Here is a 68,095-nt window from a genome sequence, read left to right on the forward strand (position 1 = left end):
TATTCTATACTCTATCCAAATAAACACTTTTCAAGAATCCCAACTACCTCCTTTGGCAAATGACCCAGGTGTGCATTATAGCAACAATAATAAAGAATCTCTGGGTTGGAGAGACAGATCAGCAGGCAGGGAGCTTGCCTTGCACATGGACAACCCAGCTTTGATCTCTGGCACCCCTTACGGTCCTTGGAGCACCGCCAGGAGTGATCTCTGTGTGCGGAGCCAGGAGTAAGCCCTGATTACTGCTGGGTGTGGCCTCCCCTCTACCCCAAGTCCCAAGACAAACACATTAAAAACCAAAGAAATAAAATGAGTTTTAGGTTAGAGGTGTCCTCGGGCTGAAATGATGTAGAACTTGTCTGGACCCATGCAAAATTCCCTGAGAAGTGACCTCAGGATAAAACTATATAGAACATACGACGGTTGGCCAACATTACAAACAGCAATTTCAGGTAACACAACTTTCAGATGCAACTCCATTAGAAGGAAAATAGGACAGTGCACTGATGAAGGGTGCAGACTGAGAGCCCTGCTTTACCATCTGAGAGATCTCAACAATTAGCAACTGGATTAACTCTTCTGTCTGGCACCCCCCACCACTATTTCCTTCTACATGGTTGTTAGGAGGATTAAATCACCCAACATTTATAAAGAACTGGACAGAGCTCTTTACATAGTGTTGGAAGTGTTTATTGCCATTCTAAATGAAGCCTGGGGCTGGGAGGTGGCCTGGAAGGGCTGGATCATAGACTTTGCATCCTGGAGCCCTAGGCCTCATCACTAACACCTCATGGTCTCCCTGAGCACTGCGCAGGAGTAACCATCTAGCACCAACTTGGAGTAGCACCAAGCACAGATGGGAGTGGCCCCAAAGCAAAAACAAGCAAACAAACAAACAAACAAAATGTTGACTAGTCAATCAGCACTTTTACTGTGAGTTAAATGTTGAGCTAGTATTGGGGGGGTCTGAATAGGGTGAAGGGTCTGATTTATCTTCATTTTTTTTTTTGGTCACACCCGGCGATCCACAGGGGTTACTCCTGGCTCTGCACTCAGGAATTAACCCTGGCGGTGCTCAGGGGACCATAAGGGATGCTGGGAATCGAACCTGGGTCAGCCGCGTGCAAGGCAAGCGCTTTACTCGCTGTGCTCACTCCAGACCCCTGATTTATCTTCTAAAAAGAAAACTGTAAAAACAGAGGATGAGGTTGGGTGAAGGAGATGAGGAGGAGCAGAGACACCAGCTGGAGTTAGTGTGATAATCCAGATGAGAGATGACATCAAGGAGCCTGAACAATAGTACAGGGGGGAGGGTGTTTGCCTTGCCTGTGTCTGGGTTCGATTCCCGGCATCCCATATGGTCCCCCAAGCAACAGCAACAGTAACTCCTGAATGCAGAGCCAGGAGTAACCTCTGAGCACCGCTAGGTATGACCTAGAAAACAAAACAAAACAAGTAAAAAGAGATGAAGTCACTTGACCCAAGCTGATAGTGGTGGGAGAGAGACTGGCTGCGGGTTCCCTCTCTTTAAGGACCACGCTCTGCTTTAATCTGTTTTCTTCAGTACTGGGGCTCGGACCCAAGTCTCCTTGGCAGGTAAGGCATGCACTTGCTGTGTGCGACACCCGCCCCCCCCAGCTCTCTGCTCTGGCATTCTCACACATTCTGGTCACAGGGGTTGTACCCTTTAGTTGTGCTCACACACACAGTGACAGGGGCACACCCTCTTGGCTGTGGTGCTAGCACATCCTCAGTTGCTCCCTTGGGGTTAAACGGTTTAGTCACGGTGCTCCTGTGCCCCTGGCCGTGGTGTGCCAGAGTAGCTGGGATGCAAGGTGTGCATCATTCTGCACCAGTGCTGGCAGCTCCGACAGCAGAGACGCTGGGACGGGCCTCAGATACACTATTCTTTATTCTTCTTACTTTTGCATCACACTGGCAGTACTTAGGGGCTGCTCCTGGCTCTGTGTTCAGCAACTGATGCTCAGAGGACATGGAATGGTAGGGAGAGAACTCAAGCCTCCTGCATGCAAAGCAGACACTTAGCCCATTCAACCATCTCTTTGGCTCTGATGCAATATCCTTTAAGGCAAAAAATGAGTAGTACAGAAAAAGAAAATCATATGTACATCGATGATGGGTTCAATTCATGAAAGAAATATAATTCCTTTTTTGTTTTTTTTTTTGGGGGGGGGTGACACCTGGTGATGCACAGGGGTTACTCCTGTCTCTGCACTCAGGAATTACTCCTGGCGGTGCTCAGGGGACCATATGGGATGCTGGGAATCAAACCCGGGTCAGCCGCATGCAAGGCAAATGCCCTACCCACTGTATTATTGCTCCAACCCCAAGAAATATAAATTCTAAACTCTGCATCTAGTAATGTTCGTGCCTGGTGCCACTGACAGAACTCTAAGGGGAAAATCCACTTCCACGGTGGGAGATAACACAGTTCTGTTAGTAATCGACACATTCAGCAGAGCAATGATCAAGTAGGATGCAGAAGATTTGGAGAACATAATTAAGCGCCTTCATTTATTGAACTTCAATAGAACTCTGTGCTCAACAATGAGAGTTTACATTCTTTCCAAGCACACATAAAACACTTACAAATATTGACCACTCTCTAAGCCACAGAACAAGCTTCAGTAAATGCCCGAGAATCAATATCTCATAAACCACCTTCTCTGACCACAATGTAATGAAGTCAAAACATTAAAAATCATGCCATTCGGGGCTGGAGCGATAGCACAGCGGGTAGGGCATTTGCCTTGCACGCGGCCGACCCGGGTTCGAATCCCAGCATCCCATATGGTCCCCTGAGCACTGCCAGGAGTAATTCCTGAGTGTAGAACCAGGAGAAACCCCTGTGCATCGCCGGGTGTGACCCAAAAAGCAAAAAAAAAATAAATAAATAAAAATAAAAATCATGCCATTAGATATTGTTAAAAAGGCCCTTTCACAGATGACCACTGGAGTCTCTACCAAAAGCTGAAGGGCACTTGTGTAGAGAAGGGGAAGTAAAGATCATAGCCAGACAGAGAGGCCCAAAACCTTTACTACTATTCCACACATCCAACACAGTCTCATTGACCAGTCTTGGAGCAGCACACCTATTGGACATTATGTGTCATTCACTTCCATGGAAGTAGGGCGAGCATCTTGTCCTTGTGACCTACCTGTTTGCAGGACTTTGCCTTCGTCTACTGTATCCTTCGGCACTGCAAGAACAAGGGGCAGCATCCCTTTTTAGGGATGCTGGAGGCTAAGTTGTCTAATTCATTGCTGGCATTTTTGGTTTGTTTTTGGGGCATATGAACCCAGTGGTGCTCAGGGCTGAATCCCGGCTCTGTGCTCAGGGATCCTGGTAGGGCTTGGGAATAGAACCCAGCTTGGCGACATGCAAGGCAGGGCCTCGTCCCCTGTTCTATCTCTCTGGTCTCTTTATGTATACGAATTCCTCAACATTGGTTTTAGAAAAATCTCAGATCTCCCGTAGATGGTGGTGTGAGTGGTCTGAGTGGATCTTTTAGGTGGTAAGCATCCAAAGCAGAAATTTATCTTTTCTCAGGGTCATGATGAAAATACACAGGAAATTTAGGGCTATATGATTCTGTGGAACCTTTGGCCCTAAGGTCATTTTAGCATGGAGTAATTGCTTCTGTGCAAGTGGAAGGTCACGTCTCAAGCTGTTTGCATCATGTGAGTTTTTGTTGGTTGCTTTTTGGTAATTCTTAGATGTTACAAAAGTACAGAATTTGGGGCTGGAGCGATAGGACAGCGAGTAGGGCGTTTGCCTTGCACGCGGCCGACCCGGGTTCAAATCTCAGCATCCCATATGGTCCCCTGAGCACCGCCAGGGGTGATCCCTGAGTTCATGAGCCAGGAGTGACCCCTGTGCATTGCTGGGTGTGATCCAAAAATAAAAAAAAATACAGAATTTGATCTATTGCAAGAAGTAGAAGATATTACTCACAGGTAATATGAGATCTTTTCTCCAAAATAGTATAATAGACTTGGAATAAATTAATAACATAAATCTTTACAAAAGACACCAAATCTTTTTATCAATAAGATAGATATCTCTAAAGATAATCCCCATCTTCCCAATTAAATTGACCAATTGTATCAATTGATAAATAAAACTGCATAGACTCTATTTTCAATAAGTGGGATATAGTGAGAAAAAAAAGGAATTTCATCTTTCTTTTTTTTTTGTACAGGGGTTACTCCTGGCTCTGCACTCAGGAATTACTCATGACGGTGCTCAGGGGACCATATGGGATGCTGGGAATCGAACCCGGGTCGGCAGTGTGCAAGGCAAACGCCCTACCCACTGTGCTATTGCTCCAGCCCCGGGAATTTCATCTTTCTTTGAGAATTTCCAGACTTGATAAAAATTCATAACTGGTTAAGTCTAGGAGGTTCTGCTCCTGTCCACTAGCTGGTCTCCATGTAAGGGCCTTAATGTCAGGGAATGGGTAGCGAAGAGTGGGGGTCAGAGGGCATGATAGGAGCCTTTGTCTTCTAATCAGCCAGGGAAGCAATAACCCTGCAGTTTTATTACGTTTCGGAGCACAGGGGCAGGTCTTTAAAAATGGGAGGCAATTTCATATTTGTCCAGCAGAGGGGGCTCAATGGAAGACATGGTACTTGGGAGAAACTTGAGGCTAGTATTAATTAATTAGTTGGGGGTCACAGCTGGCTGTGCTCAGGGCTTACTCCTTGCACTGTGCTCAAGAACTACTCCTGCAGGAACCGAGAGTTAAAAGTAGGTAAAGGGATACTCTTGATAACCTTTCAGTATCAATATTGCAAACCACAATGCCCAAAAGAGAGGGAGGGAGGGAGGGAGGGAGGAAGGAGAGGAGGGAGGGAGGAGGGGAGAGTGGGAGAAGAAAAGCGCCTGCTATAAAGGCAGACAGGGGTGAGGGGTGGAGGATCATGGGAGGGAACCTGGGTACACTGGTGCTGGGAAGTGTACACTGGTGGAGGGATGGGTGTTGGAATACTGTGTGACTGAAATCCAATCATGAACAGCTTTGTAAGGGTCTATCTCACAGGGATTCAATAAAAAAGTTTAAAAAAAAGAATCACTCGTGGCAGGACTCAGGTATGGGGGTAGCGGGGAGTTGAACCCAGGTCTGCTGCATAAAATGCAAGCGCCCTGCCTGCTGTGTTCTCTCTCCCGTCCCTAATTATTATTATTTTAAAAGATGGCTTGAATCTTAGAAAACCACACTGCTCTGTCTTCAAAACCCACAGGAGATCTCACCCCCACCCCGCACCCCTTCTGTGCTGTCAGTCTAGCCCAAACACCCTTCATTTCCTCATAAGGTTTCACTGAGAACTTGTCACACTTGCCTGCATTAACCCACTTCCTTGTCATACATCCTCACCTCACCCAAGCAGTTGAGAGATTCTAAGATACCAACACACCACAGTCTGCTGGAGAGAGAGCTCGTGGGGCTGGAAGGCGTGCTCTGTGTGCTGCAGGCCAGGGTTCAGTTCCCAGCATCTCCCAGTCCCCTGAGTACCATCTAGCAGAGATCCTCAAGCATCAAGCTGGGAGCAGCCAATGAGCACAGCAGGCATCCCTTCCTCTCCCCCCAACCACACTCTGCCACCCTCTTCCCCATGTCCTGCAATACCTTCCCATTCCCTTTCAGTGAAAGTCAGACACTATCCTTCCTGGTCCCTTACCTGGCTTCCTCTTCTCCAGTGCTCTCCTGGCCTTCTAGTTGTTGCTTGAACACCCAGGCATGCTTTTATTATTCCCCTTTAAATCCACCTGGCTCACTCCCTGGCTTTATTTATTTCTCTTTTGCTTTTTGGGTCACACCCAACAATGCACAGGGGTTACTCCTGGCTCATGCACTCAGGAATTACTCCTGGCGGCGCTCAGGGGACCAGATGGGATGCTGGGAATCAAACCTGGTTCGGCTGCGTGCAAGGCAAATACCCTACCCGCTGCGCTATTGCTCCAGCCACTCATTCCCTGTTTTTTTTTTTTCTTCAAGTTTTTGCTCAAATCTCACCTTTTCATTGAGGCCTGACCTGCCTTTTTTAATTTAGATTTGCAACTACACTTATTCTCCCCAAATTTCTACCACATTACTTTGTGTGGAAATTTCCACCCAAAGCCAGAGTCAAACCAAGCAGCAGGCCTCAAGAAGTGGGAAAACACTGTTTTAATCACACTAGTAGAACCTGTTGAGCTCACGTTCTAGAATTGGGCCTAGACCAAAAGTTTAAAATGTCATTTTATGGGGCTGGAGCAATAGCATAGCAGGTAGGGCGTTTGCCTTGCACGCGGTCGACCCGGGTTCGAATCCCAGCACCCGATATGGCCCCCTGAGCACCGACACGGGTAATTCCTGAGTGCAGAGCCAGGAGTAACCCCTGTGCATCGCCGGCTGTGACCCAAAAAGAAAAAAAAAAAACAGAAGCAAATGACTGAGGCTGGAAAGATAGTACAATAGGCAGGGTGCTTACCTTGCATGCAGTTGACCTGGATTCAATCCTTGGCACCCCATATGGTCCCCAAAGCTCTGCCAAGAATTATCCCTGGGCACTGCTGGGTGTGCTTCCCCCCCACACACACACACAAAGAAAAAGCTAACAGAGTATGGAGGGAATGAGCTCAGTCTGTCAGGCCACATTCTGACCCTCCAGCGTCAACAAGATGACACCCTCTGGCAACCATCCACCTGCTTCCAAGTATAGTGATATTGGGGAACGATTCCAGGAAACATGGGGAGGGAGGGAAGCAGCATGGAAAGAGGCAAACACAGGGCGTGCTAGTGAATGCAGAGTGATCCCTGAGTGCAGAGTCAGGGTAAGCTCTGAGAACCAATGGGTGTGGCCCCCAAATAAAATCAAAACAAAGCAAAAAGAACCCAACCTGAAAGGATGGAGAGAGAGAGAGAGAGAGAGAGAGAGAGAGAGAGAGAGAGAGAGAGAGAGAGAGAGAGAGTGTACAGGGGTTAAAGCATTCACTGTCTGGTTGATGCCAGTTTGATTCTCAGCACCAAATGTTGTCCCCCCCACACACCCACTCCAGGAGTAATTTCTAAGCACAGAGCAAGGTATTAGCTCTTAGTGTGGTATGCATACACACACACACACACACACACACACATACCAGAGTTAACGAGCACCTTCCGTGACTGCAATGAACACAACAGATCCCTAGCCTCAAAGAGCTCCAATTGGAAGACAGAGAAAGGTGACAAATAGTAAACTTACCAGTCATTTCCTTGGGGATAGGTTATATGCAAGGGAAATCATCTACCCACTGTACTATCGCTCCAGCCCCTCTGCTAGCTTTTCCTATGGGCATTTCCTATTATTTTTTCTTTTTTCTCTTTCTTTTTATTTTGGGTCACACTCGGCGATGCACAGGGGTTACTCCTGGTTCTGTATTCAGGAATCACTCCTAACTAGTGGTGCTCAGGGGACCATATAGGATGCTGGGAATCGAACCCGGGTCAGCCGCGTGCAAGGCAAACACCCTGCCTGCTGTGCTATTGCTCCAGTCCCAACATTTTTTTAAATTTGTTTTTGATGCCACACCAGCGATGCTCAGGGGTTACTCCTGGCTCTGCACTCAGGAATCACTCCTGGGAGTGCTCAGGGACCACTTTGGATGCTGAGGATCAAACTTGGATCGGCCATGAGGAAGGTAAATGCCCTATCCGTTGTACTATTGCACCAGCTCCATCTTCTACCTTTAAAATTTTCATGTGTCTTTTTTAAAATCAAACTTTTTTAAACATCTGAGTAATATGCATACGTAATTAAAAAGCAAAGGGTGCTAAAGGCTTATAAAGGAAAACACAAATTTCCAGTCCCACCCCTCCCACCTTGCAGAAGCAACCATTCTTCATAGAACATTTCTGGCTGTTTCCTCTGGTATTGCCATCATATTTCTAAATAATATGCTCAGCAGCTATTAAATCCTAATTTCTCAACATGAGCCATTTTCATTTTACTTATTATGATGGTAAAGAGAGGAGCATAGAGTTCCTTCCATTCCACCCAATTTCTCCCCTCATAGACACATCACAGTCTGAAGATCACATTTGCGGTTAATTCAGTGTTTAATGTTTGCACTTTATGACTAAATAACTCTGACTCCCAGCTGAGCTGTATAGTAGACTACGATTACATTTCCTTTCTTGGGCAATTTTTTTTTTGGCCTGGAACTAATTGCCTCACTTTTTCATTTTCTTTGTAGCATCTCCTAAGTCTTCTCTCTTCAAGTCTTTCCCTCTGTTTCTGAGCAAGGTTAGGCTGTTTTTCTAGAGCCCTTCCTCTCCCCGCACTTGATATTGCTGTAGGAAGTTCCTTAATTTTCTTAATTTTTAAAAATTTTTATTTTTTTGGATTTTTTTTGGATCATACCTGGTGATGCACAGGAGTTACTCCTGGCTCTGCACTCAGGAATTACTCCTGGGGGTGCTCAGGGGACCATATGGGATGCTGGGAATCGAACCCGGGTCGACCACGTGCCAGGCAAACGCCCTACCCGCTGTGCTATCGCTCCAGCCCCGGAAGTTCCTTTATATCCCACAAATGAGAGAGACCATTCCGATAGGGTCTGTCCCTCTGTCCCTCCCTGATGTGGCGGTGATTCTTGCAGGGCTCCTGGAAACTGGTTCTGCCTCACAGTCTCTGGCTGGAGAACCCAATGAGGTGTGGGCAGAGCGGGCTTTCAATCAGGCAGAAAGTGCTGAGGTCAGAAAAGGGGGCGGTGGGGAGACCCAGAGGACAGAATGTTCTGGAAGCACCTCTGAGACCTCTGAGTGCTGCAGGCTTTCTCCAGGCCCCCTGGGAGACAGCGGTTGGGGGCAGCAGCCTGTGCCGTCTGGTTCCCCGCCACACGGGGGCGCTCCGAGCGAGGGGTACCTCCACGCTTCAGGGCAGAGCATCCCACCCCGGGTTTGCCTTGGACGTTCCTGCCCAGGTGGGCTCGGCTCTGGGCATGAGTCGCCCCTGCCCTCAGCCCCCAGCATGCCTGAGCTTCCACGTTGCCCTTTTCTTCCCCCAGGAAGCCCTTCCTCATCCTTCAAGGCCCAAGTTCTTCTTTTTCCTCTTTTTTTTTTTTTTTTGTTTGTTTGGGGCCACAGCCGGCGGTGCTCAGGGCTTCCTCCTGGCTCTGCACTCAGGGATCCCTCCTGGCGGGGTCGGGGAGCCTTTTATTTGGGGGAGGCCACATCTGTCTAAGCTCAGGGAGACCCTAGTGGGTGCCGGGGTTGGAACCCACCCAGGTCAGCCACGTGCAAGACAGACGCCCTCCCCGCTGTACTATGGCTCCAGCCCGTGTCACCTTTTGTTCCGGGGGTCACTGACTTGGCACCGGGAAAGTTGGGCGCTGTGTCCTGAGAGTGGGTGGTGGGGTTGTGAGTCTTGCAGAAAAGGGGGCTCCTCGCCTGCACCTCCCCGGAGCAACCTCTAGAGGGCAGTCTCGTACCACCAGCGGCTCCCCGAGCTTCTGCCTAGGAGCCTTGACTTCCCCTAGGCGGCTGGGAGAAGACCTGACACGGGTGGATGGACAGCTGGGTGGGTGGATAGACGGGATGGACTTGGTGGACAGATGGGCTCTGGAATGAGTGAAGTCCGGGGCCCCTGAGTCCACTGAAGCTGGTCTAAGCGCCAGAGATGTGGCTGGCCTATTACTCAAACTCAGGCTTATGTCTAGGGAAGGGTGGTCGAACAGTAAAAAGCTCTCCATTGCAGAATGAAAACGGTGTATGGACATCCAAATGGCTACGAACCAAAATGCGAATCAGCTGCAAATCCGCTTGCATGCAGGAAGTCACCTCTCCGGTGTCCTGTGAATGCATCTTGTGATTCTGACACCAGGTGGACACTCCTAACACCTGGTGCCTCCCTCTGAAATGGCTCTGGGAGAGAGTCAGCGGAATGGGGTGGAAAGCGGAACCCTAGACGCCCGGCCGGAGGGCCTGGCACGCTGTGCCTGAGTTCGGCGCCTATGCAGAGGCTGCAGGTTTACACCTTTCCTCTGAGGGTGCCCTGCTGAGCTGTAGCTCCCTGCAGTGATCTGGGAACCAGGGCGTGCTGGGGACTGAACCACAACTGAACTCCTGCAGCGTTCAGCCCACTGAACGCCGTTGACTTGGAACTATCCCCAAGCAAAAGTCGTACGGTTTTATTGAAATACTTTATTTGAAGCACAGTGATGTACAAAACTCCTAATGACAGGATTTTACGCCTACAGTGTGCCAACACCACACAGACCACCAGCGTCTGCTCCCCTCCAACCAAGTCTTTTAAAAAAGTTTTTTTGTGGCCAGAGTGATAGTACAGCAGGTAGGGCATTTGCCTTCCATGCAGCCGACCTGGGTTCAATCCCTGGCATTCCCGTATGGTCCCCCAAGCATGGCCAGGAATAATTCCTGAGTGCAGAGCCAGGAGTAATCCCTGAGCATCGCTGGGTGTGACCCAAAAAGAAAAAAGATTGTTTTGTGTCACACCTGGTGGTACTCAGGGCTTACTCCTGGTTCTGTGCTCAGGGATCACTCCTGCCGGTGCTTAGGGGACCACAGAGGCTGTAGGCAACTGAACACGTGTTGGCCAAGTGCAAGACAAGCACCCTGCTTGCTGTATTATCTCTCCGTTCCCTTTTAAAAGTACCTCCTGGTAGAGGCTGGAGAGATGGCGCTTGCCTTGCACACAGCCAACTTGGGTTCAATTTCCATCACCCCATATTGCCCCTAAGCCCCACCAGGAGTGCAGAGCCAGGAGTAAGCCCTGTGCACCACTGGATGTGGCCAAAAACACAAAAATAAATAAATATTTAGAAAAAAACTTTCTAAAGATGCATATTCTGCTCAAGCCCATGCTGCTTACACCCACGTGCCCGAGCACATGTGGCATCCGCATCTCCCCTATTTTTTTTTTTTTGGCTTTTTGGGTCACACCCAGCGATGCTCAGGGGTTACTCCTGGCTTTTGCACTCAGGAATTACTCCTGGCAGTGCTTGGAGGACCATATGGAAGCCGGGGATTGAACCCGGGTCTGCCGCATGCAAGGCAAACGCCCTACCCGCTGTGCTATCGCTCCGGCCCCCCACATCTCCCCTCTTGAGATATGTACTTTCATGCTTCCATATCTAATGATGGGGTGTGTGTAGAGACTTTTTCAGCACTTAGAGAAGCCCACATTCTCTCTTGAGCATGTTACTTTTTCTCACTTCCTCTTCTTCCTCCCCCTTTCTAAAAACCTCCAAAAAACCTCCAAATAAAATCTGAAAAAGAAAAAAAAAGTACCCCTTGGTCGTGATGTTGCGGGGGGGATACAAGGAGAAAAGTCTGAGAGCACAGACTTCCCGCATTAGACCCTGGGTTCCAACCCCAGCACCCAAGAAAAGGAAGGAAGGGAGGGATGGGGGAAGTAAGTTCATTTTTTTTTTTCTATTTGGGTCACACCCAGTGATGCTCAGGGGTTACTCCTGGCTCTGCACTCAGGAATTATTCCTAGCAGTGCTCAGGGTACCATATGGGATGCCGGGGATTGAACTTGAGTCACCACATGCAAGGCAAATGCCCTATCCATTATACTATCGCTCCAGCCCCAGTAAGTTCATTGTTTTTTTTTTTTTTTTATCATACCTGGTGATGCACAGGGGTTACTCCTGGCTCTGCACTCAGTAATCATCCCTGGTGGTGCTCAGGGGACCATATGGGATACTGGGAATTGAACTCGGGTTGGCTGCATGCAAGGCAAACGCCCTACCTGCTGTGTTATTGCTCCAGCCCCAGTAAGTTCATTCTTGACCCTCCCTAAATCTCTCCACTGTTCCACATTAACCCTGGTGGTCCCGGACCCTGGGACCCTCACAGCGTCATATTCTCAGGCCCTCACATTGACCAGGTTGTCACCCAAAGTGGCCCCAGGAGCCTCCTGAGCACTGCTTGGGGGCCCCCCAGGGGATATGTATTGGGTGTGGTAGATATACAATGCTATGTATGGATTGATAAAGCCAGAGTTCAATCTGTGGTCTGAAGTGGGGTAGCAGAACCCCCAGACTCCCCGCCAGAGGGCCCAGGGCACGGCTCCTGACTCAGCCCTGAGGCAGCGATGCGGTGGGGACCCTGCTCTGCCCTCTTGTATTGAGCTGAGTAGACGGACCAGACAGGTACAAGTCCCGAGACGTGCATTTGGAAAACGCCTTTTCCAGATGATGTGGGGGGCGAAAGCCCGGCTCTGGCTCACAATTCCTTGTGACTTTGCAGTGAGAGATTTGTACTGGGGCTGGAGCAATAGCACAGCGGGTAGGGCATTTCCCTTGCACGCGGCCGACCCGGGTTCGATTCCCAGCATCCCATATGGTCCCCTGAGCACCACCAGGGGTAATTCCTGAGTGCAGAGAGATTTGTACTTTTTTTTTTCTTTCCCTCTCTTTCCGTCCTCCCTTTTTTCAGTTTTGGGCCACTCCTGGCAGTGCTCAGGGATCACTCCTGGTCGTGCTCAGGGGAGCCTATAAGGTGCTAGGGATCATAGCTGGGCTGGCTGTACTCGAGGTTCGTCCATCCCTGCCTACTCTGAGTCATTGTTCAAAGGTGGCACATCCCCGGGTTGCTACAGATGGCGGAAGCCCCGGCGTGGACCTTCCAGCAGAAGAGTGTTTGGACCCCAGGCAGAAGGGATCATTCATTACACAGCACAGAGGGGTGGCTGGGGCCAGAGTGTCAGCGGAAGATGAGGTCGGGATCCTAGAATTCAGCACATGGCAACAGCTCATCTTTTTTTATTTTTTCAAACCCAGGACCTCTGAGCCACACCCCAGGCCTCCCAAACCCCCCAGGCCCCTGTGACCCATGACTAGAAAGACCTCCAAGAGTGGGAGGATTATGGGCTTAGGCAAGGGCAGAGGGTTTCAGGAGAAGTGGGTAGAGAAGGTGCTTGTACCCTGGGAGCTGAGGCGGGCGTGGGGGGGGGCCTCTGGGTAGGCGGTAGAGACCAGGGAAGATCTGAGGTGTTAGGGTAGAGCTCAATATTGGGGAGCAGGTGTGGGAGATCACAGAGATAAAGTGGGGGGGCCTTGGGAGAATTGCCGGGTGTTGGGTCTTGGGGGCTGGGGGGAGAAGGAGCAAGAGCTCAGGCCCATAGCTTCTGATCTCACTGCCCCTCCACCCTGCTCAGGTATTCCTGGACTCTCCTTGAAAGCTCACTTCTTTTGGGGGGTTGGGGGATAGGCCACATGCCGTGGTACTCAGGGCTTACTCCTGGCTCTGTGCTCAGGGACCCCTCCTGGCAGGGTCGCCTGTATGGGCTGCTGGGGATTGAACCTAGGTCGGCCACGTGCAAGGCGAGTGCCTTCCCCACTGCACCGTCTCTTCAGTCCCTTGAAGACTTCTTCTTGAAGGGCTTCCAGGCTGTTACCCCTCCCCTGGCTTCTCCTTTCTTGGATGGCCTCTGGCCCTCTCAGCCAAAGTTGTTGACAGCTCGAAATTGCAGGGTCTGTCTTCTGCTCCCCCTTGCTCCTTCCCCAGCCTGCATCTGTTCTCCCGCCTTGGCTCCCTTTGTCGTCATGATGTACAGCCGAGGCCCAGTTCTTTGCAGGAACAATCACCCACGAGCATGTTATTTCTGCAGGTTCCTCTAATTGCCAGGCTTAACCCCAGAACCCTCTGCTCAGGTGTCACAGTACCTGCGAATGACCTAAAGTACTGAAAATCAATGGTAAGGCAATTTTAAAAAATAACCCAAATTAGTGTCCTTGCCTTACTCTCCAGACCCGGTGTCACCCCCAAACCCAAAGAGCATGCCCCTATCCAATACCTCCTGGTACTGAGAATGTTGAGAGGAGCCCAACCGTGGGTGCTACGGGTGACGAGTGTCCTAAGACACATAGGAGCATTGCAATCCGACACGAGGTGGCATCATGCCCACGGAGGCAGCAACTGGAGTGGTTCCACGAGACAAGGAATGCCAAGAGCCACCAAAAGAACAAACTGTCCCGGCATGGCCGGGAGGAGCCAGGAGGAGCTGAGCCCTGCCCTGCTGGCCTCTCTGCCTTCTCAGAGCCTGTGGGCAGAACAGGACTCGCTGGCTTTCTACTGCCCAGAGGTGCCTGCTCAGGGCCAAAGTGAGGTTATTGCAGGTAGGGCGCTTGTACCCGCTGTACAAGCTCCTCAGCCTCATGACAGACCCTGATTAATGGTCCTGCAGGCAGGAGATTTATTTATTTGGTGCGATAGCACAGCAGGGAAGGTGTTTGCCTTGCACATGGCCGACCCGGTTCGATTCTTCTGTCCCTCTTGGAGAGCCCGGCAAGCTACCGAGAGTATCCCACCCGCACGGCAGAGCCTGGCAAGCTCCCCATGGCGTATTCGATATGCAAAAACAGTAACAACAAGTCTCACAATGGAGACCTTACTGGTGCCCGCTCAAGCAAATTGAGCAATGGGATGGCAGTGACAGTGACAGTGACCCTTACACAGGGGTGTGTGGAGGTGCTGGTCTCTTCTCCGTGTGAGATCAGGAAGCTCCTGAACCCTGAGGTGCTCTTCCCTGAGCACTGGGAGTTTCCCAGGTTGGGGGAGTGAGAATGTGTCCATCTTTGTAGATCACTTGAAGAATGAATTTATTTTTCAAAAATCCTCACTGTCTCTCCTAGTTCCGCACAGCTCAATAAAACGCTAACCGAGTATACAGCAGATTCTGTCCCCTGGGTGGGGAGACATGTTCCCCTTCCCACAGACAGACCGTCACTCTATTCAGGGAGCGGGCTGGGTCCCTGAACAGGGTGACCTGTGACGTGCGGGCCAGTGGCTCTCCCACCCCTTGCTTTATTGGGTCCATTCATCTCCACAGGATGCATATCCCAGAGACCATGGGGGCTGCCATTCCCGTCACGAGGGGCTCCAGGGAGAGAAAGAGGGGGGGAACCCAACCCTGTCCCAGCAGTGGCTGTGTTCACAGGGGTCTGTGACTCAGAGGAGGCTGGGCTGTGCTCTGCACCTGCGCCTCACATCCTCCTACTGTTTGTCTCGACTCCCTGCCCTGTCCTTTTATGGTTGGGGGCCATGTGGAGATGATGAGTGAGTGTGTTGTGTGTGTGTGAGTGTGTGTGTTAGGGGGGTGTTGCCGAGGTGCTTGCCCTGGGTTTTCACATCAAGGCACGGGGCTCCCACACCACACCCGGTGATGCTCACGGCTCTGTATGCCTTTGTGTGCGGCGCTGGCCAGGGCCCACTCTCTTAGCTGGGAAACACACGTTGGGGTTGTGGTGCTGCTGGCCGGGAGTGAATGTGCTGCTCACACACGTGCTGGCTGGGGTCAGACCCACGGCACAGCAGGCAGCAGCAGAGGTGCCAAGCCAGACAGTGGAGCCTGTGGCACCACAGGGCTTGGAACTCTGTGACCAGGTGTATGCAAGGCAGGTGCTCTGAACCCTTGCACTATTCCTCTGGGTCTTAATAGGATTACCAACTTCCTCCCCCCTAAAAAATCAAAATAAATAAGGAAGGGAAGCAGAGAGTCTGCCTTGCAAACTGCTGACCTGGATTTGATCCCTGGCACTTGCTATGATTTCCCAGCCTGCCCTCGGTGATCCCTGAGCACAGAGCCAGGAGTAAGCCCTGGGCACTGCTGAGTGTGACCTAAAAAATAAACTGAAAGAGACCAATAAGTTTCTGGGTCTTGTTTGTGTGCCACATCTGATGGTGTCGGGGGCGACTCTAGACTCTGTGGTGCCAGGAATCAAACCTGGGGCTCCTACATGCAGAGCATGCACTCAGCCCTCTGAGTTACTCTCCTGGCTGATGAATTGTATTTTAAGTTTTTTTTTTTTCTCAAGCCCCGCCCCCGTATTTTAAGGTTTTTTTTGTTTTGTTTTGTTTTGTTTTTGGGTCACACCCGGCGATGCACAGGGGTTACTCCTGGCTCTTCACTCAGGAATTACCCCTGGCGGTGCTCAGGGGACCATATGGGATGCTGGGATTAGAACCCAGGTCGGCCGCGTGCAAGGCAAATGCCCTACCCGCTGTGCTATCGCTCCAGCCCCTTAAGTTTTTTATAGTACAGAGGTTAAGGCACTTGCCTTGCATGTGGCTGACTTTGGATTGGTCCCCAAGCACTGCCTAGAGTAGCCCCTGAGCACATATATATGTGTGTGTGTGTGTGTGCGCGCGCGTATGTTTTTAGGACTGGGACGATAGCACAGCAGGTAGGGTGTTTGCCTTGAACTCGGCCAACCTGGGTTTGATTCCTCCATCCCTCTCGGAGAGCCCGGCAAGCTACCCGTGGCATATTCGATATGCCAAGAACAGTAACAAGTCTCACAGTAGAGATGTTACTACACTCGAGCAAATCTATGAGCAACGGGATGACAGTGACAGTGATACACTATGTTTTTGAGATATCTCATATTAACTGTGTAATTCAATGTTTTTTTAATATGTTCACAATTGTATAACCACAATAAATTTCAGAACATTTTATTTAACCCATCAAGTACATATCTTTTACCAGTTTCTCCCAACCCCAGCCCTGAGAAGATAGCATTTTTAATTTTTTTATATTTTTTTGCTTTTTTGGGTCACACTTGGCGATGAACAGGGGTCACTCCTGGCTCTGCACTCAGGAATTACCCCTTGCGGTGCTCAGGGGACCATATGGGATGCTGGGAATCGAACCCAGGTCGGCTGCGTGCAAGGCAAAAGCCCTACCCGCTGTGCTATCGCTCCAGCCCGACTTAATTTTTTTGCTGTAGATTTGCCTATTCTAGATATTTCATAAAAATGGCATCATACCTACAATGGGGCCTTTGGCATTGGAACTGGATTCTTAGCAAATTTTTAAGGTTCACCCACATTTGTACTTTATTTCATTTTATTGCTAACCAACATCCTGTTATGTGGATATACCATATTTTATTTACCCATTCAATTTCTGATGATTTCACTTTTAGACCATTTCTCCATATGTCAACTTACTTCTCTCTAAAGTGGAAGTTAATAGCAACCGCTTCTGATTACCGAAAATACACACGGCCTATCTGAAATCCAGCCTGAGCGTGCACACGGAGGAAGACATGATTTTCTTATTTGTTCTCGATAACGAAGGAGAGCGGGGGCCAGTGTGAACTCCCCGAGCTGCAGCCCTATTGTTGGCTATATGAGGGAATTAGGCGACTGTTTCTCTGGGCTTAACCTCTATGTAGAATTCGTTTTGCTTTTTTCCTAGGTAATGGACTGCATCTCATCAACATTTGTTGCTAGGAGACCAGGTTCGAGGATGTTTAGCTCGGCACAATCCACTGCCACAGCAGAAAATCACTCCAATCAGAGAACGCTCTTTAAATGCCCAGGCAGTGTCATTTCATTTCAGCTTTCTGCTTGTTTTTGTTTGGGGGCCACACACAGCGATGCTCAGGGCTTACTCCTGGCTCTGCACTTAGAAATCACTCTTGGCAGTGCTCAGGGGATTGAACCCGAGTTAGTCACGTGCAATCCAAGCATCCAACCCACTTACTATCCATCCTTTCTCTCACTTCACTTTTTTTTTTTTAGCAAGACCAAAAGGAAAGCTTTATTAAAGCTACAGGTGTGTTCAGAGTCCTCGATTTACCAATATCTTGCCAACTCCTGAGCCTCTGGGATTTGAGGTTAGTTGTCCTTCGACACCTTTACACACCCCTGCCAGGGTGGCTGTCCCCGACTGTTTAGTCAGCAAGAGCGGCAGGGGAAAGCCCAAACACTCTGATATTAGTCAGAGATGGTCAGGAAGGAAGACCTGTCAGAAGGATGCAGAGCCTAAAGTCCCATTTAGATAGCAATCCTATAGCTTCTTGCTTACATTTGCAGGTATCGCCCAGCCGTAAAACGTGCGGACGCAAGGGTTAGGGAGGGGAGAGGTCAGACCAGGGGTGGGTTATGGAAGAAGGATGGCTTCCTTTACCCCCAGAAGCCGCCTGCAGCATCACTTCCCCTTAGAGCCCTGCTAAGAGCAGCTGGGGATAATGAACAGTGGTTAAAGATGCTTTGTTTTACATCCAGCAAAAAGGATCATTAGCACCTCAACTGTTATTTCTTAAATTTTTTTTTACCAAGTGAGCGGAAGGGCTCCTGCTGCTGTTGATAATCACGATAACCCTCGGGGTAGTCGGGGCAAAGGGGCAGGTAATTCACCAGAAAATGGGATTCATTGAGCTGGATTATGTGCACCACTGCGCCTCTGTATTCAGGGGCTTAATTAAGAGCTGACGAGTACAGAATAAATGAAGCCGCAGTCCTGCGTTGCGACGATTTGGAGAGCCACGGGCATTTTTCAGTGAGAGAGGGTATCTTCCAGAAATGGTGTCTGTGGTGCCATCTTCCCACTCTATTTCTATTAAAGAACTGGTCTTTAAAAAAAATTTTTTTTTTAATCCTAGATACCATGATTTATAATACCGTTAAGGACAGGGTTTGCATTGGTCATTAAGTGACATCTGATCTTTTTTTTTTTTTTTTTTTTTTTTTTGCTTTTTGGGTCACACCCGGCAATGCTCAGGGGTCACTCCTGGCTCTGCACTCAGGAACCACCCCTGGCCGTGCTCAGGGGACCATATGGGATGCTGGGAATCGAACCCTGGTCAGCCACGTGCAAGGCAAACACCCTACCCGCTGTGCTATCGCTCCAGCCCCCAAGTGACATCTGATCTTTGGTGTGGGCTGGCGGTGCTCAGGGCTCACTCCTGGCAGGGCTGAAGGGACCATCTATGGTGCTGGGGATAGAGCCCGGGCCTTGTAAGGAAAGTGCCTTACCTGCTGTTCTGTCTCCTGGGCCTAACATACAGATTCTTTGTTCTGTTTTATTTTGCGGTCACATCTGGCAGTGCTTAGCTGCTGCACCCAGCTCTGTGCTTGGGCAACTATGCACTGCCAGGGATTGAAATCAGGGCTAGAGGCATGCGAGAAAAGTGCCTTAACCCTTGGACTTAGGGGCTAGTCCTGGCTCTGTGCTCAGGAGTGACCCCCAACAGTGCTCAGGGGATCATACCTGGTGCTGGAGATTCAAACGGGTGTTGGCTGTGTTGTGAGACAAATGTCTTCCAGCCCATGATATCTTCCTGAAATGGTGGTGATGAGGAGTGATACAGTCTCATTTTCATCAACGGAGAAACAGCAAAAAACCACGACTTACACGAAGTCCGCACCTGACCACACTGGGGAAAGCCCGGAAGGACAGAACTACAGCTGGCTCAGCTTTGGCTATGGTTTCAAGTCTCATATTCACGTTTCTGTAAATGTCTAGGGCCATTTAGTCCCTTGGGGCTGGGGCTGGGGGTGGTGGAGAAAACAAAAATTGCTTTCTTAGAGTTCTATAGACAAATCTCCCCGAATAAAAGGAATGAAAGAGGGTACCAAAATTCATACTGCCACCTTTTAAAAAAGAAAGTGGGTAAAGGGGCTAGGGAGATTCTCAGAGAGGTGGCACGCATGCACTGCCTGTGTGAGGGCCAGAGGGCACTGAGCTGGAGCCTTGCCCTACTACCTTCAGCACCCAGGCCTCGGCACCCCCCGGTCCACGCCTCGGCAGCCCGAGCACCGGGGCTACCAGGCCAGTATCTGCAGGTCTGCCCTTGGGCGCCCAGGCACTGATGGAGAAATCCTCACAGAAAAACAAAATAAGAAGTATTTGAAAGGGGAAGGAAGCTTAGTAGTAGAGCACATGGATCTCATGTAAAGCCCTGGGTTTGAACCCACCTGAATGTGAGCGCGTGCGCGCGCACACACACACACACACACACACACACACACACACACACACACAGACGGAATGTTAAAGCAAAAAAATCAGGATTATAGATTTGCCAAAATAAGTACTCTGAGAGGCCAGAGAGGCAGTACAGTGGGTGTTTGTCCTGCATGCGGCTGACCCTGAAATCCCATATGGCCCCCTGAGCCCTGTGGGGAGTGATTCCTGGGCACAGAGCCAGGAGCAAGCTCTGAGCACTGCCGAGTGTGGCCCCCAAATCAAGAAAAAAACAAAAAAGGTAAAAAAGTCCCAAGTACTCTGTCACCAACCCCTTACCATGAGACAATTTCCCAGGACACTTTTAAGTTAAGATTGGTAAAGAGATCAGTGATATGGGGGAGGGAGGGTTCCTCAATGCCGGGAATTGAAGAATTTAATTATTTTTATTTATTTATTTATTTATTTATTTATTTAGGCTTTTTGGGTCACACCGGTGATGCCCAGGGGTTACTCTTGGCTCTGCACTCGGGAATTACTCCTGGTATTGCTCAGGGGACCATATGGGATGCCGGGTATCGAATCTGGGTCAGCCACGTGCAAGGCAAATCCCAACCCCCTGTGCTATGTCTCTGGTTCCCACCTGGAATCTTTTAGATTGCATCTTCCCCATAAGTTAAAAAGTAAAAGACCATAAACTCAAGGTTTTATTTTTTTTTAAATAACAAAGTCCCTCAAATAGAAGACTAGTTTATTTTTAGTATTAAAGCAATTAACAATAATTTTCATTATTCAGGCTTATCCACAGTCAAAATTCACCTGCTGGAAAAGCTGCAAACTCATAGTTCCTAACAACTTTTAACAATTTAAGCAAGGACAGCGATAAAAGTTATGTGCATAGGAAAATGCCAGAAGAGGCATCTAGTAACAAAGAAGGCTTTCTGTGATTGAAGTACTATTTCCTGTCCACGACAGAAATAAGATGCTCTGTGAAGACCCGAGAAATCAATACGAGAAACCTTTGGTATCCAATGGGATGCCAGAATTCTGTTGCGTTACTTTTGGCTTAGCTAAGGCAATCAGTTGAAGGAAGGCGCCATAGGAGGAGGAGGAAGAGGAACTTCTAAAGCTCTGGTTAGCCCTAGGGTTAGGGGTGAGAACTGAGCACGAGGCCGGACTGTGACAGGGGACACTTTAAAACCAATCTCGAAACCACTCAGATGGGTTATGAATAGCCAGGTCCTTTCCATTCCAGGGACCAGCAGACTTCTGGGTCTACTGGCATGAGACCAACCATTGGTGAGAGCGGACATAGCTCGGCTAGGTGATCAAGGAGTAGAAGCCTACCGCCGGGAAGTAACTGGGTGGAAGTTACATCCTCAAGCACTCCCACAGGACGGCAGTCACAGCCCTCCCGCTTTAGATCACGGATGTGACTTCACCTTTCACAGATGGAGTGGGTGCAGCCCATCCCTAATCATTTCAGGTGACACACGCTATCTTGGGCCATAACCCAGAGTAGAAGTGAAAGGTTCTCCTCTAGGAATCTTTGTACAAGAGACATCCAAGACACTTAGAGTGAGTGGCAGAACACATGGTCTTCGAAGACCTGCTGCTCTTTCACTGAGAAGATCTTGTTACAAACTGGACAATTCAAGCAAAGGTTCTGCAGTTGCTGCTGCTCCAGGGCATGGTCAAAAAACTCCTCCGCAGCATCGGGTTTGCACACATTGCATTTCTTGGAGAGATGGGAGGAAGAGTGGAGATCAGTACACATGGAAGTTACATGGGACAAGGACCATGTTGCGTTATTCTCTACAGTTAGATTCCCTCAGGACTTAATTTCTGCTTTGCTTTTGTGTCTGCATCATACCTGGCAGTGCTCAGGGCATGCTCCTGGCGCTGTGCCCAGGGATCACTCCTGGGCTCAGCGGACCATAAGGGATGCTGAGAATCGAATCTGAGTTGGTCACATGCAAGGTAAATGCCTTACTCCATGTCCTATCTCTCCAGTCCATTAATTTCTGTTCTGTTTGGGGCCATACCCATCAGTGCCTTGTGCCTACTCCCAACTCAGTGCTCAGGGAGTCGCTCTCGGAATAAGACAACACTGCGCCAGGAACTGAACCCAAGCTTCCTGCAGGCCAAGCATGTGTCCTAGGCCTTTAAGACATCGCCCTGGCCCTACATTCTCAGTGTTAAGGGGACTACCTGATGAGGGTAAAGGAAACGCCAGGCATGGCCTGTGCAGCTAGCCAGCCCACAGCTCCACCCCGAGACAAAGGAACAGAATACTGGGGGACGGAGGGGGTGCTCCTCTCCCACGCCACAGACCGGCTCGGCTCTGGGCTCTGAGCACTGCCCCAGCTAACTCGAAGCAGGAGGGAAACTATCTCCATAGCTGGCTCTGGGCAGTCTCATGATCACTTACCAAGCCGGGGTCAGAACTTTCCTGGATGCCTGCAGGGAATTAAAAAGATTTCATTTTAAAAATAGCATCTCTACGTTGCAATTATGCTCGAGCAGATGTGATTGGGGGCCGGGGGGACGCCCAGCGGTGCTCAGGGGCTACTCAGGTCTTGTGCTCAGGGGTCATTACTGGCAGTGCTCAGGGGACCACATGGAACCTGGGATCAACCCCAGATGGCCGATATGGAAAACATACACTCAGTCCCTGGAACTATCTCTCTCGCCCTCCACCTGTGATTCTTTATCTCCCAGATATTCTATTTATCAACTGCTGATAGAGGCTGGGTTGGGGTCAATGATAAAGCAACAATAATAAAAATTAAATAGTATTTTCAAAGGCCATATGTTTGTTATACTATCGGAAAAAAAAAACCAACAAACCTATTCTCAGTGTGGAGGCAATGAGATTTTTAACAAAAACAGCAATTTTAAAGGAGGTTAAGTGATAAACAAGGTATCTTTTTAGTATAGTATTGCAAAAAAAAAAGTATTTCCACAGTCCCTAAAAAAAGGGGGGGGCAAAGAAAAGTGTCTGCCCTATATAAAAGCAGGTTGGAAGGTGACTGGGGTATGCTGGTGAAGGGATGGGTGTTGAAACACTATATGACTGAAAATCATCAATAAGTTCATAATGGTATATCTCACAGTGATTCAATAAAAAAATTTAAAAAAGCAGTACAAAGTAACAAGGAATGTAAATCAAATCGTTCAACAAAGGAAACCATCTGAGACTTCTGTGGTGTTGCCAGAGATGAAACAAGGGGACATATAAGGCCTGGACTCTCCCAGCTGAGCCACATCCTGACCCTTGAGAGTTGATTTTTAGACTGAATTTATGCAGGTAGTTATTACAAATCATTTTTGTTTGGTTTTGGCCCAGCCTTGGCTGTTGCTACCTTGTGCTGGGGTGCTCCAGGTAATGTGGTGCCAGGTATCAAACCTGATGCTCCCGCATGCAGAGCACGTGCTCTGCCTCTCCAGTGACCTCTCTGGACCCCAAATATTTTTACTTTTTTTAATTAAAAAAGTTGGAGGGGATATTTTGGGCTACAACTGGCGATGCACAGGGGTTACTCCTGGATCATGCACTCAGGAATCACTCCTGGCAGCGCTCAGGGGACCATATGGGATGCTGGGATTCGAACCAGGGTCAGCCACGTACAAAGGCAAATGCCCTACCCACTGTGCTATCACTCCAGTCCCCCAAAATAATATACTTTTTAAAAAATTTATTTGGTTTTTTGAGTTACATGTAGCTGTGCTCTGAGCTTACTCCAGGCTGTGCTCAGCCATCACCACTGGTGGGCTCAGGGGACCATATGGGATGCTGGGGATTGAACCTGGGTCAACCCCATGCAAGGCAAACACTCTACCTGCTGTACTATTGCATGGGCCCCTCAAAATAACGTTTTTAAAGAAAAAATAAACTTTTACCTTTGCCTGTTGCGAAGATCTGATTGTCCTGGGAGAACATGACTGATTTAAATTGTTCCTCCCCAAGCAAACAAGGTCCAATCGTTTTTGGAGACAAAGGAAAAAGCCCACTGCTGGCGAGGACATGGGGCCCCAGACCTCTGATTTTCACGCCCATGCTTGTCCTCCAAACCACCCAAGGGTCTCTATGGTGCACCCTCCTGCTCCCCTTGGTCAGCGGGGCGGGGTAGGGGCCCCATGGTAACTGCCCGGTCCAAGGCGGCACCCCCGCCCCTTTTGTGCTTCTCTCTCTAAACCTTAATTAGCTTCCTCAGCTTTGTATGTGTATATCTTCTACACGGAGACATTTCTCTGATTTATATATTTGGAATATAGCCACGGGACTCAATTTGTGTCTGCTGCCTCTGGGCGAATGATCTGATTTGCGTCTTCTAGATTCAGATTTATTTCTCAATTAACACTTCTCGCCTGGCAATCTTTCTATTAGGTACTCAGCTTCTGCCCAGCAAGTCTTAACAACGAGACCCGTCTTAATTAGCATCTCAGGCAAAAAAAAAAATTTAGTGGGGCAAAGGGAGTCAGGCTGGACGCTTCCAGCTTGAAGAGTAATGGGGTCTTACCGGAATATGGGTTCCCAAAGGCAAGTCCTAAGTTCTGTTCCGCACTTAGAGACTCACAATCCAGACCCATGTAACTCAACAATCTGTGGTTCTCCCTCTTCAGCAGCTGAGGACAGAGCAATACAGAGAAACGCTGAAACTCAACAAGAATGATGAGCAATGCGTTTGGGTGGTTCTCAATCAACAGTGAGATGGGGACGAAGCCCTACAAACAAGAAAGCATCCTACGAAAGGGGAGCAACAGGAGCTGGAGAGACGGCGTAGGGGGCAAGGCCTGGGCCACCTCTCGGAGCTGGAGGTCTCTGAGCACCCCAGGGCCTGAGCGGCACCACATCCTCACGCCCCTGCACTGAGCTGTGGCCTGGCTGGAGAATGGCCAGCTGGGGAGAAGCTGTGCTATCTCTTGGGCTCTGATGCATGCACATCTCTGAGAGCAGAATGCTTCTATGTTTCCTTACACAGTGTGACGATTATTCCGGTACAGTCCTTTCTTCATGTTTTCACCAGAGACTGAGCGGGAACCAGGGAAGGAGGGAAGGAGAGACCGAGAAAGGAAGAGAAGAGCTACAAGGGGGATAGGCAATATTGACAGTTCTCTGACAGTTCTTTGAAAAGAGCCAGGGAGATGCTCAAAAAGCTGGAACTCATGGGGACTGGAAGACTAGTACAGCGGGCAGGGAACTGGTCTTGCATGCGGCCGACCTAGGTTCAATTCCAGGCAATCCGTAGGGCCCTGAGCCACAGCAGAAGTGATCTCTGAGCACAGCTGGGTGGAGCCCCTGCCCTCTCAAACGAGACAAGGAGAAGAGAAATGGCACATACTTTGTGTATTGGAAGCCCTAGTTTGAGAATCCTGCTTCACGGCTCAAAAACAACAGAGAGGGGCTGGAGCGATAGCACAGCGGGTAGGGCATCTGCCTTGCACGCGGCCAACTCGGGTTCGATTCCAAGCATCCCACATGGTCCCCTGAGCACCATCAGGAGTTATTTCTGAGTGCAGAGCCAGGAGTTAACCCCTGTACATCGTCAGGTGTGACCCAAAAAGCAAAAAACAAACAAACAAAACAACAGAGAAAGAGTTTAAAGTCCTTTCTTTCTTTGTGGCCACGCTGGGTGGTGCCCTACTCCTGGGTATACTTCTGGCTCTTCGTTCACTCCTGGCAGGGCTCAGCGGACCAGATGGGGTTCCAGGAATCAAGGCATATGCAAGGCATCTGCCCTAACTACTGTACTATCGCTCCTGCCCCCCAAAGTTTAAAAGTCTTAGAAAAAAAATGATTAGAGGCTGAGAAAATGGTTCAAAGAGCTGAACACAAACTTTGAATGTGGGAGGCTCAGGTTCAACCCCCAGCACCACATGATCCTCCCAAGTGCCACCAAGGAATACTCCCAAAGTGCTGTCTCAGGAGAAGTCCCCCAGCACTGCCAGAAGTGGCCTCCAAAACAAAATTAAAAGAAAATTAGTGAGCTTCTAATGTTTTAAAAGGAACTTCCTCTAGTTTTAACAAACACTGTTTCCAAATGTCAGATATTTCCTCACCAGTGCAAATTATGGGCTAATATATCAGATTAAGCATGCAAAGCAGGGATTTCTAAGTCCAGGTTCATTCTCTAAATCAAGAGCATGAGAATGAACGTGGTAGGAATAAACCACAGAGATATTCTGCAATACTGAAATACTCTGGCTGAAATAACATGAGCAGTAGAACTGATGGCCCAGCAGCAAAGCCCACAAGGGTGAGAGAAAGCAGAGCTGGGGACACTGCCGTTGATCTAGAGGGAGCGACCAGATGGCAGAGATAGTGACTGACTGTCGGCTGCGGCACGAGGGGCTCCCCAGAGGGGCCACAAGTGCAGTCACACTGCTACCGGCTTCCGTGGTCACGGGGTAACTTGCTTCTGACTCACTGCAGCAAGTAACTATTGGTTGGGTGAAGGACGGAGCAGAGGAAGGAACGTGGGCACAGACGGTCACTCTGCTTCAGGTCTGGCAGCAGAGAAAAGGGAGAGAGTCGTGCAGAAGGGAAGGGTAAGCCTGACAGTGACACGGGCTCTGGCTCCCTGAGATAACATCTGCAGTAGCAACGAAGGGAAAGGCAAAAATAAAAGAAGTTTCAAGTTGACTGATGCCTGCCAAAAAGTTTCAGTTAGACAACAAAGGTAGGGTTTTGTGGTAGATTAGGAAATCAGATGAAGTTTACTCTGTGTAAGGAGCAGTTATCTACCCTCTTGCTTCAGAAAAGACCCTTTCATTACTTAAAAAAAAATTTTTTTTTTTTTTTTTTGCTTTTTGGGTCACACCCGGTGATGCACAGGGTTACTCCTGGCTTATACACTCAGGAATTATCCCTGGTGGTGCTCAGGGGACCATATGGGATGCTGGGAATCGAACCCAAGTCGGCCATGTGCAAGGCAAATGCCCTACCCGCTGTGTTATTGCTCCAGCCCCTCATTACTTTTTAAAATTAAAAAAAATTATTTCCAAAGCGTTGTTTGCAATAATTGATTACATTCAATATTTCAAAACCAGTCCCACCACCACTTAAAATAAAAAAGTTTTTACTTTCAAAGAGTTGTTCACAATAATTGATTATGTTCAATATTTCAATACTTCCCACTACCATTATTTCGAGTTTTCCCACCACCACCCAAGCCGATACTAAATAATTTATTTTGTATTGCTTGTTAATTTTTTGTTTTGTTTTTTGGGTCACACCCAGCAATGCACAGGGGTTACTCCTGGCTTTTCACTCAGGAATTACTCCTGGCGGTGCTTGGGGGACCATATGGGATGCCGGGGATTGAACCCAGGTCGGCCACGTGCAAGGCAAACGCCCTACCCGCTGTGCTATCACTCCGGCCCCGCTTGTTACGATTTTTTTAAATTCTATGGCTCCTTCATTATTGAAAAAAAAATTTATCACCAAATCTCTGGGTCATCCTGGTCCCATCCCACTCAAACCCTGGGGTCTGCTGCTCTCTTTTACACACTTACATCATTTTCTCTTTCCAGTCGTTCTTTTTCTCTCTGCAGAACATCACAAATCATCTGGTTCTCACTTAGTCTTCTTGACAGGTCAAAGTTCTCATCCTGTCAATAATAGTTTTTAAGAAAATTAGGATTAGGGTCACACATTGTAACAGCATCCAGGTAAGGTGAAACAAACCAACTGTAGAGAATCTGGCTTTCTAAAACCGGGGAACCGAGGAGGTGGGGGGAGGGAAGCAGAGCATGGGGGAGGAGGGGGAAGGAGGGAGGGAGGGAGGACAGTGGCTTAGAAAGCTGACTTAAAAAATGCCTGAAGGTCTGAGCTGGCATCAAGATGCTGGTTTCCTTCGGGTTCAGTGGGAAGTGTAAGTGAACAAAGAGATAACCTGGAGTACAAATGAACAAAGAGAGATAAAGACAGGCTGGCTTATAAATTAGGGATAAATGGAGCCTTATTTCATCCCACCCAAGCATGGAGATAATCATCTTTGTCGTCAATAAACACCTCACTCAATGCAGCGTGAAGTACTCCCTCCCGAGGGTGTGAGAACAGCTGGGGGGGGTGACGGGGGGGGGGGGGGGGAGGAGGAGGAGGGATCCCAGCCACAGGAAGCTAGGCTGTCCAGTGTGAGGGGTCCAGTGGGCACTTCAGGGGGTCACTCCTACGGATGCCCCCTCCTGGCAGATTTCTGCACTGCCCAGCTCCTTACCTATATGGGCACATGGTGTAGATCACCGTGACACCTGAGCGAATCCAAGCAGGTGTGTCTACCCTGACCCCCAGACTTTGGACTTTGTTGGTGCCAGCAAAGACCCTCAGGTGTCTGTGCTGTGCTCCCTGGCTAGCTGGAGGGAGGACGGCGGAGTGAGGAGCTGCTCACCGGCAGGGCTGACTGCAGGCTCCTGGCTCGCCAGCCCCACTGACGCCTGCCAGCTTGTCTGGTCCTATGTCACTTCCTCAAAAGGCAGAAATAAGGGGCTGGAGGATGGGTACAGCAAGTAGGGCATTTGCCTTGCTGCTACCCAGGTTCAATCCCCAGTATCCCATATGGTCCCCTGAGCACCGCCAGGAGTAATTCCTGAGTGCAGAGCCAGGAGTAACCTGGCTCTCTGGGTGCAATCGCTGGGTGTGACCCAAAAGCCCAACCCCCCACCCCCCAAAAAAAGGGCAGAAATAAGAGAGGACCAGCTGGATCTCCGCAGAGACCCAGAGACCCAGGCTGGAATGGAGATGCTGTTTCCAGGGACTGGGCCTCACCCTCCATCCCTTCTCTTTGTGGCAGAGAAAGTTATGCTTTAATAGGGGCTCCTGCCCCGGGGCTTGGGCTAAGAACCACCACCACCTTCACAACCCTTGCTTCCTGGGCCCTTATCTCTGTCACCTACCAGTGAGGCAGCCCTGAGCTGCCTGATCTCTCTGTGGAGGCGCTGGCATTCTTTGCACTTCTCTAAGAAATAGGTCTCTAACTCTGTCTGTAAGCGGTTCACCTCTTGCACTAACTGCTCCTCCAATGTTGCTCTCTTGCTCCTAGGCTCCTGAAGTATAAGATACAGAGTCCTCAGAGTTAGGGGCCTTCTGGAGAGGAGGAATAAAGAGTTGCTGTTAGGGAGCTGGGGAGGGAAGCCCTGGGTCTTGAACACCATTCACGCACACCAAAAAAACCCAGACCTTTCCTGAAGAGATTCGAAAACTTTCAAGGGCTAGAAGTTTCTTGACTTTCAGCTGAGGTCACACAGTCAATATGTCATTAGTGGCCAGGAAAACAATGCAAGTGAATAAAGGAGGTGAAAGCAGTGAAAACTGCAGTCAAATGGGGGAAGATGTCTCCCATCTTTGGCTGGGTGTAGCCACTGCTCAGCTCTGGGTATCGCTGTGGGTTGAAATGTGTTGCCAGAGTCTATTTTTTGGTTTGGTTTTTGGGCCACACCTTGCAGTGCTTAGGCCTTACTTACTCCTCCTGGCTTGGCACTCAGGGATCACTCCTGGCGGGGCTCGGGCACCAAAAGGGGATACCAGCAATCAAACCTGGGCTGGCCATGTGCAGGGTAAGTGCCCTACCTGCTGTACTATCTCTCTAGCCCTTGTTTTTTATTTTTTATGACACACCTGGTGGTACCACACCAGGGTTTCCTCCTGGCTCTGGGATTACTTCTAGTGGTTCTTGGATAGGGTTTAAACTTGTCTGTACTATTTCTCTGGCCCACCTCTAATTTTCTAAGAGAAGCTGAATATGCAATTTCTCCCATGGGAAACAGTCCCATTTTAAAGTATGGTAACTAATTTATTTTTAAAAATAAGCCTAACATACATTCTGCTGGTTAAACTTAATTCATAATCAACTTACCAATTTTCAATTGGTTCTACTTTTTATTATACCTGGCTAAACTACATAGCATCCCAGTCCCCCTAGCACTGCCAGGAGTAATTCCTGGGTGCAGAATCAGGTGTAACTCTTGTGCATTGCCAGGTGTGACCTGAAAAGAAAAAGGAGAGGGGGAGGAGAGAGAGAGAGGGGAGAGAGAGAAAAAGAGAGAGAGAGAGAAAGAGAGAGAGAGAGAGAAAGAGAGAGAGAGAGCGCTGACATAGTAGCACAAAAGAAGTGAGTTAGGAAATGACACAGTGGTAATTCAGATTTTGCAGGAACAAATGAAGAAAACTAGAAATGGTAAATAAGACATACTATTGGGCGTGGTCCTTTCTAAAAAAGGATGATGTCATTGTGTGTGGGCTGGAGTGATAGCACAGCAGGTAGGGCGTTTGCCTTGCATGCAGCCAACCTGGGTTCGATTCCTCTATTCCTCTCAGAGAGCCCAGCAAGCTACTGAGAGTATCCTGCCTGCATGGCAGAGCCTGGCAAGCTACCTGTGGTGTATTCGATATGTCAAAAACAGAAACAACAAGTCTCACAATGGAGACGTTACTGGTGCCCGCTTGAGCAAATGGATGAACAACAGGAGGACAGTGCTAAACTACATAGCATTTCATATATAATAGACACTTAATAACTCAATAATAATGGAATGGCTTGTTATTCATTGAAATTGCATATGATATGACCGATTATTTGGCTGGATCTCCTCCAGACACCAGGATTCCTCATGACCGTATGTCAGTTCAAGAAATAGAGTTTCTAGATGCCTGTCTCCACCCACCCTGGAGGGTGCCTCCTGCCCACTGATAATTATCAGAAATTATCAGTCAACTAGGCTTTCATAAGTATATTTCTCTAGTCCAATACTTTATGATAATTTGTTAATTATAACTTTTTTTGAGTACTGTAGTATTTCCCTATCATAGAGCTCAACTTTATAACTGACACCTCACCATGAGAAGGGAGTATTATTCTGATGATTCCTCTCTCCAGGCTTTATTTATAACAATCTGACAGGAAGCTGAGTTTTTCTCATTATTGTTGTTTTGGTTTTTTTGGGGGGCCACACTCAGTGTTGTTCAGGGGCAGACTCCTAGTTCTGCATTCAGGATCACTGCTTATTGGGGGACCATATGGCGTGTTGGGGATGGAACCCAGGTCACATGCACAGCAAATGCCCTACCCACTGTACTATCTCTCCAGCCTCAGGAAGTTGATTCTTGATCACCGCTCAGTATCAGAAGAGGCCATTCCTCCTAAACATTTTGAAGATGGCACAATACCTGTCCTCCAGGATAGAGGACACAGCATTCAGAGCAAATGGGATTCTAGCTCATCTTATCCTTTCTGTCACCTGAACAGGTGTGATTCTACCTCTCCTTTGAAAGGGAGGGGAGTGGGGGTTGGGCTACGCCCAGCAGTGCTCTGAGCAGTGCTCTGGGGCTACTTCTCACTGTTCTTCAGTGACCCCAAGGGGCCCTATGTGGTGTCAGGGATTTGAACCAAGGCAGTAGCTGCAGCAACAGCATGCAAGACAAGGGCTCTATCTCTCTGTCCCCATGCCCCTTCCCCTAGGCTCTCTCCCACAGAGCCATCTAAAGAGAGACATGCCATTATCGCCTGGTGCTTGCTCACTGCAGTGGATTCTCTCCGCTTCATCTCCTGCACTGTCAGTTCCAGCTTGTTATAGTGGTCTCTCTGTACAAAAAAGAGATTTTCATTCCAGTGATGGGGCAAATTGACAGACACACAGTCATATCCTGCCCCTTCCGCACAAAAACATTTCCATACCAGTGATGGGACACACACATACCCCCTTTCTACAGGGCTACACACACACACACACACACACACACACACACACACACACACACACACACACACACACACACACACACACACACACACACACACACACACACACACACACACACACACACACACACACCCTCCCCCCATACATATACCGAAAGGCCTACTGGAGTGATCTGATTTCAGCTGGTTCCTAAGATATTTCCCACGATTAGGGAGATCCAGCAGCTGACAGAGTAAAGAATACTGGGGGATTCACTTCACCATGGCTCTACCTGTTTGGTTAAACTGAGAAAGAGCTCTTCATTTTCCTTTTTCAGATATTCCAACTGTCTTGTTTTATCTTGATCTTCCTGAACAAGTTTTTCCTTCTCTTTTTCCTGCGTTGACAGCTGAACCTAAAACAAAATTAGGGAATATAACCAAAGACCCTAGAATAGGGAAATCAACCAGGAACCATATATCTATCTATCTTTGAGGGGAAGAATTTGGGCCATCCCAGGCAGTGCCCAGGGGCTCTTCCTGGCTCTGTGCTCAGGAGTGACTCCTGATGGTGCTCAGAGGACCATTCATGTCAGCAGGAATTGAAACCTCGTTGGCTGCATGCAAGGCAAGCCCTTGCTATCTCTCAGTCCCATGAACAATACTTTTAAGTAAATCCCCATAAAGAGATGTATGCTCCTTAGCAATTTGCAGCTTGGCAAACTGCTTCATTTTCATCTCTTTTTTTTTCTTTTTTTGGGTCACACCTGGCGATGCACAGGGGTTACTCCTGGCTCTGCGCTCAGGAATTACCCCTGGCCATGCTCAGGGGACCATATGGGATGCTGGGAATTGAACCCGGGTCGGCCGCATGCAAGGCAAACACCCTACCCGCTGTGCTATCTCTCCAGCCCCCATTTTCATCTGTTTCATACATCCTTAGAATCTAAAACTCAAGAAAGTAAAATTTGAAACGCTATTAAAAAAAAAAAGCCAAAAACCTATTTTGGGGGTGATTGATACCCAGTGAATCCAGGGATCAAACCCAGGGCCACCCCTGTACTATCTCTCCAGCCCTATGCAAGATATTTACTCTACCACTTAAGCCCCATCCCTGTCCCTAACCATTTTTAAAAGTGCCCTTCTGAAATGACAGTCATCCATTTTAAGAGATTGTGGTAGAAATAAACTAAGTTGTTCTGTTCCTACAGCTGGAGCAATCATACAACATGTAGGGCGTTTGCCTTGCATGCAGCTGACATGGTTCAATCTCCAGCACCCTATATAGTCCCCTGAGCCTGCCGGGAGTAAGCCCAGAGCCCCACTGGGTATAGCTCAAAACTTCCACCTCCCTTACCAAAATAAGATATTCTGTTCCTTATTAAATATTAGTGTTAACCATCGATGGATGGGCATGATGTCCTGAACAGAGGAAACAGACACTGAAATTGTAGCACAGTTCGTAGAAGTACACCAATAGGCAACCACTGCAATGATGAAATGATCCTTCTGGGCCATACCAGAAGAGGTGGCAAGGTGCAAAAACACACTTTCCCAAGGCTGGCAGCGCCTACCTGAAGCCGGTCCACTCTTATTCCCAGCTTCTCATTCTCAGAGGTCAGCTTCAGGTTTTGTTCTTTCAGTCTGCAGAGGTAGAGACAACTCTGTAACACACAGGCCGCTTCCGGGCCTTTTATGGTTGAAGTCTGGCTTGGTCCTAAGCCTGCAGTTCTCACTGGGGGTGGCAAGGGGGGGTGGCCAGGGCCAATTGGGCCAGACCCAGTGGTGTTCAGAAGCAATTCCTGGCTCTGTACTCAGGGGTCATTCCTGGCAGTGCTCAGGGGACCATATACGGTGCCAGAGATCAAACTGGGATTGGCCGCAAGCAAGGCAAACGCCCGAACCACTGTACTATCTCTCCAGCCCTATGAAAACGGAAATTCAGATCGTTTCTTACCATTCTGATACTGGTTCCCTAAACTAGGACCAAAGAGCTCCTGATTGAAAGGGGGTGGAGGTGGGGGTGGGGGAGTTATACCTACAACTGTCATAAACCATATTTTCTGGAGCAGGAGGGATAGTGCTGGAGTCAGGGGCACATGTTTTGTGTGTGTGGGACCCTGGTTAGATCCCTGGAATCAAATGTTCCAGGCACCATGCCATGTCGCCCGGGACAACCGCCGCGGTGTCCCTGCAGGGCCCCAGCAGAACCACAGCCTCGGCTGCTTATTTTGAATCATCTGGTCACGACGGTCAAGGAGCAGACCCTGGGCCCTGAGCACTCCCTGGAAGTCGACTCTGCCCTCCCCAACAGTGGTCGCTAGCAAGCCCCAGCTCCTCCCCTAAGGGTACCTGTACCCAAGAACCACACTCACAGGAGCAGCTCAGCCTCCCAGCAGTCCTGCTGCTCTTGCACCTCCTGCTCCAGCTTCTGTTTGGTGCTTTTCAGGGCTTCTAGCTCGTCCTGGAGAATTGAAAGTCAAAGGCACAGACCACACCTAAGATGCTTGTAATTAAGTCTCAACAGCCAACAGATACTTACTGGACCCTTATGATGTCAGGCCTAGAAAAATATTGCAGGGAATGGAATATCCAAGCAAGGGTTTTAAACATATTAAATGTTCTTTAGGTTTATTTTTGTTTTTGTTTCTGGGTCACACCTGGCGGTGCTCAGGGCTTATTCCTGGCTTGTGCTCAGAGATCACTCCTGGTGGGACTCAGGGAACCCTATGAAGGGACCATATGCTGGGGATCGAACCCAGATTGGCTGTGTGCAAGGGAAATATCCTGCTCACTGTACTACTGCTCTGGGCCCTAAAGATCTTTTAGTTTTAAAAAATTTGTCGCTGTTGTTTTGTTATGGGGGTCACACCAGGTGGTGCCCAGGGTTAACTCCTGCCTCTGTGCTGTAAGGTCACTTCTGTTGGTTCTTGGGGAACCATAGAGTGTCAGGGATTGACTAGCCCACAGGGTTCTCTCTGTATCTCTCAGTTAAAAAAAAAACTAGGGCCAGGGAACTGCTTCAAAGAGCTGGAAAGAATGCTCTGTACGTGGGAGCCCCTGGTTCCATCATGGCACCCAAGCATCAAGTTGGGAATAGCCCAAACCCTGCACTGGTGGGGCTTTGGAATTAAAAACTAACAAAAGGGGCTGGAGCGATAGCACAGCGGGTGGGGCGTTTGCCTTGCATGCGGCCAACCTGGGTTTGATTCCCAGCATCCCATATGGTCCCCTGAGCACTGCCAGGGGTAATTACTGAGTGCAGAGCCAGGAGTAACCCCTGTGCATCACCAGGTGTGACCCAAAAAGCAAAAAAAAAAAAAAAAAACCCTAAAAAAATAAATTAAAAAATAAAATGTATCTGAGGCTGGAGCAATAGCACAGCGGGTAGGGCATTTGCCTTGCGCCAGGCCGACCCAGGTTCGATTCCCAGCATTCCATATGGTCCCCTGAGCACCGAGAGGGGTGATTCCTGAGTGCAGAAACAGGAGTAACCCCTGTGCATTGCCAGGTGTGACCCAAAAAGCAAAAAAATAAATAAAATAAAATAAAATGTATCTACTTTAATTTCTCAAACACTGAAACTAGTACTCGTCAACTCACTAAACAAATATTTAATGAGTGCTTCTTCACCACCAGACACTGTTCTGGTGTTATAGACACAGCAATGGGCAAAATAAAGCTGTTTTTTTTTTTTTTCAGAATACTACTGTCCAATAAATTAACAAAAGTTACACCTACAATGAAAAATTTTAGTAAACATATTAAAAAGAACAGTAGTTTTATAAATAGTTTACTTACCCAGACTTATCTAAAATATCATTTAAACATGTAAACAAAAAAGGAAGTTATATTGTTTTATATTCAGGTTTAAAAATCAGGTTTACAGTTTATGCTTACAGCACATCTCAGTATATCACATTATGAGTGTTTAATAACCACTTGTGGTTAGTGGTGACCCTAAGCAATGTGCTCATTATTCATTTTTCTTTCCCAATTTTATTCTGTGCCAAAGCCAGATATAGTGCCAATAACCATTTCTTGATTTTAGCTTCAAGACTTTTATATTTATTATTTATTTATTTATTTACTTTTTGGGTTACACCCAGCGATGCACAGGGGTTACTCCTGGCTCATGCACTCAGGAATCACTCCTGGTGGTGCTCAGGTGACCATATGGGATGCTGGGAATTGAACCTGGGTCAGCTGCGTGCAAGGCAAATGCCCTACCTGCTCTGCTATTGCTCCAGTCCCAAGCTTCAAGATTTTGAAGTTTTTGGTTTATAGCTTTTTAAAAATATTTTATTAAAAATTATCATAAGAAATAACACTTACCATCTTAATTTTTCTTTTATTATTTGATTTTGTGGTGCTGCGATTTGTACCCAGAGCCTCACACATGGAGGGCAAGAGCTTCCACTGAGTTACATCCCTGGTCCCACCTTGACTATTCCAAAGCACAGTCCAGAGGCTTTAGAACGTTCCCATTTCTCTGCAGCCATCACCATGTCCCCCTCGGAACTCTTCATTCTGCCAACACTGACGCCTACAAAATACTGACTCCCCACTCCCTCCAGCAATCACCAATGAACTTTCTGTCCAATAAGCTGAAGATAAGGTCCCCTCAGTGAGAGGACTCAGGCACAATCTCTGTCTGGCCCCAAGAGTCCTCAAGGCTCATGCAAGCTACAGCCTGAGTTTCCTTCTTCCCCCTTTAAAGGGAACAATATTCCATGATACAGTCCCACTGCTCCAGTCCTACTCATCTGTCTGTCACTGGACGCCTGGCCCCTTCTCCCTTTGGCCACAATGAGAAACGCTGCCGTGGACACAGGTGTACAGACCCCTCATTGATACAACAGGTGCCATTCACCTTTCTCCTGGTGCACTGAATAATAAGTAGCAGAATCAGTTTGTGTGAATTCAAAGACAAGGTTCCTAACCACCATTGTATGATCAGGCTTCTAAAATAAAATACGGCTTTTACATCCAAACATCTGAATCCAGACCCCAGCTCTATCTGAAGCCATGTAAAGGCGCACACAAGCAAGTTCCAGCTTATTGGGCTGCTGTGCAGATGGGCGAGTGGAGTGCTCACATACTGCAGAGCTCACCAGTGCCCGGGACACAGCAGATGCCGAGTCACTACTGCCTTCTGCCATCATCACGTTGCAGCAGGTACAACGGTGGAGACGCATACCCGAGAACCCAGACTCTGGCCAGTGTGGAGCCCGTGAAGGAGGCTGCTGGGCGCCTGGCTGACGTTCCTTGGCTGTGAGCTCGGTCTGGGCGCTTCTGTGTGGTGTCTCACTGCCTGGGCCCTAGCAGCAACACTCTGGGCCAGCCCAGTGCTGAGCTCTTCACAGAAGCACAGGACCGAGTCGTGTCTCGGGATCGAGACAAGTAAGGCCTCACCCAGCGTGGCACGAACACACCCCTCGTCTCTCCTCTGGGCCTCAGTGTCCTCAGCAGGAAATGAAGGTTTTCACAGGTGGGACCACCAAGATCGGTGTGTTTGGGAAACTTCTAAGCTGTGATTCCTGGGGCGTTAGTTTATAGTCTTTAGAGATCTCCTCTATGGCTTCTAGTTTTTGCTTCTTTGTGTGTGTGTGTGTGTGGGTGGGTGGGTGGGGGGGTCACACCCAATGATGCTCAGAGATAACACCTGGTTCTGCACTCAGGAATTACTCCTGGCAATGCTTCGGGGACCATATGGGATGCCAGGGATCAAATCTGGATTGGCTGTGTCCAAGGCAACTCTGTCCCTCTGTCACTCTGGCCCCCTAGCCTCTGAGTATTGTCAACCTTTATTACCAGCTGCTGATTTCAAGAATGATTAAGAGAAGGAGTAACAAAGTGTCTGGAGAACCTGCAACTTTTCCTGCTTTTTCTTTTTCTGCTCCCAATCATGCTTAGCGGATCCCTCTCGTATGCAAAGTGTGTGTTCACAGTCCACTGTTCTCTCTCTGGCCACTCCCTGCTCTGTTCACCTTTAACCAGGGCCATACCTGCTTCTTCTGGAGCTCTGCCTGCTGGTCTGAGCTCTGCTTCTGGAGGCTAGCACAGCTGTCCTTCAGCTCCTGGTTTTCCTTGCGAAGCTCTTTGTTCTCTTGCTCGATCTCTTCCACCTCTCCCTGTGAAAGAACGTCCCATACTTTCACATTTGACCCTTGACTGCACCCTTCTAGCAGGAAATTCTCATGGGCTGAGCTGGCGGTTCCCTCTCTGTAATGCCCTCTGCACCCCACTGGGAGGGGAACAGAAACACAACCGCAGTAGGAGTTTGCCACTGCCAAGAAAGAGAAACGAAACTAAAACCAAAGAATGGTAAAGGGAGCGGATGACGGAAAAAATGCAGATTCCTCTTCAAATTCTTGGCACAGCCTGCCTCCCTACTGAGTGTAGCTGCTTTTGCTTATTTGTATTTGTGCCACACCTGGAAATACTGGGGCTACTTCTGGCTTGGTACTTCAGGGAACAGGAAGGGGTGGGGATGGAATCGAGGGCTCCTTCATACTCTCCTCTGGAGAGATAATATACCCGATAGGGTGCTTGCTTTGTACACAGCCAACCTGGGTTTCATCCCCAGCATCCCATATGGTCCCCAGAGAAGCACCAGGGGTGATTCCAGAACCAGGAGTAACCCCTTAGCATTGTCAGGTCTGGCCCCCCAACAAAAACCAAAAAACAAAAGAAGAAAATGCCCCAATCTCTGCACTTTGGCCTGTGGCACTCTATACCCCTGGGCCTGGATTTGGATCTTGATGATACAAATAGTGTTTTAGGTTTTTTTTTTTTTAATTTCTTTTGCAGTGTCAGAGATAGACTCTCAGGCTCTCAGGCAAGGCAAGTGCTCCACCAGGGAGCGCAGTCCCTAGCCTGGGAGGGGATTCTTTTGTTTGTTTCAGGGTGGGGCAGACTCCAGGGCCTTGTGTATGTGAAGTGTGTCTGCTGCCACTGAGCTACACGACCCTGCCCTGAAAGGATTTTTTAGCATGTCCCTTGTAGCTACCATGTGCTCATACAAAGCAGATTTCCAATTACATAACAACAAGTAAATGAAGTTACTCCTTTCAGATGGCAGAAAGGAAATTCACAAAGAATATATAAATATATAATAAATAAATAATATATATTGCACATAAATATATATTATTTATAAGCTATATATAATATATAATAAATAAATAAATATATAATGAATCTACAAAGCCCTTCTTTCCTCAAAGGAACCTGTAAATTTACTGTGAACATGCAAATGAAAAAAATTATGTAACTGGAAAATTTAAGTGAGGAATACCAAGTGAGGTACAGAAGTTCCAGAGAGGGAGGAGTTACTGATTATTATACTGCTGTCAATAGTTGTACAGCATTTCTGAGTGGGCTTGACACAGACTGTATATTTTTCCCAGCATTATTTGTTAGGCAGTCAATAAAAGCGAAATTGACTCAATGGTGGCCTGGAGTTGCTATTCTTTCTTTGTTTGTTTTTTTGGGGCCATACCTGGCAAGTGCTCAGGGAGTACTCCCAGCTTGGTGCTCAGGGGTTGCTCATGGCAGTGCTCAGGGAACCATGCTGTGCTGTGCTGTGATGGAATTTGGACCCCCTGCTGGCAAAATTTGTGCTCCTGTCTGCTATTTCCCTGGCCCTGTACTCAGGAATCATCCTAGCAGGGCTCGGGGACCTGTATGTGGTGCTGGGGACTGAACCTAGGTTGGCTGTGTGCATGCAAGCACGTTACCCACTGACCTCTATCTCCAGTGCCGGAAACTGCTATTTTTTTTTCCCGCATTTTGGGTCACACCTGGCGATGCACAGGGGTTACTCCTGGCTCTACACTCAGGTGCTTGGGGGACCATATGGGATACTGGGAATCAAACCCGGGACGGCCGCATGCAAGGCAAGTGCCCTACAGCTGTGCTATCACTCCAATCCCCAAAACTGCTATTCTTTTTTTTTTTTGGGTCACACCCGGCAATGCACAGGGGTCACTGCTGGCTCATGAACTCAGGAATTACTCCTGGCGGTGCTCAGGGGACATATGGGATGCTGGGATTCGAACCCAGGTTGGCCGTGTGCAAGGCAAACGCCCTACCTGCTGTGCTATCATTCCAGCCCCCAAACTGCTATTCTTAATGGCCCCAAAGGCTTGGGGTGAGATGCTTACTGACCTGAGAGGTAACAACCAGGATATCCTCCTCACTTTCTGGACGAAACTGGAATGGGACACTTGCTCCCCGGATGACACCGTCCTGATCCACATAGCAGAACTGGTAATACTCATCATCTTTGGGCAGGTAATAAGCTAAAAATACAAGCAGAATTTTTTATTTTAGCGTGTGTTTGTGTGTGTGTGTGTGTGTGTGTGTGTGTGTGTGTGTGTGTGTGTGTGTGTATGTATGTGTGGTCGCACCCAGCAGTACTCAGGACTTACTCCTGGCCCTGCCCTCAGGGCTCACTCCTGGTGGTGTGGTGCTTGGAGGACCCTATGGGTGCCAGGGACTGAATTCAAGTTGGCCGCATACCAGGCAAGCGCCCTCCCCTGCTGTATTTTCTCTCTGGCCCACAGGCAGGGTTTTTAATGCAAGATAAGATCTAGTCAGAAAATTAAAAACCTGCAAGCCTTTTATCTGCCCAGAAAGCTCCTGCTCCAGGAAGAGAGTCCTGGGGTTTCTCCGTACCTTTGAAGCGAACTTCCTGCTGTTTGGCTGCTTCCTGGTTTAGGTCCGTGGGCAAAGGAGCCCACATGAAGGTGTAATACTCGCGGGTGGTCTTCCATCCCACCTACAATGACAATGACATTCAGCATTTGCAAGTGCTCACGGAAGATATCTGGACTATGTCCTTTTGTGGGGGAGTGGGGCGCACCCAGCAGTGCTCAGCAGTGCTCGGGCTCAGCCTGGCCTTGTGCTCAGGAATCAGTCTGGTGGTGCTCAGGGGAGGGGGGCTTGCCTGGTGGGCTCAGATCGGTGGCAGGCGAGTAAAGTGCCCTACCTGCTGCACAATCTCTCTGGTTATCGTCTTCTTAAAATGCACTTATTTTCATTTTATTTGTTTTATTTTGGGGCCACCTCTTATGATGTCAGGGATTTAACTTTGCCATGTGCAAGGCAAGCGCCCTACCCACTGTACTTTCTTTCTTGCCCTCTAAAATTTTAAAACGTTACTTGACCATGTGGGTCATGAGCCACAGTTTAAGAAACTGGGGACTAAGATATGTCTGAGAAGAAAATGAAAACTATTCAGCACCCATAGCAAGAGTTCTGAAAATTCTCCAAGTTGAATACAGGATTATGAACTGTGATCCCGATATCTTCTTATCTTTAGGAATTTTCTAATCAGGAAGCACTTCCAATCTGTCCTTCCCATTGGATTATCCTCTGCTATGGCCAATTTAGTTCCACTGCTTCTAACGACCTGGTTATACCATTGCCCTTCGAAAATGCCCCCCTTTTTAGGGGAAGGGGTCCACACCCTGTAGTGCTCAGGGTTTACTTCTGGCTCTGCACCTAGGGATCACTCATGGCAATCACCATATAAAGTGCCGGGTATTGAACCTGAGTCAGCCATGTACAAGGCAAATGCCTTACGTGCTATACTATTGCTCCAGCCCGGAAAATACCCCTTTTGAATATATGTGTTAAGGGGGAAGGAGCAAAAGGGTTCTCAGGTTGAGGCAGCATCTGAGTCCAGACCTATGTAATTTCCTTTCTTTGGTGTTTGTCTTAATGCACATTTAATGAAGGCCTCTCAGAGCTAAAGATAATAGCAACAAACTGGTAGTCATAAAGGCCTCTTCTAGGTATTGAATGAAGTACGTTGTAAGAGAGGAGGAGACGTAAAACATGTCTCAGAGAGCTGGCTAAGTGGAAAACCTCTCACTAAATGTGAAGAAGGGTAAAAGATGGCTTAAATTGTCTCTGGAAGATAAGAGCACACTAGAGAATAGGAAGGGAGCCATTGTATCTTCAAGGGGCGAATACTCAGCAAATTAGACACAAAATTACGTTTATTGCCATATTTTGACCCTGCCTGAGCCCAGTGGGAAGAGAAAGAAATACAAATAAATTTTTTTTTGGTATATTAAGAAACCAGAGCTGGGTTGAAAAGGTTGTGCTAAGAGCTCATCAGGACAGACGAGGGCATGTTTTAGTGTCTCATTAGTACATGTCCCATTGCTGTAAACATCTTGGAGCTTACTGCAGCCTGCAAGCCAACAGGAAATAGAATTTTATGGAGTTCTCATTCACATCCCGGAGCTTTTTAATGCACTCTGACCAAAATACCATCTAGGAAGCCTAAGAATTACCGCTGTCTTGGAACCAGGAAGCAACCTCTCACTACCTGCAATTTCAGCCTTTGATGCTCAGGGGTCTCCATTGTCTGAGGGGTCCTCAGCCATGCCTGCCTCCTGTGGTATAATATTTCCCCTCTGAAGCTGTGGAGTACTTAAACGCCCACTGGAAGGGAAGGATGGGGGTGTTTCCACCTTGAAGGAAGAAAGTCAACTCCTACCCATTTCATTCATTTGTGTATGGAGGGCCACGCCTGGCTGGACTCAGGGCTTACTCCTGATTCTGCCCTCGGGCTCACTCCCGGTGGGCTTGGAGGTCATATGGGGTGCCAGGGATCAGCCATGTACAAGGCAAGCGCCCTACCCGCTGTATTCTCACTCCACCCGTTAACCAGGATTTCTTTATTGAGGTAAGACAATGCCCCTGAAATGAAGGGACAATCCAAATACTGCTATTTAAAAAAATAAAAAGACCCGGGTTCGATTCCCAGCATCCCATATGGTCCCCTGAGCACCGCCAGGGGTGATTCCTGAATGCAAAGCCAGGAGTAACCTCTGTGCATTGCCGGGTGTGACCCAAAAAGCAAAAAAAAAAAAAGAGGGGCTGGAGTGATAGCACAGCGGGTAGGGCGTTTGCCTTGCACGAGGCCAACCCGGGTTCAAATCCCAGCATCCCATATGGTCCCCTGAGCACCGCCAGGGGTGATTCCTGAGTGCATGAGCCAGGACTAACCCCTGTGCATTGCTGGGTGTGACCCAAAAAGCAAAATAAATACATAAATAAATAAATAAAAAGAATACAAAGCAGGCTCAGGATGTAGCTGGGCAGAGTTCCTACCTAGGATATGTGGAGCCCTGGGTTTGATCTCCAACACTAGGCATACATATCAAAGACAACTGGGGCTAGGGTGATGGGTGGGACTGCAGGGACAAAGTGCATGCCTTGCACGTATGAAACCCTAAGCTCAACATAGGCATGTGTGACTCCTTGGTGAGGTCCTGGTGACCCCAGAGTACCATAATAACAGCTACCACCCCTAGAAAAAAAATCATACCTAAAAAACACTATTACTTTTTTTTTTTTTTTTGGTTTTTGGGTCACACCCGGCGATGCACAGGGGTTACTCCTGGCTCTGCAGTCAGGAATTACCCCTGGCGGTGCTCAGGGGACCATATGGGATGCTGGTAATTGAACCTGGGTCGGCCACGTGCAAGGCAAACGCCCTACCCGCTGTGCTATTGCTCCAGCCCCAAAAAATCTATTAAGATTTTCAGGGGGCTGGAGCGATAGCACAGCGGGTAGGGCGTTTGCCTTGCACGCGGCCGACCCGGGTTCTAATCCCAGCATCCCATATGGTCCCCTGAGCACCGCCAGGGGTAATTCCTGAGTGAAGAGCCAGGAGTAACCCCTGTGCATCGCCGGGTGTGACCCAAAAACCAAAAAAAAAAAAAAAATCTATTAAGATTTTTGTCTAGAGAGGCCAGAGAGAAAGCATAGCAGGTAAGGTGCCTTGTACACAGCTAACCTGGGTTCGATCCCTGGCATGCCATATAGACCCCCAAGTACTGCCAGGAGTGACTGATGAGTGAAGAGTCAGGAGTAACCCCTGAGCATCGCCTGGTGTGTTCCAAAAACAAAAGCAAATTATTTTTTTTCCCTTTCTGTTTCTCGAGAGAGCGTAGCGGGCTGGAGAGCAGGCTTCACACTCGGGCGGCCCGGGTGTGATCCCAGGGCTCTGGCACTGCTGGGTGTGGCCGGAAACAAAACCAAAAATGTTGCTTTTTATGAAAGCATAAGATTTATATTTGATTTAGGGTGAAGTGTCTCAGTCGACACTTCTAAGTGTTTGGGAAATATGATCAATCTATGCAAAATAGACATAACTAAATTGAAAAAGAAAAAAAGGTCCCAAAGCTAGTAATATCTGAATCATGTTTCCCATTACCCACAACTGCCATCCAGCGTGAGAGTGACTGGAGGGTATCTATTTCTCTTTCTTGGTTTGGGGGCTATACCTGCTGGTGCTCAGGACTCATTCTTGGCTTAGGGGTTACTCCTGGCAGGGCTTGGAGCAACAAATGCAGTGCGAGGGATCGAACCCTGTCAGCTGCATGCAAGGCAAGTAAGTGTCTTATTCAGTATATTATGTTTCCGATTTTATATTCAAACATACATGAATTAAATACAATTTAAAATTCAGCAATACCATCCATGTTTTATTTTGTGGATGTTTGTTTCCAGGGTGTGTGTGTGTGGGGGGAATTGAACCCAGGGTGTCTCACACCCCAGGCATGTTCTCTACTGCTGCTGAGCCACATCTCTGGGGTGAACACTAGTCACATTAGGTCAGTTTTCTTTAGGGAGTGGCGTGTTGGGCCATACTCAGCAAAGTCCAGGGGCTACTCCTGAACCAGTGCTCAGGGATCAAACCTAGAACCCTGGCATGGGAAGCATATATTCAGCCCTTTGATCTCCCCCTCTGGCCCCGCCCAGCCACATTCTGATCGCTTGATGCCTACATATGGCCACAGGCTACAGTACTGGAGGGTGAAGGGTGAGTTCTCGTTCACAGAAAATCTGATTGGACAGAAAGAACTGGAGAGATAACTTGAAGGGCCAGTATACAAGCTTTGCATACAGGAGGTTTCAACTCAATCCCTGGACCCACAAGATACCTCAGCACCAACTGAAATGACCCCCAAGCTTCAAGTTCCTGAGCATCGTTTGGATGGGGCCCCCAAACCAAAACTCAAAACCAGTAACAAGAATGGAGCAGAAAGTTGTACTGGACAGTGTTGATCTCTATGCCGTGCTGTAAAGTGAGAAGGAAAAACCCCTCTGGGGTTTCCAGTGTATCAGTGTGCAGTCAGTTTTCTGACTCAGTATCCTTCTAACTCAGGAGCCCTGGCGACCCCTCTGGCTGTCTGCTCCCCTGCCACTGACAGTAAAGAGTTCTGGCTTCCGGGGCTCCATTAGTTAGCTCAGAATCCCAAAGCATTAAGGAAGGATGAATCGGTGATGAATGGGAAAAAGCACCGGCTCCTTCCCAGTCGGGCAGGAGTCATGTGTGCTTCGGGACGAGCGTCACTGGCCAACAAGCACATGACATACGGAGGTGTCAAAACAAAGGTCAGTGATGTTGGCACTCGGCAGTGAAAACTACTTAAATTTGACCTTTATCTCCTATCGCTGAAAACAGGAAGATTTGCTATTATGGCAAGTGAGTGAATTGATGGGAAAGACAGACCGTGCGGGGAGCCGGGAAAGTGGCACATTTCTTATACGGGAACCAAAAGGACTCTGGGGGAACGGACTCTGGAAGTGGGCTGCAAGGACGCGCATAAGCTTTGTCCTTGGAAATCTTTACAAAGAAGTAAGGCACACTTCCTTCAAGAGACAAATCATTGGATGGGGTTGGGTCAACAGCACAGCAGAGAGGGTGTTTGCCCCACCCGTGGTCAACCTGGGTTTGATTCCCAGGACCCCATATGGTTCCCTGAGCCTGCCAGCCATGATCTCTGAGTGCAAGGCTGGGGGTAAGCCCTGAGCATCACCAGGTGTAGCCCCCAAAATAAAACAAAATAAGAAAATTCAACTAACCATATACACAGAGACACACAGACACAAATATAGACACACACACACACACACACACACACACACACATACACACACACACACTGACCAGACATACGAAGCAAGAGCTCAACGGACTGAGCGTAGACTTGATGCCTGGCTGAGCACTGGGCCAGGAGTAGCTCCTAAGCACAATGTGTGGCTCCAAGACAAAACCCCCCCAAATTAAATAAAATTGGCCAGATATAATATTCAAGTTGCTTATAATACAGACAGTCACATGCTCAGACAACTAAGATTCATCTCTAGATCCCAGCCACTCGGTATCAAATGTATCGCTTACTCTAAAGATGCCAATCCAGTCCTTCCTGCGGGGCACAAAATGCTGGGTGAGGCTGTAGTAACATGTGATATCCCCTCCAGGAATGTAGAATTTCTCCATGCTGTTGAAGATGACCTGAGAGAAATGACGATCATCCAGGAACACAGCTGATGTGGGGGGTTCTTCTGTGGTCTCTTCCATGGTGGGGTTTCCTGGTAAGGTCCTGTTATGGAATAGAATAAGTCCGAAGCGCTGAAAATGTCTGCGTTCTCACCCACAGAACATTGGAGGTAAGTCCGGAGAAGTAAAAGCCTGACAAATATCGAGATCACACAACTTGCTTTCAGTTTCACTTGGAGTCATTCTGCACTCGTAACCCCCTACTGCCTGAAACAGCTTCTGAGAGGGCCTCGGTAACTACCACAGACACACTCCCATTCCCATATTCTGTACAGTTGCTAGGTTAGTCCCCTTTTCTCCGTGCCTGAAATAATACAGTAGCCTGGAAGAAAAGGGTCTGAGCTGGAAACTGGGATCTAGATTTGATTTACTGTAAGAAGCCAAGACACCATCAGAATGTCAATTTCTCGATGCCAATTTCTCAGTTCTAGTTACCATCCAGTATCGTCATCAGGCCCTTCTCTACAGTAGTAAGGCTCTGCCAGGAGCTGGGGATGGGGCAAGAGGAAAAGGAGAGAAGAGCAGTTGGGCGAAGTATGGTTGAAGGATAGAGTTCCAGTTCCCGATATGAAACAAGTCCACCACTTGGCTGGAGAGACAGTCTAAGGACTAAGGCGCTCACCTTGCATGCACCTACCTGGGTTTGACCCCAGTACAGAATAGGGTCCCCTGAGCGCCACGAGGATGATCCCTGAAGACAAAGCCAAAACTAAGTTCTGAGCACTGCCAGGTGTGGCCCCCAAACCAAACCAAACCAAATCTACAAACTCTTAAATATATGATCTTGGGTAATTTACATAATTGCCCGGGCCCTGTGACCATTTCCTACTCTGTAAAATGGAGCTACTATAACACTAACCTCATTCATTGGGGGGTTGGGGGCTGGGGGGTATGAGCATTAAATGGCAGTGACATGAATAGTCTTTTAGTACTTGTCATCGAAAATTCACACAAAGTAGAGATATAATGGAGACAGAATAAAGTACTTCCTATAGAGTCTCCTCAAAGACAAAGTTTAGCTGATGTTAGAGACAACTATGATTGTGGCTTATTTTTCAGGACTCAGTCGCTGTCCTCAGAAAGGTCCCAATACAAGGCTGGAGCAACAGTATAGCGGGTCGGTGCTCGCTTTGCACGCGGCTGACTCAGCTTTGATCCTTGGCACGCCATATCATTCCCCGGGCCCCACCAGGAGTGATCCCTGAGCACAGAACCAGGAGTAAGTCCTGAGAACCACTGGGTGAGACACCCAAACCCCCACCCCCAGCCCCACATCCAAAGAAAGGTCCCAATCTAATCTGAAAGTTAGTTTACAATGGACTGCAAATGGCTGTAAAAATAAGGGCAAAATATTTCTGGGTTCAAAAGAAGGACGGAAACAACTGGTTAGGCAAATGCAGAAAAGTTTGAGGAGTCTCAGATAAACCCTTAAGGCTGATTAGGATTTTGACAAGTGGGCTTAGGGAGTAAGATAATTCCAGGTGAATAGAAAAGCCTGCCCATGAGTATAAAAATATACAGTTCTGGGGCTGGGATGATAGCAAAGCAGGCAGGGCGTTTGCTTGCATGCGGCCGACCCGGGTTTGATTCTCAGCATCCCATATGGTTCCCTGAGCATTGCCAGGAGTAATTCCTGAGCTCATGAGCCAGGAATAACCCCTGTGCATTGCCGGGTGTGACCCAAAAAGAAAAAAAATACAGTCCTTGTTTGGAGGCCTGCAAACCAATCTGGCCCCCTCCATAAATGGGAGTAACAACCCTCCCTTCCCCGAGCTAGATAGCCAGGCAGATGGGACGCTCCTTCAGTGGGAAAGCAATTAAAAAAAAAAAAAAAAGTGAGAGCGAGAGCCTTAAAAAAAAAAAAAAAAGTGAGAGCGAGAGCCTTTTTGAATTGTTGAGACCAGATATTTACTCCCTGCCCCTCACAAGCCTGTCATCTTACTGCTCCCTTACTACTGTAATGCAGGGTTTTACTGGGAAATTAAAGCAAAACAGAACAGCTGATTTACACAGCTGGCGGCCGAGGCACAGTAGCGGCAAATACTACAGGACTTCTTACAATTCAGTTGTTGGAACACAGTGGACAATGGCTTGTAAACACAGGGCTCTTCCAGCCTGCCCCACCCTCCTCGTTTCCTGGTTTTATTTCGAACTCGCTCCCTGCCAGGCCTCTTCTTTCATGTCCCCTAGAAGTCAGTTTTCAACAGAGAGGAAGGAACCTGTCTATTCTAGGGAATCGGCTCAGGAATGGAGAAGGGCTCTCTGGTGGGTAACACTGTTTAGCCACATCCTCAACCTCAAGCTCAGATCCGCATTTTGAAGGAAGGGCCCAGATTGTTCCCATGCTAAGCTGCCACCTGAGTGAGTGCCCGTGTGCAAGAGAGGGCAGGCGTGGAGCCTTCTCAGCCTGCAGATTGCTTTGGGTTCTCCTGTCACACTGAGGCCACTATATGCCCTAGTCCTAAGCCCAGAACAGCCGTGTGAGGGTGTGTGGGGGAGGGAATATGGCCTGCCTGTGCGCTCCTGGAATATTCTAAGGGTGGGGAGGCACAGGTAAACATCACATAAATGAGGAGTTTAGAAGCACAAGACTAGGGAGGCAACTGTTGGGGTGGGGGTCCAAAGGAAGGAAACAAGGTCGGAAGACAGGCATGGTTAGAAAAAGATTGAAAGGGGGCTGGAATCAGGCATGGTTAGAAAAAGATTGAAAGGGGGCTGGAATGACAGCAGAGCAGGTAGGGTGCTCGCTTTGCACGGGGAAACTCAGGTTCAATACCCTGGTACCTCATACGATCCCCCCCTGAACCCCACCAGGCATCATCTCTGAGTTCAGCATTGCAAGTATGGCCCAAAAACCAAAAGAGCAACTCAGCCTATCTCTCAGTTACCCTAAGTATCACAGTCCTGGTTCTTTTCCTTCATAAGCTAATCATCACTGGATAGACCATATAACGTGTAACTCCTAGTGTTTGCCAATTAAGTATTCATTGAATAAGCGGACAAATAAGATATGCATGTGATTCATCAAAAAAAAAAAAATGAAAGGAAGGGCCTTGTAAGTAAACACTGGTGTGAATGATGGGAAGGTTACTTCTTTTCTCCCCTGGACCTGCTCTTGATCTGTTGAGTGCCCTTGGAGAAGCTGCTGCTTTTCAGCTTTCTCTTTTCCAAGTCAGGATGAAGAAATGATCATCTCCACGTGTCACATCCATTCTTAGCATGGCTGGTTCAGCTGGCATAGCTGGTTCAAGGGAGGTGGTGCCCAAAATGCAAAAGGCACAGATTTTATTTCCTTAAGGACCCATAAAATTTACACTCCATTACCCACCTTCCACACACTCAAACTCTGGCAAGCTGTTTTTCAACTGGCTGCGAATCTGGCAGACAAGACCAGACAAGGGTCTGGGGGCTTGGTCTAGCCTCTCTTTGATTACTAACAAAACAAGCAATCTGTAAGTTTGTTCACGAGAAGGTCAGCACACAAATCACATACACACAATAGACACAAAATGACATGAAAGGTCTCATCTTCTGAAGCTTGAATGAATAGCCAAATGGAAACTATTCATTCATCTGAAAACCTAATCATCCACTTGGAAAAGTCAATGGTCCGGGGTCTTGGCTTATCAAAAATGCAAGAGACGCAAGAGTTTCCCATTTCAGAGATCTCAACGTTTTCCCAGAAGGACTTGGGGAAGCGAGTGGCACTCTGAGTATTCAGAGCTCGGTCATTCTTGAAACAAAAATCTCTCCTCTCAGGAAGAGAAGAGCAGTGGCTTCCTTTCTCTTCTTACAAAAGCTGAGGACATGGGGCCAGAGAGACAGTGCAGCGCAGTGAGTAAGGCGTTTGCCTAGCATGTAGCCAACCCAGGTTCCATTCCTGGCATTTCATATGGTCCCCTAAGCCCACCAGGAGTGATTCCCGAGTAAAGAGTTATCCCTGAGCACTACTGGGTGAGGCCCAAAAGCCAAAAAAAATTTTTTTAAGTTAAAACAAAAGCTGAAGGTACAAAAAAATAAATCTAGAGTGTAATCGTGCCAGACTGAACTGGGTCAGAACAGACGTGCCTCCTTTATCTCTTCCAGGAAGAAGCCATCTGCTGATTTTTAAGGGCAATGATCCTTAAAGCTTTTCCTCCTTCCCAGTGATAAGAACTTCCTGGGAGAAATAGGGTCCTCCAATGGTTCAGGGCCTTTGTTTTCTGACAACTCAGTCTAGAAAGGACCTGGTGGGGGCTGTGGAAGGGAGCAAGTGCGTGGAGGGAGAATGTGGAAGGGAAACTAGAATGATTTAAGCAACAACTTATCCCATGTTTACCACGCTTCCCACTCAGGCACCTGTCTACCATTCATTTCTAATTCTGGAAATATCCACATGGGCAAGGAAGAGATTCAATATATGAACAGAAGTTAAATCTAGAAACCCAGGAATTACTGGGTCATGAAAAAGCCGTGGAAGGAACGGAGCCTCCTAGAAATCACGCAACACTTCTCACCTAATTCCTTCCCCCACTGCAAACCAAAGGCTGACCACATAAGCATTACCAGGGAAAGCAAACAGGGCTTTTACAAACATCAGATTACTGAGAGGGAGGGACTAGAGAGACAGCACAGTGGGTCGGGCACCTGCCTTGCATGTGGTAGACCTGGATTCGAACCCTGGCACCCTGCAGGGTCCCCTGAGGGATCCCTGAGCACAGAGCCTGGAGTAAGCCATGAACACAGCTGAGTGTGACCCCCAAAGCCAATAAATAAAATAAAAATCCCTGTGAGGAGGAATGTGGCTCGGGTGTAGAGCACATGCCCTGCATGGCCGGGTTCCCAGGGTGTGATCTGACCCCGCATGACCTGTGTGCACTGATGGGACACACTCATACAATACTCACGTATCATCATACATGAGAAAACAGTGCCGGGATCCCTGGGATTCCGTGAACGGGCAGAGATACTTTACTTGATTTACCTGAACTCTGTCCTAGAGCTGTTTCCCCGCCACACACACACTCCTGCCCTTTACCCTAGTTTGGGTTCCAAAAGGATTAGGAACCTCCTTCAAGGCAGGCAATGGATTTTCAAATCAATTCCTGAGACTCTTGGTTTCTAAGCAGATCTGACATGTTTGCATCTAATGAGCTTGCTCCTGCCCCCAGGATTTGTGACGGGGAGTGCCGGGACGTGCAGGTGCTGTTGAAGAGACCCACCACCACCAATTCTACTTCAGCTCTTCCCGAGTGAACCTATTAACTACACTCACGTGCAGAAATGCTGAAAACGCAGCAAGCAACAACACTGCCTTGTCCAAGCCTCTAATAATGCTAACATTTAACCAAATCAACTCAACAACTTTCCTCATGTATGCTGAAGCACGAAGAAGAAAGTGTCTTATGACTCACTAAAGCTTTGCCTTAGAGAATGTCCAACATTTTTACGCTAGCCTTTTATTTTTATTTATTTGATTTTGGGGCCACACCTGGCTGTGGCAGGGACTATTCCTGGCTCTGTATTCAGGGGCCACTCCTGGAGTGCTCAGAGAACCATAGGGGGAGCTGGGGATCGAACCCAGGTTGGCTATGCAAGGCAGGCACCCCACCTGCCGCTGGACTCTCTCTCCGGCCCCAACACTTGCCTGGTAAACCAGTAGCAAGTGTTTGAGGAGACAGGACACTTCCCCAGGCAAGAGAGAAATGTAGAGCTGATCTTGACTGGACAACAGTCTGAGCAAAGATCAGTAAAAGCCAAACCTACCTATAATCAAGTTCCTTCCTCCTTTTACCTACTTAATTGCTAAACTACTCACAATTAGCAAAATGGAGTGCTACTCCTCTCCTGACAGGCAGAGATGCTCGGCATTCCCTTCAGAGAATGCTGGTAACAGCTCCCAAGTTGTGCAGATGGCCCTGGGCATAAGCTAAGACACAATCGCTGGTCTTCAAATGATGGAACCACTTGCTCTGATACAAAATTTCCCAAGTCCATTCTGGATTCAAGACTCTTAACAATGCAAATATTTAATGGTATTAAATATTCCGGTTCCATGTGGTGTCAGGGATTGAATCCTGGCTTCCCATATGCAAAGCATGTCCTCACCCCTTTGAGCTCTCCTTTAAATTTCTTCTTTTTTTTCTTTTTTTTTTTTGGTTTTTTTGGGTCACACCTGGCGATGCACAGGGGTTACTCCTGGCTCTTCACTCAGGAATTACTCCTGGCGGTGCTCAGGGGACCATATGGGATGCTAGGATTAGAACCCGGGTTGGCCGCGTGCAAGGCAAACGCCCTACCCGCTGTGCTATCGCTCCAGCCCCTTTTTTTCTTATTTATTTATTTATTTATTATTTATTTTTTTGGTTTTTGGGTCACACCCGGCGATGCACAGGGGTTACTCCTGGTTCTTCACTCAGAAATTACCCCTGGCGGTGCTCAGGGGACCATATGGGATGCTGGGATTAGAAGCCGGGTTGGCCGTGTGCAAGGCAAACGCCCTACCCGCTGTGCTATTGCTCCAGCCCCTCTTCTTTTTTTTCTTTTTGGGTCACATGCGGCGATGCACAGAGGTTACTCCTGGCTTTGCACTCAGGAATTACTCCTCGCAGTGCTCAGGGAACCAAATAGGATGCTGGGAATCGAACCCGGGTTGGCCAAGTGCAAGGCAAATGCCCTACCCACTGTACTATCACTCCAGCCCCTCTTTCAAATTTCTTATCTAAATCTTTGTGGTTAGAAAAATTTTATGTTCCCAGGAGGCTATTTTTTGGGGGGTGGGGTGGTGACCATATCCAGCAGGGCTCAGGGCTTACCTCTGGCTCTGCACTCAGGGACCATTCCTGGGAGAGAGAGAGAGAGAGGAATGTGTGTGTGTGTGTGTGTGTGTGTGTGTGTGTGTGTGTATGTGTGTGTGTGTGTGTGTGTGTGTGTGTGTGTGTGTGTGTGTGTGAAGTCTTGAGCCAAATGGACTGCATACAAAGCAAGCGCCCTACCCACTGTACTATCTCTCCACCCCAGCCACGGGAGGATTTTTATACTATTCCATCTCTGCTGTTTGCACAGGCTGCCCTGCTTGTCCTCAGCAAGCCACATGTAAAAAACACAGGCCAGCTGTACTAGGGGAAGAACCAAAAAGCTGTTCTGGGACGAGATACAAGCAACCCGAAGAAACTGCAAGAAAACCTCGAAGCTATGCATAAATCATCATTTGACGGGGAGTATCCACTTTTTCTTTGAAAGGGGCGAGTGTGGGACACCGGCAGTAAAGGTGTTTTAGGCCTAGTGCAAAGAAAGGGCACTGGGTTCCTGTTCTAGTTCTGCCATGGACTAGCCTGAGACTCTGGCCAAGTCTCACTGCTTCTCTTTCAAGCCCAAAGAGAAATTTTTTTCTTTCAAGCCCAAAGAGAAATTTTTTTCTTTCCTCTCAAAAGAAAAAAATATATGTGTGGAGAAGGTTCGAAACTCGCTCAGAAACCCTTCTGCTCCAATAATAATTCCAAGTGAAAGAGAAAGGAAGCCTGAGTGCATTTTCACTGTCTAATCACCTAAGGAGAGGACGGAGCCTGCTGCCACACCGGTGAGCAAGATCAGGTTCTCCAAGAGCCCCAGATCTGCTGGAAAGACAATCTGCCTTCCGTGGGGGAACTCTTATCAGCCGCGTCTAACCAACCAAAGTTCTTTCCTTTCAGGGCTGCCTGGTGGTGGCGACTCGTTCTGAGAACCCCTGAACAGCCTTTTCTCCTGTACCTATGGAGCTCTACTTCCAAAATGGTTTGAATTTTTTTGTTTTTGTTCTTGGAGGGGTGTGGGTGACTTGGGCCACACCCGGCGCTGTCCGAAGGATACTCCCTGCTCTCTGCTGAAGGCACCAAGTGGTGCCAGAGACCCAACCTGGGTCCACCACATGCCAGGCAAGCCCTTTGTCCTCTGGTACTGTCTCCACAGCCCTTTCAACTTTTCCTTCTTCTTCTCCTTTTTTTTTTTTTAATAAGGAAGAGTCTAATAGAATATCCCGATGATTCAACTGATAGTCACTTGTTGCTTTGCAGCAGCAGAACCAAGAATCCAAGAGATGGGGGTGGTGGTGGGAGGGAGTGACTAAGGCTGCTCAGAGCTGCAATCCTCATGAGAGCAGGGATAAGACCGCTCCCCTCTGGGATGAAGGAGGGCCAGACGTGGGGATGTGGGATGGGGGGTGTGTGTGGTAGGATGGATAGGGGTAGGAGATGATGGTGTAAGGGGGTGGGGGTGGGAGTGGTGAGATGGGCAGGGGTGGGGGGTAAGGTGAGTGGGGTGGGGGGGTGAGCGGGGTGGGGGTGAGGGGTGAGTGGGGAGGGGGTGGCAGGGTGGGCAAGGGTGGGGAGTGGAAGGGGAACGAGATGGGGGTAGGGGTGGGGTGGCGGGGTGAGCAGGGGTGGGGGTGGCAGGGAAAGGGGTAGGGGTGAGGGGTGGTGGGTAGGGCGGGAGGGGGGGTGAGGGGTGGTGGGGAGAGCAAGGTGGGGGGTGAGGGGTGGTGGAGGTGGCAGGGTGGGTGGGGGTGGGCGTGGCGGGGAGAGCAAGGTGGGGGGTGAGGGGTGGTGGGGAAAGTGGGGTGGGGGTGGCGGGGTGAGGGAGGGTGTCGGGGTGGGCGGGGAGAGCGGGGGCGGGGCACGGCACAGCCACTAGACGGCGCGGTCAGTGCGCTCCACGAGCTCGCTCTTCTCCGCGGCCGTCCCGGGGTCCAGCCGGCCTGACCTCGGCAAAGGGGCTCCGGCGGCGGGAGGGCGAGGCCCGGGGGGGCAGTGGCGAGCCCGGGGCCCCACGCGGACGGCGATGACGTCGCGGCCAGGGCCGGGGGCGGCGGGGCTCGGGCCCCGCGGAGCGGCCGGCACGTCGTGACGCACGGCGGAGGCCCCGAGCCGCCGGGCCCGCAGGGGCCCCGCTCGCGGCCCGGGAGCTGCCGTCGGGCCGGCGCCGCCGTCGGCGGGCGGGGGTGGGGGTGGGGGAGCCGGCCTGCCTCGCCCGCGGCCCGCCCACGGGGCTGGGGGGCTCCAGGCACCACTCCCATCCGGGTGACCCGGGTCACCCCGGAGGGGCGGACCGCAGTGAGAACCGAAACCAGCTGCACTTCCCGCTCTGCCCAGGGCCCGAAGCGCGCCCCCCGCGGGCCGGGGCCCTCGGCGCCCTCCGTCGCTCGGGAACTCACCGGGGGCAGCAGCTGGCCGCGGCGCCACAGCAATGGGCAGCGACCGGGCCGGGGCGGGGCTCAAAACCCGCCTGGCCTCGCCCACCGCGCCGCAACGGTCAGCAGGCCCCGCCCTGGCCGCGGGGCGTGCTGGGAGTCGTAGTGTGCGGCCGGGTCCGGAGGCGCGCCCCCGCCTCCGACTCCCTCTGCATGGAGCGCCCTTCCCTCCCCGAGGGCAAACCCACAAACCCGCCCGCACTGCCGACTGCCCCCCGCACGCGTCACTCCGAGTCCCTCTGGCGTCTGTTGGAACCTGCCTCCCGCCGGTCCCAAAGGAGACCCAGAAATCTACCTGCGCGCAGGGTGCTTTGCGAGCCCCGAGCCTAGAAGTGACCCCATCGGGAATCCTGCTAAGTCAGTGCACATCGATAATCTGATCAATCTCTTAGCTTGCTTTCAGCAAGAATCCTGTTAACTTTCCGGACTTGGATTGATTGCATGTGAATTATTTTACAAGACCTTAAATCGTAGGTAATTGATAACCTAGAGGTTTATTGAATTATTTCCCTTGTAGGGAAACAATTTTTTTCTTTTGCTTCTATTTGCAATTCCTTTCAACATTTCTTTTTCTCAGACAAATTTTGTTGTTTTTTTTTGAACATCTATTTGACTGTGTCTCTGAGTGAAATAAAATTTGGACGGGGTGGGCACACTTGGTAATGCTCAGGGGTAACTCCTGGTTCTGCACTCAGAAATTGTTCCTGGAGGTGCTCAGAGAACCATTTTGAGGTTCAAGGCAAACAACCTACCCACTGTACTATCACTCCAGCCCCAATGTTTTGTTTTCTTTTGTTTCTTGAGCCACCTTGTACCTGGTGTACACCTAGCTCTACACTCAGAGACCATTCCTGGGGGCTGGAGGGGCCATATGGAATGCCAGGGATAAACTCAGGTTGGCAGTATGCAAAGCAAGTTACTCTGACCACTGTATTATCACGCCAGTCTGAGAATTTTTTTTTTTTTTTGATACACCTGGTGATGCTCAGGGCTTACTCCTGGCTCTGCACTTAGAGTTCATTCCTGGTGGGTCTCAGGGGACCATATGTGGTGCCAAGGATTGAACCCAGCTTGGGCAAGTGCAAGGCAGGCACCCTACCACTATACTATTGCTCCAATCGCAAGATAAAATGTTTTAACATCTTCACTTGTTTGGGTTTTCAGGCTATACTTGGCAGTGCTCAACACTTATTCTTGGCTCTACTCAAGTATCCCCCAGGGATCACTCATGGCAGAACACAGGGGACCAAAGGGGGTACTGTTGGGGACTGCTCAGGACCCTGAACAAAAGAGGACCCCGAAACCTTTACCCTGGACAAACCGGAAAATTCCATTACCAGCTTTGCTTGACCTGAGGCACAGGTGCCCTTGTGACAAAGGAAATAGCCAAACTCAAGAGGTAAAAGTAGCCCAGGGCAGTTAACTAAGAGACGCCATTAAGCCCCTAAAGTAGAATACCTTCCTCTACCTTGTGCCTTCCTCCTGCCAGATGCTCCTGCCAGATAAACCCTTGCCTTCCTCTCCCCACTATTTCTCAATCTACTCTTGAAGAATGTTGTAAGCCCACCTAATACACCCTGAACCTTTCCTTATTTGGTCTGAGAAGACACTTCCCTGATGATTGACAACTTATGTACCAACCCCCTGCTAAGAAAAGTATAAAACCAGCGTGGCAATTAATAAAGTTGCCCTTGATCGGCATGTGTCGTCTTGGGCCCCCTATTTATTATCCTCACTAGTTTTATTTCAGGTCAGAACCGCTCACAGAACCCACCCAATTAGGAGCGCTTTCCACTGTTGTCTCTCCGAGGGCCGGAGAGATCTCCAGGGGAATGCGCAGGGTACCAGGGATAGAATGCACGGGTGGACCACATGCAAGGCAAGTTCCCTACTCGTTATAGTATTGCTTCAGCCCTGTTCAATTTAATAACTGTACAGGGGAAAAGTTTTGCCTTTTCTTGAAAGTTCTATGAACACTTCTTTCAGTTTATAATGCATATAAATATACTTGCTGTATTTATATCTATAGATTTTTACATTTTCCCACTGACTATTAGATAAAACTTTAAAAATCAGGGGCTGGAGCGATAGTACAGCGGGTAGGGCATTTGCCTTGCATGTGGCCGACCTGGGTTCGATCCCCAGTTTCCCATATGGTCCCCTGAGCACCGCTAGGAGTAATTCCTGAGTGCAAAGCCAGGAGGAACCCCTGTGCATTGCCGGGTGTGACCCAAAAAGCAAAAAAAAAAAATTCAAACATAATTATAATCAAACATAATATATAACATAATTCTTGGTTTCTTTTTTGTTACAATAGGTGATCCTACCATATGTACATCACCATGGAAACCAAACTGCTTTGCACAGAGGATGAGCCCGAGACACTTACCTGTTACTGCACCAGCTGTCAGAGAACTTTCCCTTTTTAGTAAAGCAGTTTTTTTTTCCACACTTGGCAGTAACACCTGGCTCTGTGCTAAAGGATCACTCCTGGTGGTATTCAGGGAAGCATGTACGTGTGGTGCTGGGCATAGAACCTGGGTCTGCCTGGAACAAGGCAGCAAGGCCAACACCCTACCTGCTGTGCTATCTCTCCCACCTCAGGAAAACTTCTCTGGAACTTATTTCTCAAAATCATGTAAACCAAGAAAAGTCTAATCTGAAAATAACCACAAAGGGCTCCTTTGAGAAACACCATTCTCCCTCCAAATTCAAGAGAAGATAACAATGGAGGCTGGAGGGATAGCACAGCGGGTAGGGCGTTTGCCTTGCACGCGGCCGACCTGGGTTCGATTCTCAGCACCCCAGATGATCCCCTGAGCACCGCCAGGAGTAATTCCTGAGTGCAGAGCCAGGAGTAACCCCTGTGCATTGCCAGGTGTGACACAAAAAAGAAAAAAAAAAGATAACAAGTAAGACAAAATATAGAATCCTTTGCTCCTAGCCAAGCAAGCAGCCCCATTCCCAAGGGCTCTTGCGTCACGTACACGTCAAAACAGAACTGAGAAAACGTGCTGGGCAGCCATTTCTCCTTCTCTTTCCTCCCAAACGTTAACAAAAATGTGTGGAGGAAGGAGGTGTGGGCTCTCTGGACCCTCTGCAAGGCTCTGACCAAGCTTTGTCCATTCTCTCATCTGAAAACAAGAAAACAGCAAGTCTAAGAGCTTTTCCCCATAAAGGAGGATCCTGCTTGTGAAAGGAGAATCCTGCTTGTGACACGGCTCCCTCAGCCTGCGCTGATAAAGCCGACACACAGGACTCCAGCCAAAGCTGGGGATGTAAGACTACACTGTCTGAGTACCTTTGCCTTACTTCCACTTTCTGCCTCATTCGCAGTGTGCAGATGGAGACTTTTATTTGCGAAGGGACCTGGAAAAAAAAAAAAGAATTCCCCAAGGGACGCTGCTTTAAAGGAGCAACAGCAGTGTGTGCGCTCTCCCTCCCTCCCTTTCCTCCCCCCTCCCTCCCTCTCCTCCCCCCCCTGACGCCCCGCCCCCCCATCCCCATCTCATCAGTGACTTAGAATCCCAAACTGAGAAACAGTTTGTGTGTCAGCTGTAGAACCAAGAGCTTTTGAAGCATTTTCGTATTGTCTTACTATTTGTTTAGTCACGTGGCTTCCTTAGGAACGAAAGGAAAACAGTTTCGACCTTTTTCTTTCTGTCACACATGCTTGCTTCTGAGTTGGAGCTCAGAAGAGGGGACAGGGCCCATGCGTGCGTGCATGTCTTTATTCCAGCTCACTTCTTCAGCCGCTCATTTCCGGGCCCAGCAAGTCCCTCCGTGTCTGCCCTGCGCATCTTCCTGGTTTGCTGGCGCAAATCACCAGGCTGCTCTGATTTCCGGGCTGTCACTCTCTGGCCCTGGAGGGGCTGCTTGACGGGGTCACGGCCCACTCAGCTCCCCAGTAAGGCCAGCTCCCGGGTTTCTTCTCCCTGGGTTCTCTCCTGTCTGCGCCCCTGGAGGGACAGCGGTGCCAGGCTCTGGCCTATTAGCGCCCATTGCAGCTCCCCTCATAAATAACCGGTTGTCAAGAGGTTTTAATGGAAGCCCTCTGGAAGCTGTAAATCTCTGTGTCTCCTTCCTGCATCTTCTCCCTCATTTCCATCACAATATCACTCCGGAGGGACCTGAGACCAAAGCGAGAGCTTGGCAGAGCAGATTGGTAGGGCACTGGGGACAGGAAGCTGCCGGCTGGGGGCGGGGAGCAGAGCCGGGCCAGTTGGTTTGGGGGAAGCATCTGCCGGGTGGCCAGTGGATGGTGGTCCCCTGCCCCCCAGGGGGAGGGGCAGGATCGCCCAGGGCCAGGAGGAGACTGGAATGGCAAAGAGATTTCTGGAACAGCTGCTGACGCTGTCACCTTGGGCCTTCCGGGGTGACTGAGCTCTCTCTGGGCGGGTGCTGGCGGCTGCCTTTGTCTCCACTCTCCTGAGCAGGCCAGTGGGGGGAAAGGTACAGGGTCCACTATGAGGAGGGAAAGTCCCTTTACCAATTTTGGTCCCCAATGTCACAAGGTTTATTTCTAGGTGGCCAAGAGCAACCAGTAAGTAGTGAAGAACTCTGCAAACAACTAATGATCAAGCTTCATGGATCAGCTTAATAAGGGAGATTTAGGGCTCCAGAGACTAAAATCTGATGCGCACAATTTCAGGGAATGGCCATGTGTCCAAGGACAGACCTTGCTGCCTGAGCAACCTGGTGGGGAGAGGGGGTGTCGCCCAGCTCTGCTTCATGTGTGTAAGGGGAAGTGCAGACTGGATTCAGCGTCTGCCAGAAGGAGGTAGGTGTGTTCCTGCCTCATCTCCACTGATCACAGAATGAGGCCCTGGGCACAAGTGGCGGCACAGGACCCCCACGTGAATCTGTGAAAAGCTTCTCTGGTCCCATCCAGGAAGTGTTTCTGACTCCATCCATCCAGCACACTCCGCATTGGGGTCAGGATCCCGCCTCTGCCATCAATCCTGAGATTCTAGGTTTCTGTCTTTTCTGTTTCCCCCTCATGGGCTGGAAAAGTGTTCTGTTCCCCCAAAGAGACCCATAATCTGTGAGTCTTAACCTGGGGCTCTCCAGTCCTTTTCTACAGGGACAGCTCTGTTTCAGTAGCAAGAAATTGCGCATCTGGAACATTCTCAAGGAGGAGGAGGAAAGGCATCGGCTACAAAAATTCTTGGCTCCATCCTTAAAGAGCGTTTCCTAAAAACACTATGTTCAGGAACTTAAAATCCAGCCTTTGTTTGATCTTTCTCCAGTCCCATATTAACCAGGCTGAAACAGCTTCCACTGACAATCCTTTTCAGTCAGACCCAGAGGATTAGGGCTTTGCTGGAAATAGAAACAACTATTTTAATCCAGTCACTACAATCACTATTCCGATTCTCCACCTGTAAAAGAAAAATCAAGGTGTCCCACCACCGGAAGCCAAGATCCTTTGAGCCCGGGTGACCTCTCTAATTGGTCTAAGTGGCAGGATTGGATCATGACCTCTCATGCCTCTGAAGGGGTTACCATGATTAATTCAAATGTTAATTATAGCTTTTCCACATCCCTTTTCCTTTTTTTTTCCTTTTTGGGTCACACCCCGAGATGCTCAGGGGTTACCCCTGGCTTTGAACTCAGGAATTACTCTTGGCGGTGCTCGGGGGACTATATGGGATGCTGGGAATTGAACCCAGGTCTGCCCTGTGCGAGGCAAACGCCCTGCCTGCTGTGCTATCGTTCCAGCCCCATCCCTTTTACTTTTTTTTTCTTTTTTTGGTCACATCTGGGGATGCACAGGGGTTATTCCTGGCTCTGCACTCAGGAATTACTCCTGGAGGTGCTCAGGGGACCATATGGGATGCTGGGAATCGAACCAGGGCAAAAGCCCTACCCGCTGTGCTATCACTCCAGCCCCCCATCCCTTTTACTTTTAAGAGTTAATTTTTACCCCTTTTATTCTTTTTTTGGGGGGGGGGCCGGGGAGCTGGCTTTGGGCCACAACCAGAGGTGATCAGGATTTTCTTCTGGCTCTGCACTCAGGAATTACACCTGGAGGTACTTGGGGGACTAGATGACATCAAACCCAGGCTGGCCTCGTGCAAAGCTAGCATCCCCCTCCCTGTATTACCTTTCCGGCAACCCCCTCCGCCTTTTACATTTAAGCCAGCGAAACCTCTGCAAATATTACCACTGTCCAGGTTACCCCGTCAATAATACAGCTAACTTGAATCCCAATCCGCTGCTCTCAGTACGGTGCCTCCTGCACCTTGTTTTGGCTCTTTCCCCGGCTTCCCGGAGAGAATCCAGTACCAAGCGCCGCTAATGCAGCACTGGCCGGCGCAGCTGGAGCTGGGGGTTCAAACCGTTCGGATGCCAGGCGGCTCCCGGGATCGGTTGCGCCTGCGCCCCGCGCCCCGACGGCGCGGACCTGGAAGTCGCGCCCCGCGCCCGCGCGTCGTCTCCCGGGACAACCTCCAGCGCTTCCCCCTCCAGGGCGCGGGGGGCGGTTATTAGGCTTGGGAGCGAGCGGGAGGAGGACCGCAGGGGCCAATCGAAGGCCTCGACAACCTCTATGCAAATCTGAGACCCCGGCGAACCCCAAATTAGGAGGAGTCGGATTTGCTGGGAGTAGAGGTGGTCGGGCCGGTTACCCGAGCGAGGTGTGATTGCGAGCAAACTGGCCGCCGCGCGGGGCGAGACGGGGCGGTAGGAATCGTAGGACTTAGGTAAGCGCGCCCCAAAGCCCAGTTCTGGCATCCAGGGCCTCCCCGCACCCCCGATCACCTAGTTCTGCGGGGACCCGGTTTCCCCTCCAGGTGTCCAGTTTGCGCTCTGGGGTGGTGGTGATCTCCAAACCCGCTCGCCCGGACACCCCGGGACCCTTTCGGTCTCTGCAGCCTGTCCCCCCTCCTCCCGCGGCCGCGTGTCCTCCTCCCCTCCCCTCACGGTCACAACAGCGCCCTCAAACCCCGGTCCCCTCCTCCACCCCGCAAGGCTTGGAGCCTTTCCCATCTCCCTCACTCTTTCCCCTTCTGAGCCCGGCCCCCTCCCCATTCCCACCCTTGTACACCCACTTCCTGGCCTCCCAACTGGGTCCCCCCCTGCACACTTTTTACACTTCTTTCTCTCTGGGGTCTCTGGGTTCCTCACGGATTCCTTTTCTTCCTTCCGCAAAAGCCTCCCGGGAAAGACCCTTTTGTCTTTCCTGCCCTCACAGCCCCCTGCAAATATTCCCACACCTATTTCTTATTTATTTTTGTTTTGGGGTCACATACAGCTGTGCTCAGGCGTTACTCCTGGCTCTACACTCAGGAATCACTCCTGATAGGCTCAGAGGACCAGATGGGTGCCAGGGTTGGAACCCCCATCAGACTTGAACAAGGAAAGTTTCCTAGCCACTGTGCTATCTCTCTAGCCCCGACCTTCTTATTTTGAACCAAGTGCACCTTAAAAATACTAGCATTAGGGCTGGAGCAATAGCACATCGGGTAGGGCGCTTGTCTTGCATGTGGCTGACCCCGGGGTTCGATTCCCAGCATTCCATATAGTCCCCTGAGCACCACCAGGGTAATTCCTGAGTGCAGAGCCAAGAGTAACCTCTGTGCATTGTCGGGTGTGACATGAAAAGCAAAAACTAAAAAAAATAAAAAAAAACCAAAAAAAAAAAGACCCAAAATACCCCTAGCATTAGCAATACTAAAGCAATCTTTATATCCACCTCTACCAGATGAATGTTTTTATTTTTCTCATTTCACTTATGAGGAAACGGAGACACAAAGAGACTCCATTACTCGTTACCTCACCCACACTCACTCTTCTACTCTGTGGTAGAGCTGGGAATTGAATCCAGAATCTGTTTTTGGGTATTCCCCCACACACACACTCTTAGAAGTGTACTGGATATTGTTTAGAAAATGCCTGGGCATGAGCCTGATCTGTGAATTGCATCTTTCAGTCTTGCAGAATTTCTCAAGTTTTAGTAGGAAAAAAAAAAGGCATCAGAGCCTGAAAGATTTTGTTTCTTGGTTTTGGATCCACACCCAGGGATGCCAAGGGATACTCCCAGCTCTATAGTCAGGAACAGCTCCCAGAACTGTTCTGAGATCAGGTAGTGCCAGGTTTAAATCCATGCAGAGCATGCACTATTGGTTGAACTATCTCTCTGGCCCCAGCAGGATTCTTCCTGCTCCCAGTGAATACTGTACTGCTTTTCATTTTTTTTTTTTTTTGGAAGGGGGAGAGTAAGGAGGATAGGTGTGGGCTGCATCTGGCTGTGCTAAGGACTTAATCATGCTCTACCCAGGGGTCACTTCTGATGGATCTTGGGGGACTGACCGCATGTGGTGCCAGGAATCGAACTTCAGTCAGCCATTAGCACAGCAAGCGCCGTTACCCACTGTACTGTCTCTCTGGTCCAAAGGTGGTACTTCAAATGACACAACCCTCCAGCAATTGAGTGTCCCCATCTACCTCTTATTAGTCCCTATTTTATTAAAGATTCTTCAGGTCTTGTGCTATAAAGCAAAGGATGTCTAGAATGGAAAGCTCAATACCCGTAAAAGGCATCTTATTTTATCTTACTTGCACCAGTTAGGCACTTTCCTTGTTTTCTTTTGGTTTTGGTTTTGGGCCAGATCCAGATATGTCCAACTCTTTCTCCTGGCTCTGTACTCAGGGATCACTCCTGATGGAACTTGGGGGACCAGATATGGTTCTGGAATCAGGGTTGTTAGGTATATGCAGGGCAAACGTCTTACCCCCTATACTACGTCATTGACCCCAAAGCTTTATGCACTTTTCTAGATATATGAAAGTTTTATTTTCCTGGTGGTCCTGTAACAGAGAAAAGGGGGAATTGGAGAGGAGGCAATTACTGGTGTGTGTGAATGTGTGTGTGTGTGTGTGTGTGAGAGAGAGAGAGAGAGAGAGAGAGAGAGAGAGAGAGAGAGAGAGAGATCTGAAACCAATGAGGTAAAGCTGAAAGCAGCATCTATATGTATTAGTGGTTCATCCTCCTTCATAAACTTTGAACTTTTCCTAGAGCAAGTCTCTGGAGGCTTCAGAAGGATACATCTAGTAGAAGAATAAGAAGAATAGGGAACTGTAGGATAACATGGGTTTTGTCCTTTTAGCCTTGCCACAGGGAACTTAGTTTACCTTAAAGCAATGTCCTTTCTGTCTGGACACAGGGAGACAGTTAATAATATGCTTTGTAACTTGGGAGCTGATTGACTCCAATAATATTTACTCTTGGGAATCTGCTTTCTCAACTCAGTTGCCCTTAGTTCCTAGCACCCCAAAAGCGGGGTCCCGACGAGGCACGGAATGGACCCAGGGCAAGCTGTGAGCTACCCTGGCGTCGAAATGGGCCAGGCCAAAGCGCCACAATACTCAACTATAAGTTGAGAGCATGGTCATAGACAAATACTGTCATGATCCAAAAGTAATGACGAGACTAGGACCCTGCTGGGGTTAGGAAGACCAACCTGGCCTGAAGACTGTGATCTGGAATATATAGTGAATATCCTCAGGAAGAACCAAACTTTAAGTCTGATATATCTCTTACTGTGCTCATACAGAATGACATTGCTAGAAATATTAGAAGTAAATTTACTATAACTATTTAAGCACATTACTAGCTCACACCCTGACACACCCTTGTTTGGACCCCACCCTTGAGCGGATCTCCTTAGATGAGATTTCCTTAGATGAGATTTTGTTATCTCCTCGAGAAATATGGTCTTACCCTTCTTTGTGACTTGTTAATGTTCAACCCACCTTTGTGTCACCACCCTATGTAATTTGCTATGTAAACTAAGATTGTGGAGCACTGATGGGAGACTGAAGAAGAAGACAGAAGAGACAGAGGAGACACACGAGAGGACACAGACGCAGAGACAGAGAGAGGTTGGAAGAGACCAGAGGAGAGATTACAGAGATAGAGACAGAGAGACAGATAGAAGAGAGCACAGCGGCACACACAGAAGCAGAGCACAAGGAGGAGCCGTCCAGATCCGGTCCTTACACAGCAGCTCCAGAACACCGATCTCTGAGCAGTGCGAGAGAGAGCTGCCCCGAGTGCCCGAGGACAACAGAACAATACGACACACCATTGTGTCTCCCGTTCCCGAGTGCGTCACCCTTGTGATTTTTTACAGGGAACCTCCCTCAAAAAAAAAAAAAAATGAAAGCAGGAAAGCAGGGTGTAGAAAAACCTCCTATTGCAATGGAGGAAGAGAAGTCCCAGACTGACGCAGTAAGAGAATTCTTCATGTCTTATGTGTTCCTATAGAATGAATGAAAATCTAGGCTGTAATAGGCTGCTCGGAAAAACTTGACTAAACCTTGAAACCTGGGAGCCCGAGAGATGGTACAGCTGCTAAGTTGCTTGACTTGCTCACAGCTGACCCATGTTCACTCTCTGGTATCACAGTCCCCTGAGGCCCTCCAAAAGTGACCCCTGAGCATAAGCCAGGAATAAGCCTATGGGCACCACCAGGTATGTTCCTACGCCCCACCCCCTCTCAAAAAAAAAAGCAAAAAATTTGAGTCCTGTTGACTTATAAGTCTTGTATTAACCAACCTCCTCAGATTTCTTTTTCTTATTTATAAGTCTCCCATTTTAACCCAGAGTTTCACTACACATTCTTCATCCTTTTAAAGCCTTTTAGGTTAAGGGGAGCAATAAACCTAACTACAGTCCTTCAGAAGTGGAGATGAGGCATAACCCTTTCAGAGTATCCTACTAGCCGGCAGTGTTTGCACAGAGCCATGCCCGTACTCCACCTCGCCCCCTGGTGGTCAGGAAAGGCATTTCCATGATGTCTGGAAGGCCACTTTTGGCTTGGACAATCTCAAAATCCCTGTTCTAAAATGAAAATAAACAGCAGTGTTTTGCTTCCCCCGGCACTTTCATCTTTTAGTTATACATTTTAGAAAGGTGAAGTGAATTTTCTTGCATAATTAAAAACGGAAGATGGTGGTTTACCATGTTTGCTTCATTGGTAGCACCACTAAGTCTTTTTTTTTTTTTTTTAACTCCTCAGAGCTCTAAAAAAGTGCATAAAGCTTTGAGGCCAAAGACATAGTATAGAGGGTAAGATGTTTGCCATGCATGTAGCTAAACCTGGTTCCAGAACTATATATGGGGGGCTGGAGAGATAGCACAGCGGGTAGGGCGTTTGCCTTGCATGAGGCCGACCCGGGTTCAAATCCCAGCATCCCATATGGTCCCCTGAGCACGGCCAGGGGTAATTCCTGAGTGCAGAGCCAGGAGTAACCCCTGTGCATCGCCAGGTGTGACCCAAAAAGCCAAAAAAAAAAACACAGAACTATATATGGTCCCCCAAGCCCTGAGTACAGAGCCAGAAGTAAGTGTTGGACACATCTGGGTATGGCCCAAAAACAAAAATAAAAGAAATGCATTGCCCATTGGATTCCCTCTTCTAGATGCAATGGAGGTAGACTTCAACATTATCTCTAAAAAACAAATAGGAATTAACTCGATACTCTCTTAATCCTGCCCAACTATAATATTCAGGAATTCCTTAAGAGTTTGGAAAATTCAGTAATTATACTCCCTAGAATGATATCGATGTGGTTGAAAACTCGGAAGGAAGAATGAAAATACCAAAGAAACAAGAGAGTCAGGAAGGTGACCCAGAGGGCTGGAGGGCTTGCTCTGCATGCGGGACTCCAGCTTTCCCCGACACTGCAGCCTTCTCTGAGAGCCACCAGCAGTGACCCCTGAGCACCGAGTGGGACTCAAGAGAACTCAGAGGGCTAGAGCATAGGCAGGGGGATTGGGCTCAATTCCTGGCACCACATGGTCCCCTGAGACCAACCGCCACCGCCAAGTCAGGGGGATCCCTCCAGGTTGCTGACTTTAGGGAAAATTATTTCCCGATCTCTTTTATTTCTTGGTTTTGGGGTCACAGCTGTTGGTGATCAGAGCTACTCTGGCTTGATGGTCAGGGGTCACTCCTGGTGGTGCTGGGAACTATGTGCAGATCCAGAAATTGAACCTAGGCCTCCTTCATCCCAAGAAAATGCTCTGACCAGGGGCTGGAGCCATAGCACAGCGGGTAGGGTGTTTGCCTTGCATGTGGCCGACCCGGGTTCAATTCCCAGCATCTCATATGGTCCCCTGAGCATCACCTGGAGTAATTCCTGAGTGCAGAGCCAGGAGTAACCCCTGAGCATTGTCAGGTATGACCTGAAAAGCAGAAAAAACAAAAAGGAAAATGCTCCCTCTGATCTATCTCTCTGTCTCTGGTCCTCAACTGATTTTTTTCCCCCACACTTTGTGATGTTCAGGGGTTACTTCTGGCTCTGCACTCAGGAATTACTCCTGGCAGTGTTCAGGGGACCTTATGGAATGCTGGGAATTGAACCCCAGTCAGCTGCATGCAAGACAAGAGCCCTACCTGCCATACTCTTGCTCCAACTCCTCAACTGATTCTTCAGGAACTGTGGGCATCAAGAGACCTTCTGGAACTTGAAAATTACTTGCTTCCCAGTTACCATTTAAGGGCCGGAGAGATAGGACAGTGGGTGAGGCGTTTACCTTGCACACAGTCAACCTAGGTTTAATCCCCGGCATCCCATGTGGTCTCCTGAACACTGCCAGGAGTGATCCCTGAGTGCAGAGCCAGGAGTAGCCCCTGAGCACCACTAGGTATGGCCTAAAAACTAAAAATCAAAACAGTCACCCAGTTTATGGGCAAGGTTTGTGTGGAAGAGTGTCGGACTGTGGGGTCAGACACAGCTTGTGGTCCCAGCTCTGCCTCCTCCCTAACCTCTCCGTGCCTCAGTCTTCTCATTTTGGAGAGAGGGAAGAAAGTGTCCGTGACAGGTTATGAGGCGGACGGGACACGCATGTAAAGTGCTTTAGCATCCTGCCTATTGCTTGGTAAGCAGATTGTACATTGTAGTTTCTGTTATACATGAAATGTGTTTCAAGTGTCTGCTATATAAAAGGACCCTGGATGGGTGTTTTAAAGAAGGCTCTTTAGTGCTCACAGCAACACTTCATGTGTTTATTCATTCCCCCAGTCTATATGTTCAAGAAGCTCAGGGCCCCTGCTTTGTGGCAGGAGCTGAGGCTTAGTTCATGGTCCAGAATCACACAGCTGATGATAGCCTACACTTAGT

At 49.0% G+C, this 68,095-nt stretch overlaps 1 protein-coding gene across 1 annotated transcript; it reads right to left on the minus strand.

Annotated features, from left to right (window-relative positions):
• Positions 1-20,444: 20,444 nt before the first annotated feature.
• CALCOCO2 (calcium binding and coiled-coil domain 2) lies at positions 20,445-55,025 on the minus strand. Its single transcript, XM_055133661.1, has 13 exons — positions 54,929-55,025; positions 45,604-45,805; positions 40,071-40,173; positions 39,561-39,694; positions 37,397-37,522; positions 33,764-33,852; positions 32,963-33,032; positions 31,682-31,804; positions 31,206-31,292; positions 27,229-27,324; positions 24,234-24,339; positions 22,142-22,170; positions 20,445-21,448 (listed from the first exon to the last, which is right to left on the minus strand). Exons 2-13 carry the CDS (start codon positions 45,781-45,783, stop codon positions 21,284-21,286), a joined length of 1,308 nt encoding a protein of 435 aa, XP_054989636.1. The 5' UTR covers positions 45,784-45,805; positions 54,929-55,025; the 3' UTR covers positions 20,445-21,283.
• Positions 55,026-68,095: the final 13,070 nt, after the last annotated feature.

The sequence above is a fragment of the Sorex araneus genome, chromosome 3, assembly GCF_027595985.1.
Source record: "Sorex araneus isolate mSorAra2 chromosome 3, mSorAra2.pri, whole genome shotgun sequence".
In the NCBI taxonomy this organism is placed as follows: domain Eukaryota; kingdom Metazoa; phylum Chordata; class Mammalia; order Eulipotyphla; family Soricidae; genus Sorex; species Sorex araneus.

Excerpts from the sequence above, each read along its gene's own strand:
- CALCOCO2 (XM_055133661.1), bottom strand. The coding sequence starts at position 45,783 with ATGGAAGAGACCACAGAAGAACCCCCCACATCAGCTGTGTTCCTGGAT. Across the intron at positions 33,033-33,763 it reads TGGGAGGCTGAGCTGCTCCT|ACTGAAAGAACAAAACCTGA; the intron begins GTGAGTGTGGTT and ends CTACCTCTGCAG. Across the intron at positions 27,325-31,205 it reads GCAAGCACCAGGCGATAATG|GATGAGAACTTTGACCTGTC; the intron begins GCATGTCTCTCT and ends TATTATTGACAG.